Raw genomic sequence first — 72089 nt, forward strand, 5'->3', positions numbered from 1 at the left:
TACACAGAAGACAAACACTTTAAGCCCTGAAGATGATCTCAATAAAGATCGAAACGTTGGCACGATAAAGAAAATTTTTCTGAAACCTACATCACACCAGACCGTATCTCAAGATTTCTGAATAATTACCGATTAACGGTCACTAATCACCACGCATTTCTACACGAGAAGAACGAAGTTAATGGAAAGATTTAGAATTTAATTGAAGTCATCAAAAACATAAGCATGGTGAGGCTACCAGACTAGACAGGCATAATCTATAAAACTGTATAAAAGCAACAAAAATAGGCCTTTAACAACATTTCTAAAATCACCAGTTGTTCTACGGATAAACGCAACTATATCAAACATTTGGAAAATACCATACGAGTATGTACAGAAAAATGACTATCAAAGAACACCAAGATCAGAGTAGTGCGATATATATTTAGATTAGATATCTTGTAACAATATTAAATAATTGATTCACACATGTTTAACGGTCATAAATGACCTATTTAATTATTTCAATTAATTATACTTTTTATCTAAAGTCTTCGTTGAGATAAAACGTATAATTAATTGTAATAATTGATTTTGAACGACTGAAACTAACTATATTAAATTTTTCAATATTAATACTGCGGCCGTTTTTTGAGCACCATTTAGAAAATATACAGATGACATTCTTCACTTTTTTCACAGTCACCAATATAGGTAATGATTTTAAATATTTTAACATCATCAGCAAAAGCTAAAACTGAGGAAGGTAGACTAAAATCAAAGAGATCTTTAAAATACAATATAAATAATATTGGACCAATTTGACATAAACTTTGGGGATCACCTAAGGTTATGTCATATGAAAATTTATCACGAAAAAGAATCTTCGTTTTTCTGTGTAAATGTAGGAACAGATTTCAAAGGATACAAAGGCTAGACAACTTGAACAAGTCTTGCATGGTCAACCGAATCACTTTTAACTAACAATAAATAAGACTTACTATGGAGGAGTTTGAGATTAGCAGTACAGTAAGAAATTACTCTTTATTACTATTTAATTACCAATTTTAATTAACGACAGGATTTTATTATAAAGTATTTTTTAAAAAAAACAAGTATATTCATCAAATGAAATTATAAAATAAACTTAGTACAGCAAAAAATGGCAAAGACTCATAAAAATCGAAAATATGCGCAACACCGTCAGATTTTTTCAGCCACCTCTGACTAGTCGGTTAAGTTTTTAACAATCAGTTTTAGAGATGGAAAGGGAAAAAAATCAGTGATTGGTTCAACCAGTGACAGATGAGAAGGTGGTTAAATTTAATCAGAGTTTGCCGGTGACAAGCCAACTGGTGGATTGTTGTCAGGATAGCTGCCAATTCCTTAATCACTACCACCCCTGGCCCAACCAACACCTTGCCCCCCTTTTTTTTTACTCGAGAGGGCGAAGTTAATTTGTCGCCTCTCGGACAAACGTTTTCACATCTTAGTGTTTTAATCAATTTTGAGGGAAGAATTTAATACTTATATTTTTAAAAAAGTAAAATAGTAAATTGAAAAGAAAGTATCGACCGCTTGATGTTTAATTTGATGTATGATCAGTATTATGGTGAAGGGGTTCAAGAAGAATTTTAAAAAATAATCAGATGAATTAAATAAATAATTAGCTAAGGTAGAGATGGTAACCCCTTGACCATAATACTGATCGTACATTAAAAAAAAAGAACGTCCATAAAAAATGCTTTCATGCTATTAAGGAAGGTCCGTAATATAAATACCCGAATGTTTTCTTAACATGAAAATTTCTTTCCCAGAGAAGCAATTTTATCTGCCTGTAAATGAAATAAACTTTTACAGTTCGTGTAATTCAACAAGGTAAAACTTTTTAATTTGGACGCTTGTTTACCCTCGCTGGTTTGGTTTTACAGAACCAGTTTTTTAACCGAACTACAAGTTTATAACTTCACCGCGGGATAGCCGGGTACGAGGAAGCAGACAGGGGGGTGAAAGAAGCCGCTGGAAGACGCCACGATGTTTCCCAACCTATACGCCCAGCTGACCTAAAACTATTAATTCCAAATTCTATAAAAAGAGATTGGGAAAACCGCTGAGCTCGTAGAAATACAAACAACCCTGCTTAACTGTGGCAGGTTAAGAAAGAAGTCGTTCCCTAATCCACGGAGAACGGTCGAAAAGGAAAAAAGCCATACTGACAGACTACGCATAGGTCATACAAGAATAACGCACGGGGCATCTTCTGGCCGGAAAGCGCCCGCGTAGGTGCCTTTTATGCAAGGATAGAATAACGATCGAGCACCTTTTCAATTGTAGAAGGCTTGATGTATATAGACAATATTTTAGTATATCATCGGACCTGTTCATCTTGGGGCACGCCAGCGGACACAGATCGCTGTTCCGGTACCTCAGGGCTATAGGGATTTTTAAATGTATAGTTTGTTTTTTATGTGTGTTTGGATTGTGTCTGTGTTGAATTTATATTAACTTTTTGTAATAAATGTAATTTATTAGCATGAAAGGAACGGGTTGCTTATAACCCCACCCCGAGGAATATCGTGTACTCTGGGGGAGTGAATGTGACCAGACGTCTAGTTTCTAACAAGTGTTGTGTTTGTGTTAATGTATTGGAATGAATGTAATTTATTAGCGTGAAAGGAACGGGTTGCTTATAACCCCGCCCCGAGGAATATCGTGTACTCTGGGGTGTGTGTGACGTTTTGAGAGTAAAAGTAATTTATTAGCGTGAAAGGAACGGGTTGCTTATAACCCCACCCCGAGGAATATCGAGTACTCTTGGGGTGAGTGTGACCAGACTTCTAATTTTCTAACGAGTGTTGTGTTTGTGTTAATGTATTGGAATGAATGAAAATTTATTAGCGTGAAAGTAAGGGGTGATTTAACCCTGCCCCGAGGAATATCGAGTACTCTGGGGTGAGTGTGTGACGTTTTGAGAGTAAAAGTAATTTATTAGCGTGAAAGGAACGGGTTGCTTATAACCCCGCCCCGAGGAATGTCGTGTACTCTGGGGGAGTGAATGTGACCAGACTTCTAGTTTCTAACAAGTGTTGTGTTTGTGTTAATGTATTGGAATGAATGTAATTTATTAGCGTGAAAGGAACAGACATCAATGTTTGTGGAGATATATATGTACTGAATATTTTGTTTCTATTCTGTATTTAACAACCTGAGGTACAAACGAGAGGCTAGCATTTTAGGATATCAACGTAGTATATTTGAAATTAGAGAGTCAGTAGCCGGATCGAGACGCTCACATGGCTGCAGTTTAAAACAAAATACGCGCGAAAAAAGAGAAAAAGAAGGAAAATACGCATAGGGCCGGCGAACCTCAGCTTTTTGTCGGCCCATAAACTTCCCACTTTATATATATATAACTGGCAAAAATCCGAACGCGCTCTGTTCATCAACACGGAATCGTAAACGGTCAATAATGTTTTCATTTAATATTTAGATTGGACAAAGATGTCCCAAGATGTATTCACTCCTGAAAAATTTTAATCCCTACTTTCAAAATTAAAAACAAAACCGGAAGAATTACCCATATAATTAGCTAAGGTAGATATGGTAAAAAAAACTGAAATTTAAGACTAATATTTGATTATAGATACAGCTTAAGTGACCGTGTTGATAGGATAGCCAAAGCAGCCTTGAAATTATTAATGTTATTAGGGATTAGCTAGAGAAGCTCTTAGAATAATTTACAACGGTGATGATTAACAAATAATGACCTATTCAGCTCAAGTTTAAGAAAATTTGTTTCGAAATAAATTTAAAATCGTTACGTGCTTGATGAGACTTTGTCAAATGAAATTTTTTCAATGAGACTGCAGCACTGATGGGGAAAACGCCCCTTTTTATGGGCCGTTGACCGTTGCATAATTTTTGTGCTGCTTTCTGTTTCTTCAAAGAGCTTACAAATCTCGTCCTCAGTTGACAATCCTTTTCTTCCTCCAAATTGTCTGTCCGAAAATTCGCCAGCTCACCTTGAAGCTATACACTGATTCGATTACGTATATAATTAAATTTACTCATTCAGTGCGTTACAAACAATTATCTAAGTTTGGTGGGACTTAAAGTACTCGAGATACCATTGAGGGCCCACTTCTAAAACTAATATAAAATTTATAAACAAACTTCGTACTCTGCAAAATCAATTCTTAATTTTATAATGTATGAAATCATAAAGATTCAATATTGTAAATAGATGTTCATATTTTTTTAACACTGTAAATTAATAATATTGGTTTCAAAGTCTTAGTGAAGTCTTCCAAAGTTTGACAAGGGGTTTTACATTTTTTTCAAATTAGCTTTATTCCTTATTTTTAATTCTCTAATTTCCGTGGTCCGCTTGACCAATTAATATCTTTCAATTAATTAAGGCTTTTAGTTGAGATAAAAATTCAGTATCACGAGCGGGATTCGAACCCACGATCTTCGGCTAGATATTTTTTTGGCAAAAAGGAGGGAAAATTCAAAAGGTGGGGGTGGGATGGGAAGTTAGTGTCTGAGTGGATCGAGGTCACGATAGCTCAAGTGGTAGAGGAGCCACACTGACCTTTTTTATCTCAACTAAAAACCTCAATTAATTATAACTTATTTTTAATATTGAAGGTTCACATTAATTATACTGTAATAGTATGATCAATATAAATGTTTAATAATGTTTAATGTTTAATGCAGTGTGGACTATTCGCAGGATCGTTCAAAACAGAGAAAAAGTCAATTACGTTAAAACAATGGAGATTTAAATAGGTAACAACCATGTTGCAACTGTTTGGCTTTACTATTATGCTTATTAAGGCCGGATGCTGAGTTTCTAACAGACCTGGAAATTAGGTTTACACAGTTCAAGAAGATAGTTTAAACAATTTGGGCACAGAACTGGCCGGAAATATGTTGGCTCTTAGTAACTGTTCATGTAACTTCAACAGTAAATTCAAAAAATTCACTAATTTCGTGGTCCGCTTGACCAATTGATATATTACAAATAATTAAGGTTTTTTAGTTGAGATAAAAAAGTCAATGGCACGAGCGGGATTCGAACCTTCGATCTTCGGCTAGAAACGCCTTTGCTCTACCACTTGAGCTATCGTGACCTCGATCCACTCGGACATCAACTTCCTATCTCAACCCCACCTTATGAGTTTTCCCTCCTTTTTGCCATTTTTCAAATGTCGTGTAATCGATCTGGATTCTCGACGACAATTGAAATGGCCACGGAGAGCTTTAGTGAAGTGTACTTCATATTAATTCTTTAAATTCACTAATTTTGTGGTCCGCTTGTCCAATTAAATCATTACAATTAATTAAGGTTTTTAGTTGAGATGAAAAAAAGTCAATGGCACGAGGGATTCGATTCCACGATCTTCGGCTAGATACGCCGCTCCTCTCCCACTTGAGCTATAGTGACCTCGACCCACTCGGACACTAACTTCTCATCTCAACCCCATCTTTTGAATTTTCCCTCCTTTTTGCCATTTTTCAAATGTCGTGTAATCGGATTATCTCAACTAAAAACCTTAATTAATTGGTCAAGCGGACCACGAAATTAGTGAATTTAATTATTTAAAATGAAGCATACTTCACTAAAGCTCTCCGTGGCCATTTCATTTGTCGCCGAGAATCCAACCCGATTACACGATATTTGAAAAATGGCAAAAAGGAGGGAAAATTTAAAAGGTGTGGTTGAGGTGGGAAGTTAGTGTCCAAGTAGATCGAGGTCACTATAGCTCAAGTGGTAGAGCAGTGGCGTATCTAGCTGAAGATCGTGGGTTGAATCCCGCTTTTTTATCTCAACTCAAAAAACCTTAATTAATTGTAGTAAATTCAAATTTATACAAAAGAAAAGCCAGTATTCAATTTCTTGTTGTACGATATATGGTGAAAACCATTAGAAGTTGACCTTAGATTTACTTATCATTAAAGAAAATAATTAAAGTGAGAAATAAATTTTTTTTATGATTGTTACAAATTTTGGTATTTATAGTTAAAATGTTTGGTATTCTTAGTAAAACGTGTAAGGAAGTTAGGAGATAAAGAGAGTTAAAGTTAAAATCTAGTTAACTTTAATTAAACTTAATAGTTTAAAAAATTGAATGAAGCATTCAATCAAGGTAAATACGAGTGCTCTTTCACAACACACTATGACGATCATACCAGTTCAACATAAATCTTGTTCCTGCTAAAAGCATAAATGCTATTATAAAAGTTACATATTTTCACGTTGACAATTGTTCTACTCGACCATAACCTAAACTTAAATATTTTATTAAAAACTGCCCTTAAAAACTTTTTTAATTTGGGTTCGAAACCGAAATAGTGCAAGTGTTTACTTATTAACCAACACGACTGCAACTTTGATTAAAGGAATATTGTATTATTATTCTCCGGAATAAACGTTTTTTAAGATTCAAAACGTTTTTTGCTGTCAAATCGAGTTAACACTATATTGTAATATTACAACGGATCCTGTTTGCTCTGAAAAACTTAAATTAAACTGTCCAGTTACAATGGCTAAGTGAGAAAACGGGCTCGTTTGTGCAGAGCATTTCGCAGAGCACCAACGAGGGTGGAGAGCATTTCGAATCAAAATTTAAAAAACGTTTAATAAATTCATTCAAAATTTCTTTAAGTTTTATTTTCAAAGTTCTGGCTACTAAAACGCTTATTTCATCAACGTTTACAAGTTTAATATTGATCATATCTTATTGAAAATTTAACGTAGTTTTCAATTGTATCAACGCATTTGCCCAAAACCTTTTAAATTTGGAGTTATCAGTTTTTATTTGAAGAAAGGTCGAGAAATCTTAAAAAAATCAGAAAAAGGGGAATAACTGCGAAACTGTTGAAATTCGGACCATTTGTTAATTAGGACTTTTTGGTTCCATTTTGTATTCAGGCATTATTTACTGGCAAAGTTCGTAACACGAATAGCCGAACACCCTGTGTTACTTCAGTAATAAAATCAAAAATTAAATTATTCTGTCAGCTCGTATCTGTAGCTCCAAGTCTAGCTCACGAACCCGATCAAAGCCTAGATCTTGACCCCGCGAAAAAAACCCAGCAGTTTTCACCCTTGACAGAATGAAGCAACTTAGGTGAAGCAAGCGGATCTTGAACACTCTGCCCAAATGAAAAACAGATTCGAGGGCATGCGAATTGCAAAGCGAGCAGAAGCCCTGCTCACCCCGATTCCACACGTCCGAGTTCGGCTGAAAAACCTCGCAGCGCATTTTAAAAAGACAGCTCAGCTCAACCAAAAAGAAACCTTTAAAATTGGGCTTCTTCAAACCGATCAACTCTCGAGGACCCCTTTACTCTTTATATAATGAAAAGTGCGCAGAGCTCATGACACGATAAGCACATTCTCTGTGGTATTAGGAATTAATCCGAGCCAAGAGAGCCTTAAAATGGGTGCTCCAGTTAGTGATATTTTCCAATGACAGAAGCCAATATATTTTCCAAACAGTGATTTCCAGGCAGAAAGCCTCTCATCGAACTATTTCAAGTAAGGTAATTTTTGAGAGTCTCGTGTCTGGAGAACCTAGAGTCTACAGGATAAAGGAAAAGTGCAGCTTGAGAGTGAACACAAACAAGATAGGTGGGCGTTTCTAAATGGACCAGGTAATTTTGTGTGCCACCTAGAAAAGAAAAAAGTTTTCTTATAAAAATGATATGATGATGGATGCAAAAGATTCTTTAACGACCTAGACAAACATAATGTATATTAGATTAGATAATAATAATTATTTTAATTTCGTAAATGTCACATAAACTTAATTGAATAATAAAATAGTTTTTTTTTCCTGTCAGGCTCGTGTCAATGTTGACTATTCTTAACTAAGATTATTGTAAGCGGGTGTGTCAGCGCGATTAAATGGGTCCATGCGGGTTAATACATTAGTACGTATAAGCTTTAAATTTAAATTTCTGCCGGCCTGATGTAATGGACAAGGCAATTTAATACACCCTTTTAATTAAGTGGGGTAAATCAAACGTTTTGGGCGATGTTGACATAGGGAAGAGGAGGAAAAGGGCCGCCGATTTATCACTACACGCCAACTGAACCCTAAATAACACCAGCGATTTACACTTGTTTTATTGCCATTTTCTCTTGATCCCCCTGCGCCTCCCACGGACCGTGACATTTTAAATCTCGTATTTATCTCGATGATTCCGTAGAGGCTTCTTTGGGGGAAACAAAACGGTCGAGGTTTAAGAACGAATCACCTGGAAACAAATTAAACAACGATAATGTTAAAATGCTGGTTTAAAGCTGAAGGAATGAATCCCACTGTTAATTTGAAAGTTTTTTCTTTTTCTTTTTGAGCACTAAGTCTGATTTGAGGACCTGGTAGATTGGTCGTCCCGGACACCCTTGTCTGGCAATCTTCGCTGGTTTCGCCCGTCTGACACGTTCTTCATTTTTTTACTTAAACCTTTTGTTTTATTTTTAATTATTGGAATGCCAAAATCTTTGTGAATATCATGTTCGGAGCCGAATTTTAACGTCAGAAATAATCAGGAAGCTGTACTGTAACTATACTGTGCTGCACTGTTACTATACTGTATATGTATACTGAATATATATTATATATACCGTTACTATACTGTGATTATACTGTACGGTTTCTAAACTGTACTGTTATTATACTGTACTGCACTGTTACTATCCTGTACTGTATATACTATACTGTACTATATACAGGGTGAGTCATTTTTTGACACACCATAGGAAAATCAACGTGGGTGCGTTTAAATCTGACTCGAGGCTTATTTCCTTTGATTAATACGTTAATAAAAGAAAGTGAGTCAATTTTCGGCGCACCATAGGAAAATCAACGTTGGCGTCTAATTTTATGACTCGGCACATTATATTTTGTTAGTCTCGTACCAAAAAATAGGCGAGTCATTTTGCGACGCACCATTCATTGCAAATTAGTTTTAGTAGGTTGGAAGGAAAATAAACCAATATTATTAAAACATTATTCAAACAGGAGGTTTGAATTTAACCAAAAATTCCGAATACATCTGGGCACCAAGAAGAAATGGGAAAGAAAGGGAAATAACTTCCTCAAAAATGGCACCATCCTTTGGTACACAGATGGATCTAGAACGCAGGAAGGTACAGGGGCAGGAGTGTTCGGACCCAGAACCAAATACTCAGAACCCATGAAATTCGGAAGAAATTCAATCACTGAAACCAGGCCTGCTAATCAAATTGCTTGATGGATTAGGATTCTTTACGTGAATAAACAAAACCATCAATCAATCTCAAAATGCATTTATTGTGTACATTTATTTTTATGTTCTCAACATACATTCATTATAAAATATGTACAATATTTTAAAAAAATATTTAATGCTGTTTAAAATATACCTTAAGCATACAAAATACATACTGAAGAAACTAGAGTGGTTATCACAAATTACATTTCAATTGAAACATTGCTTTAAAAACAAGACATAAAAAATTATCAAATTACAAATTTGTAAATAATATTTCAAATTTATAAAAAAGTAATAATAAAATACAAAGAATTAATAAATTTTTTGTCAATTAATAGCAAGTAGTTTAAAAAATAAGAAGATCGTTTAAAAAGAGTACAGACCATTGTTCTGACCAGTAAAGATATCTATAAAAAAATGTCTTAAACGAAAAAAAGACAAACATAAAATTTAAAAATTGCTATGAAAAATATCATGTATATATATTATTATAGTTTAAATTATTAACCAGGTCAATAGAAATAGTGTAACAATGTTTAAACAAACATAAACATCTCAACAGTCAACTAGCAATATCACTACCTTTGCTCATGTCAAAGAGAAATGTAATTTTGATTAAAACAAAATTTAAACATAATAATTATTCTGATTTTATTCAATTATATATGCATGATGTGGAAAACAGTTTTCCTTTTTCTATTGCTCTCTGTGTGTAAATATGCAAACAAGAGAAAATTTTCAAAACTCCAAGGGCACTTTAAATTTAAAAGTGATGTGCCAAAAAATAAAATAAAATAAACAAAGGTGAACAATAAAACAAGTACAAAATTCTCATGGTAATAAAATTCATGGTAAGGTAACCTTTTTGCAAATATATAAATATATAAGATGGTAACTGACCTTATTTGGGCAAACCCTGTAATTAATATTACAAACACAACCCTAAACCAATTTGAGAAATAAATTTGAAAATAAAATAAATGGAATGTTAACTTGTTTGTGCATGGCAATATTTAAATATTAAAACCATGAGATCTACATGGAAATCAGCCAGCTCCAAACATTAATTACATACATAAATAGGGAAAATGTATTTTATAATTTAATCAGTATGGCCACTTGAGCCTGCTTTATTGCAAATAAATATATTATATAAATATAACCCTCATTTTATCATTTCCCATCAAAACCCTAAACCTATTTCATAACTAAATTTAAAAATGACATAAATGGTATGTAAACTTATTTGTTGCCGTGTTCAAATGTTAAAACCATGAGATCTTCTGCCAGCTCAAAACATTAATTACATACATAAATACGGAAAATGCATTTTATAATTTAATCAGAATGGCCACTTGAGCCTGATTTAGATACTTATTGAAAATAAATGTAACCCTCAATTTAACATTTCCAATTCAAACCCTAAACCTATTTCATAACTAAATTTAAAAATGACATAAATGGTATGTAAACGTATTTGTTATAGTGTTCAAATGTCTGAGATCTACAAGACCAGATTTTTCACCATCTCAAAAAAAATTAATTATATAAAAAGGGAATGTTTAACTTTTGTACTTTAATCAGAATCGCCACTGCTGCTAGAAGTGGATATTTCATCACCTTCACTTGATTTTAGCCTATTGTAGATGGCTTGAAGCCTCGCAAGAAGACCCTTGTAGTCAAAGGTGCCTCTAGCCTCTCCAAAAGGATCCTTAACAAACAAATCTTTAAAAGTCAAAAATGGGTGAACACAAAACACGAAAACATTTTTGTGGTTGATTAACAATGATGCAATTAAAAAACCATCACCTGCATTGCACATCCACTAAATTGTAGTTTGGCCTTGACGGCAGATTCATAATATTCATAGAATTGTATAAAAGAATGGTTCATGGCTTCCATAAAAGGCTTGGGAATGTTCAAGCCATAGTCATTCTCCAGCATGCCGCAGACAGCTACACGGATAGTTTCGTACTGTATAATCTCATTATATCTCCTGCTATCTCCAGGAAATCTCTCCTAAAAGCACATTGATACAGTGTATTGCAATTTTTCTCCCGCTGACTTACTCTTTCAAAACCAGGTTCATTATGGTAAGGCTTTTCAGTCAGAAGGCTTTGAATGGAGATGAGGACACTTGAGATTGTGAGTGCAGGGCTCCAAGGCGGTCCAGACCAAGTCCTGCAATAACCAAATTGCACCGTCTAACATTTATTCTCTTTACAAATAACAAACAATAATTACCCCAATATACTGATGCACACCTTTCCACACTTGTATAGGTTCGGGTTAAACCGCACGGAACCACCTGCTGTCGTCATGAATTTAACCTTTGGTGGTTTGATAGGATAATCGGGAGGGCATTTGACAAGGAAATAAAAGAAACCACCAGTGTAAGGTGTATCAAACGACCCGGTGATGAGGGCGTGAATCAAAGTGATGTCCTTTTCATCCTGGATGACAAAGATCCCAGGCGGTGGATCTTGATAAATAGCAAGCATATCCCTGAAAAACAAATCATTTACACAATTTGTTGTTTAACGAGATACAACGGTGCTGAGCTTATATTTCACTCTACAGCACGCATAGCACATGATATTCAATCAATATCCATCGAGCTGTTGAAACAGTTTCATGCTCAGCATGCAAGTGCAAGGTTCAACATGTCTCTCTCAAGTATGAAAAAATGTGATTAGTAAATTTCTAATCATTTTAAGTGATTATCCCAGACAGAATGGCCACTATAAGTGTTAAATTGGCAAGACATGTCTGAAAGATAAAACAAACAGGATGATCATGATATCACATACCACTGAGGATGATTATGGTACAAAAAAACCATTGTTGGATAGACACCTGTCACAAATGCATAAATTTAAGTGTGAAAAATGTAGCTAGATCTTTTCCAACCATTTTTTCCCACTTTCGATGTTTTGGCCTGTCAAAAATGTTTCAGCATAAATATATGTTAAGTAATTATTAGTGAAATGATGGAAGGAGGTCAGTAAGGATGTAACTTTTAGGTTTATCATCCCTGATTAAATGGCCATTGAAAGTGGTGAAATCAGCAAACATGTCTGGCAGACAAAACCAAATAGGTCATGATGATGGTGCCATAATAAACTCATAGTCTAATTAAGACATGTCTTAAGACACATATATTTAACTGTAAAAACAGTTCTTAAATCTTTTCCTATTATATTTATATGCTACCTTTGATGTTTTGGCCTGTCAGGTTAATAAATATACAATGACTAAATATGAAATGATGCGGTTGAGTTGGTGAGATAATTTTTGAGTAGATTATCCCTGAGAAAATTGCCCTTTGAGGTGATGATAAACTCATTGTTTGATTGGCAGTTGTTACAAGATATATAAATTTAAGTGTTAAAAAATGTTGTTAGGTCATTTCCAATCATATTTAAATGCCACCGTCAATGTTTTAGTCAGCCAGGCACATTTTGGCATAAATATACAGTAAATAATTAAATGTAAAATCATGCAGTTGAGTCAGTGAGATGATGACTTTTGGGTTGATTGTCCCTGACAAAATGGCCACTGAAAGTGTTGAAATCGGCAACTGGTAAATCATGGCAACTCAAATATAAATTAAATTAATCCTTATTTCCTTCCTGGTCATAATTGGTCATAATAATTATTCCAATTAATTAAATGTTAAATGATGTGACAGGGTAGGTGAGGTGATGTCTTTTAGATTGATTGTCCCTGATTAAAATGATTATTGCAGGTGTTGAAATGGGAAACATATCCAACAGAAAAAAACAAATAAGACAATCATGATGATCACATACCACTGAGGACGATTATGTTACAATAAACTCATTGATTGAACCTGTCACAAAAAAACATATAATCTTGAAAAAATGTAGGTAGTAGATCATTTACCATATTTTTTTATGTTTCAGCATAAATATAAATTAAAAAATTATATGAGAAATGGTGTTGTGGGGTCAGCAAGGTCATGGCATTTAGGTTGATCATCTCTGATAGAATGATCATTGAAGGTGTTAAAATGGGAAACATGACCAACAGACAAAACCAAATAAGGCAATCATGATGATCACGTACCACTGAGGATGATTATGTTACAAATAAACTCATTGATTGACCCTGTCACAAAATACATATTTAATCGTGAAAAATGTAGGTAGATTGTTTACAATATTTTTTTTTTCAGCATAAATATAAATTAAAAAATGATATGTGAAATGGTGAAGAGGGGTCAAGTAAGGTCCTTGGCATTTAAGTTGATCGCCGTTGACAGAATGGCCCCTAAAGGTGGTAACATCAACAGAACATGACTGACAGACAAATTAAATAGTATAATCATGATGATCACATATGACCGAATATGATGACACAACAATGAACGCATTGTCTGCATGGTACCTGTAATTTAAGTGTGAAAAAATTAAGTTTAGTCGTTTCTAAACATTTTTGTCTGCGTGTCATCGCTGTTTTGACCTGTTAAGATCCATTTCGGCTTCCTGCCATCTTCAATGTGGAATCTGCTGACCAAAATGGCTCGAAACGATTTATCTATAAATTTATCACCCCGAATATTTTAAAAGGAAATCTCATGCTAAAAAATGTTACCTTTAAAGTAAAAATATTGTTTTTTTAATTCTTAAAATATGGGATTTTACCTTTTGACACGAGGGATGCATTGGAGAGACTTGGCCGGGTCTCGGGTCGGCCTGACGGTGTCGGGGGCGGGCGGGCTCTCTTTGGAGGCGGCGGGGGCGGTCGGATCCCAGTCGCCGGGCGGTTCCTTGTCGACGGCCGCTTCCTCGCCGTCCGCTGCACAGGCATCCGAGATTTTCAGCATTTCCTGTGAGCTGGTGCGACCGGCCCACAAATAAAAAGCTGCCTTGCAGCCGATAAAACTCGTAAGATCTCTCGCAGGTTACAATTCGGCGTTTTTGGAGGTTACATTGACATTAACGGCTCTCAGCAATAAATCGATAAACAACTTTATCGATATCACTATGTTTTAAAAACCTGTTGGCGGTATTGGATCCGCGGGTTCACTTTCACTATTACAATTCATGTAACTCCTTCAATCTGATAATTGAATCTGAATTCATCAATCTGATGAAGAACGTTTGATGATTGAAATCCGGATCGCTGTAAACATCAGATCTGTGAGTAGAACCATAATTTACAAAAACATGAATCTACATGATCCTTCATCATTTCTATTAACATAAACCACACTAACGAATGCTGGCCTATCGACTGAGCCTCGCGCATGTTTGATGTGTTTAGTGAAACCAACCAAAACCATGTTCATCAACAACATTGGCACAGTTGGGCAACTGTTTGAACCGTAGTGAAAAATGGCCATAAGCTCTCCAAAAATGTCACAACGATGCCACCAACATATCCGTCACTAAGTCTAAATCCATTGGAAATTCAATTAACTGCGCTCTTTGCACCCAGACCTTAACCCAACCAATCTTTAACCTCACACTTTCATGATGTGTAACTGAGTAATCAAATCAGCCAGCTTGTTATGATGTTTTGGCAATATGGAATGCAATTTAAACTTAAAGAGAAATAAACTTGAAATATTAGGTTATGTTTTCAGTGTTAGAAATATAGACCACTTTTTCACTCACGAATGCTCTGGTCCAAGGTATGGTCCCCAAGAAGAAAGCAAATTCAGTTGTTACTGCCAAGCGTTTAATTTTAAGGTCATCTTCAGGGCAAAAGAATCTTAAATTCTTAAATGACAAGAACAATCTGGATTGCGGTATGGTGTTGATCTGCCATCTTCTCTGACAGGCGGCACTAAGGACCTAGACTCATGCGAGGTGGACGTGGACGCAAACAGTGTTTGAGACTGCGAGGAGGGCCTGGCGGAAGTCATCGACACCTGACCCTGGCAGGGTCCTTGGGCATTCGGGGAATAGAGGCAATGAAAATGTTGGACAGGATAAATAGGGATAAAAGAGGCAGCCACAAAGCCTGCTGCTTCTCGACCTGAATAGATCTATTGTGCTCCCTTGTTTTTTATAACTCACTGGCCAGCTTCAGGTTGTTAATCAGCCTCCATAGCTTTGCCAGCGGCAATCTTGCTTGTTGTTTTTTGTTCTAGTTGCAATAACCTGCACCTACATAGACCTTCACAGGAACAAAGAATGTGTTCTACGGTCTCCTTCTGTTCATGGCAGTATCTGCACCGTGCTTCTTCTGCCTGTACTCCTATCCGGCGCATGTGTTTTCTTAAGTGGCAGTGCCCTGTCAGGAGACCAGAATACCTTCCAGTAATTCTTTTGTAAGTTTTGCGGATGGTCTCTCTATGAATCTCTTCGCGTGCCTCATACTTGTGGTATTATTCCACCAGGTTTTGGACTCATTAAGGATCCATTTTAAAACGTATCCTCTTTTGTGGCAGGGGTAGGGTTCAGGACCCAGAGAGTCCATGTTGGCCCCCGTTTTGGCCAACATGTCAACCTTTTCGTTGCCTCTATGCCCCCAGACTCCCAGTGTCTACGGACCCATGCCAGGGACAGGTCATTGGTGTCGCAGACTTCCGTCAGGACCTCCATGTAGTTCCAAACACTCTTTGCCTTAGCCCCGCCTGAGGCTAGAGCTCTAGGTGCTGCCTGGCTGTCAGAGAAATTGGTTATTTTATAGTTTTGAAGGCTATTTTAAAGTTAGAAGTTTAAAGAGAGAAAAGTGTTTAATTTGTGTGATAGGCCGTCAACGAATGGTATGGATATGTATGTTGGTTTGTTTGTGTTTGACAGAATTCGTGTAGTGTTATTAGTAATAGTAGATGGTGTTAGTGTTGAGTTGTAGTTGTTGATTATTCTGTTGGTTATATGTTGGGTAGTGATTGTTATGTAAGATATGTTTGTATATATTTATGTTCTTGTGGTGAAAAGTTACACGGCTCAGGGTTTGTAAGTAGCGCTTTGGCCGTTCTCGCTTACCAATTACTGATTATCTTTGTCATTTTTCTGTTCTTCCTGGTTGAAATAACATTTGTTTGATTTTTAACGAGTTTTATTTGTTTATATGTACAGGAAAGGGGGTCAGTCTACAACCTTCAAGAGGTATTAAATATCTAATATAATTCTTCTCAAATCCAACTAAAGCCACATTATAATATACTCACTAATCTTTTAAGACGTGTAATTTAAAGAAAATGACAATCAGCAGTTATGTCTCTTTCATTTTTGCCGTTTAACGAATAAGCACTGTTTATTTTCCATAGAGTTTATTGCCCAAATAACTTTATTTTTCAGTCCTATGGAAGAAAAACCAAAACATTTCACACCAGTAATACTTAATTTCGTTCTTTATGGATTGAAATAATAATTGCTTGGTTGTTGTAAAATTATATTTCATTATTTCATATAATACAAACAGAACGATAATACATACAGATAATAAATGAAATATTATTGCACAGGGACTGCCCTATTTGATAAGTCTATTAGAAAGTTTGCCTTCTATAGAAAATTAATAGAAAAGTCAAACTAAAATTCCTATATTTTGTACATTTACGCTATTATAAATAAGTCATGACTTGAGATTTCCCTTCGTTTTCATCTTAGGGAGAAGAGTAATAAGGAAAATGCGACAAGGTAAATGAACAAGTTAAGATCCAATCTTACACCACTGCTCACCTTGTAGGGGCATTTCAAATACTTACAAACCCGTGCTTCGACAATTTGCCGTTGCTTTAAGATTTTTTTGGCATCATCTATGTTGATTCCAATGTGGTTTTCATTGTTAAACTCCTCGAGCTGGAAATTTTTAAAAGCGATCAATAAAACAGAACAATCTCGTCATGGATAGCAACATACTTTTTGAATAAGTGACGAATCAACGCCACCGTACAAAACAGTGTAGAAAAGACTTGGTACTGTTACAAACCTGAAACAAAAAAACTGTATTCTAAAACAACATTAACAAACAACATTCTTTAAACTCTACCACTACATACCATCATAACTACCTTTGTCGTTAAAATAATTAATTACTTTTAAACTATTTAATTACTTTAATCTGTGATAGTTTTTATTGTGCATTTAAATGTACAATTTCTTTTATTTGTATAATTAATTTTGGCAAGTGGTTTTTTCCCGAAAACAAAATTAATTAATTAAGCATGGTTTCATTGGCTAATGAGAAGGAATCAGAAGATTCTCCCTTTCGAGTCTGTAGAATATGTGACAAATACACTGGCAGGCAAAAAATTCCACTCACTTTTAATATAACATGATTTGAATATATGAGGCGTTGCGGATATGAAGGGCGAACTCGACATCAGGTTAATTTTTTTTTTGGTCACCATCCGAATCTAGCCACTTCAGAGAATGTACAGTTATAGCTTTCATGTTGAGTTCGCCCTTCGTATCCGTCTGAAATATGAAGAGAATGATACGATGCTAGTTGGATTGTAGTTGGAAACTGCCATAGGCGGGCGGATACTAAGGGCGAACTCAACACCGCTCCTTGCCCTTTTCTTCGCGCTCCACTGTATGATACAATCCTTCGTTTAGTTTGCATAAAACGCTTGTCTCGTGCAGTGTTTATTTTGTTGTTACTGTTATCGTGATCTTATTGTGTGCAGTAATGGATGTTAACAATAATAGTGCGTTTACTGGATTCTCCATACGTTCCGTTACCGTGGTCAACATACTTTAATAATATTATTGAAAATAATCAATCTTCCATGCCCATGCTCAACGAGGAAACGGAAGATGATCAACCCGATTATGAGGATTAGAAATTACAAAAAAAATTAGAAAATTAAAAATTTAAATTAAAAAAAAGAAAGAAAAAATTAAAAATTAGAAATTACAATTCGTTTTCAGTCATTTTAATATTATTTTAAATGTACGTATGTTTTCAGAATACAGACTTTATAAATAAAATGGGTGTTTTTTGATTAATTGAAGTTCAACCAAATTCCTGACCAATCTCTAGATGGGGTAACCATTAATAAACAAAAAATTAGGCATCCTTCAACGAAAACAGATTTAATCTTTTTTGTTGAGTTCGCCCTTCGCATGTCAAAGGAAAAATTATTTTCAAATAAGTTTTTCTCAACACCTCCTTTTGTTGAGTTCGCCCTTCGTATCCGCAACGCCTCATATATTTTTATATATTAGTCAAAGTTTTACGTTTCTTAATGTTTAATAATTGAGTTTTTGTCTACATAAGTTTAAAAAACTATAAATTGCCAGGAAAAAAAAGGAGAGATAAAAGTTCTTTTAATTTACATTTCAACATTTCTTTTCCCGTATTTCCTCCTCTTGCCTTGATTATTTCTCGAAGTCACCTCAGCATACTTTCTACCAGTCTGGAAATGTCTCTTTGCTGGAGGTTAACCCATTCTTCACGAAGAGTCCTTTTGAGGTTATCACATAATGCTTGATGGGGTTCATATCTGGAGAACGGGCTGGCCAGGCCAAGACCCTGATGTTATGCTGTTGAAGGTACGTTCGTACTAAGCGAGCGACGTGTGGACGGGCATTATCGTGCATTAGAATAGGATTGTCGCTTATTTCATCGAGGATAGGCAACGCATGATGCTCCAAAATTTCATCCACATAGCGAGTGGCCGTTAAAGACTCTCCACGAACGACAACAAACTCAGTGCGACTCTCCACTGAGATTCCCGCTCACACCATCACCGAGCCACGTCGAAAAGGTTGGCACTGGGATAAATTACAGGCTTCGAACCTTTCATTTCGCCTTTCCTACACTCTTTCACGCACATTTGGAGATGGTAGAGCAAATCTGTACTCATCTGCTAAAAGTACAGCAAACCAATGGCTGAGTTCTCGAGCAAATGCGAGCCCTGCAACTCTGTGTGTTCTGGTCCTTTTACGGGGCGAAAAGCCATCAGTCCATACTGCTTTAATCTTCGTGAGGCAGAAATTCAGAAATTTGAATACCTCGAACTTCTTGGAGCTGATGAATCGCTTGAACAACAATAAGGTGGCGGTTTTGCAAAATTCTCAAAGTCAAAAAACGGTCATCCTTTGGTTCTTTTACCCTAGGGGGTCCAGAACCGGGACGTTTCTCGAAAACGTATAACGGCGTCTCGCAGAGTTTCGTAGGGAACTCCGATGGCAATGGAACGTACATCATCAATGAGTGCCACACCAACGCGCAGTGGCATTTTTAAGCTTAAAAATTGAAATTAAGACAACAAAAATTAAAACTAAACAGTTTATTGCTTCAATATTCAAATGAGACTGAAAAAACATTTTAAATTCTGAAAATAGTAAACATTGAAAATCCTCTATCCTTGTTTTGGATTAAGGATTAATTGTGTTTACCTATTTATTGGTAAAAACATTGCGATAAACTAAGCGCAGAATTTTCTTTTATTGAGAAAATAAAAATAAAAAATTAATCGGGTGGAATTTTTTGTCTGTATTTTCAAGTAATAAACAACGCAATTTTTCGATCATGGTAAGTAAAATGAATATGTATATTTATATTACTTCGCCTTTTTTAAGATGACATCCCTGCTTTCGACCAATAATCTAAAAGCGATCTCCGCGCCTCCGGGAAAACTGCTAACTTTTATGAACATATCAGTTAGAAACTCTTTTCTGACTTCGCTGGGTTCCAAGGTTTCGTTCACTAACCTGTAAATTGTACGTGTTATTTTTACTTATAGTTAGTTTTAAAATGCCAAAATAGTTATTTCATGGATTTTCATTTGGATACTTTTTGCTTCCATATTTTAAATATTTTTTTAAAGCAAAGTGTGGTTTTAAGTTGTAGGTTGAGGTTATTAGTTGGTGTCCCGAAGACATGATAGCTCAAGTGGTAAAGTGCAGGGGCACTAATCCGGTTGAGGGTTCGATTCCCGCTCGTGACTAATTATTCAACTCAAACACACTTTGCATAAAAAAATAAATCAATTAAAATAGTTAACATTGCTTTAATAGAACCAACTAAAACATATATATAATTATTGTATTACGTTAGTTGTACAAAAAGTTGTCAATTTTCAGTATAATTTTCTCAAAATCTAGTCTGGTCTATTACAAACAATGCTTTTCGGTTTTGATCTTCTTAGTATGTTACAAACTCTTTGCTAGTGCTTTAAAAAAAAGTGAATTGGTCGTTTTGTACTATTCTAAATTTTACACTTTTTTTCTACGCAAAAAAATTTATTTCTTAACTCCTGGGAATTTTTTTAAAAGAATTGCTCACTACGATTGTTTGTCCATTATTGTGCTACAAAATAAAAAAATATTGTTTCAATACGATAAAAGCTTTTGGTGAAAAGCCTTCTGAAAGGTGAAAAATTATAAATTTTTAGACGAAACGATTTTCTGATCGAGCACGAATTTTTCCCGTTGCTGCCAATATTAATACATATAAATGTCCCACCGATTCCTCTTGGGGAGTTTATATAATTTTGTCCTGCTAATTTCTCGATCCAAGCAAAACGGGCCCAACCCTGCATCCAAATTAACAGAAAACAGAACCCCAGAGGTGTTGATCGGACGTGAATACAAAGGTACCTTTTTATAATACAAATCCGATACCAAATAAATTGTTAATACTATAAGAAAATAGTAACAATTAGATCAAATGAAATATATTTCTTCTTTTCTACAAACAATCGATTCTTTTCAATTTATGAAAACAGAATTTTTGTCTTTTTAAAAACCATATAAGTATATTTATCAGATCATAAGGATAACAAGAGTGGACAGATTCACTGCTTACTTTCAAAACGATCCACTGTGATTAAGGACTTTAATTCCGCAATTTTTATGATCCCACAGTTTTAGCTCTCTCTCGTACAAAAATCCTAAAAATGGGGTCCCTTTTTTTAAAGCACTGTACGACTGACTATTCATGAAGTCTAAATCATGTAGAAAGTTTTACATTTTTAAATTATTTAGAAAGTATGTTTTTGTATGTATGTAAATAAAAGTTGAGAATCTTCAAAAAGCACAAGAGGAGGCGAGTTTGAAGTTCGTCAAGGCAAGATAAACCGTAACACTTGCTTTGCAACTTTCAAACTGTTATTTGTAGCCCATTTAATGTTTGAAGCCTTATAAGATTAGTTCATTCTGTGCAAAAAATGTGTAATAGAAATAATAGGTGGTCTAAACAATTTTTTTTTTAATTTGGTCCGAAACCAACGAAACATGAACTACATAATTAAGGGATAATTATGAAATGCTACAATTAAAAAAACTTGTATTAGTTGTACTTATGCTTTAGTGGAAGCTGCACTTTTGTTAATAATGTAAAGTTAAAATAATTTTATTTTTCCTCTAAAACTGTGTCTTTATAAAACATTGTAAATACAACTTTTTCAACCTGTGTTAAAACATAAAGGATTCAGCTTGTTGGGGCAACATGATCAATATTTATATATTCAAAGTTAATATTTAGAAATCCTAATGCATCTTAATATTTTGAAATTTTGACAGAAACAAGAAAAATACCTCTTCAAATTGTATTCATTCCTGGTGCATGCGAGGTTGAGTAAAATCATTAGCTTTTCTCCTGGAAGCCTGGATTCTTTATATTTTGTAAATAACGTTTCCCATGTTTCTGTGTCGCCGTATTTTATCATGGTGCACATGAGGGCGTCGGCCATATCGGGCGATCTAAAGTAAAAAAAAAATCATTAACGTTTTGAGTAAACTATTATTGCTGAAAATTTACCCCTGAAGAGCAGTATCGTTATTGTAGTAGTATTGGAGGGTCTCGTTGCAGATTGGGTGTTCGTAGAGACAGGCGTGTTTCATGACGTTCGTTTTGTGAAGTTTCGTCGGATGATCGTCGTCGCTAAGATTAGTGAAATCAATCGAGCTTACCAGGTTGTCGATCAGCGACCTGACATACCACTGGACAGTTTTAAATAAAATAACATTATCTATGCCAATTATTATTTGTTTAGCCTTTAATATGTACATTATGAATTGAGGTAAAAATATCTTACCTTCCAGGTCTCGATATTTTTTGAACTGTAGAAGGCGACACTTATCCCTTGTAATTTTCGCAAAGCAGTTTTCCAGGGAATGAAATCCGTCTCCTCTGTCAGATAATCGATGAATTCGAAGGCGACGTCTTCTTGTAAATGTTCAGAATCAAGAAGGGAGAATGCGTCGTGTACAAGTTGAGACCTTGTCAAGGGGTTGAGCTGAGGATTCGTTAGCATGTCTTCTTTAATCGCCTTCCAGTTATTTTCATCGTAATTCACTTGGGAATAAACTAAAGATGGAAGTTGATTATAATAGAGACTTTATCATTTAAGCAGGGAACTTACCTGTTTGGTTTGGATTTACCAAATACCATTTTCCCATGTCTTCAATCTTGACGGGGAACGTTAAATCCGCCTCGCCCCCGATCCAAAACAGATCCATCGGGCTGGATTTAGGCTGCTCCGTAATCACTCGTATTGGAATGTACCACGTTTCAAATTCTTCTTTCGTTTTATCCGACTTGGACTGAAAGTACGTTTGGATTCGTAAGCAAAAGCAAACACGATATAATTGACCTGACCTACCTGGTAAAATTCCAAATTATCTCCTACCCTTCTGACGTTAAGTATCGGAAACCCGGGTGACGTTGTCCATTTGTGTAAGACTTTGACCAAAGGCGGTGCAGAACCCCCCGCCCCGTAATACTTCGACAGGGATGAGTAAAGCTCATCAGGGTTCGAAAGTCCGGACTGATTCCTGTATAAAATTCACGTCAATACGTCTTACAAAAGTCAAGCTATATTGGACGACTTACACACATGTGTTGAGAAATGTCCTGACTCCGTTTTGAAATGCCTCCCTTCCCATAAAAGAGGATACCATGTGCAAAATAGAAGCGCCTAAATGTGAAAAGCGATACTTAAATTGATTACAAAATGACGTAATTTATAAAAATACCTTTTCCATATGTAATAAGGTCAAAAAAAGGTCCACCGCTCTGTGGTACCAAAGGGTGCCATTCTCGGTCTGGCGCGTCGTCGTTCATCGCGACATGAAGCACGTCGGTGACAAACTGCTCGGGCAACCTCCATTCTGGTTTAATCTAAATTTGAAAAATACAAGTTTTTTTGTAGACTGAATTTGGTGAAAATATTTACAGTCTACGCACCATGTCAACCAGTAAATATTCCAAATACCTGGCAAAACCTTCGCTCAACCAGATAAAGTTCCATTCCGAGGGGGTCACCAAGTTGCCGAACCACTGGTGGGTAATCTCGTGCGCCGCTAGTAGAAAGTTGTCCTGCAATACTTCCGTGGTGTCTGTTGCCTCGTCGAATAGAAGCTTGTAATCCCTAAAGCGAAAATTGTGGATTTGTCGTTTTAAAATTTAATTCACTCAGCTTCAATTAATAACCTGAATTGAACAATGCCCCAGGATTCCATCCCGTAGGAGTACAGGTCCGGAATGGCGAGGCAGTCCAATTTCACCAAGTTTCCCTGCGCGTACGGGATCCCGACGAAACTTTCAAATTTCGACACCAACTCGGGGATGACTGAGATGGCGAATTCCGCCGCTGACTCGAGTTCGTTCTGGGCGTAAACGGAATAAGTGATGTTGCCTACTGATTTAGTCTTCACCGCCGTGAAAGTCCTGTTGTCAAAGACCAGCCAAGCGAAAGTATAAATCGGCATTGTAGGTGTTTCCAAAAACGTTATCGTCTTCCATCCTTCTCTACAACCAATTACAAATATACTGTCACTAAAACTAACCATATATCACAAAATTCACAATTTCTAAATTTTAATATAAACAATTACTGAAATGGTTCAAGGAGACAACATGTATGCGTACCCTTGTGATCGGATGCCTACTCTGATCGCAAGGGTACGCCTACAAGATTTAACATAAAGTTAACAAAAAGCTTAATTTCACAATAAATATAAATTGTTAATCATTTAAATCAAACATTACTTTGGCTTAGAAATATTAGAGAGAGAGAGAGATAGAGAGAGAGAGAGAGAGAGAGAGAGAGAGAGAGAAAACTTTATTCTGGTACTAGAGTCCTTTAAGAATAACAAAAAGGTCACAAACATTTTTACAAAACGGGCACTTGAATTAATGTAGGTTCGACGTTAACATCGAGAAAATAAGTTGAACTAAATTACATTATACAAAATATAAAAAAATAGAAATAATAGTAGCAAATAAGAATTTAGGGAAAAGTAGTAATAATAAAAAATTGTCTTTTGCGAATTTACACACAAACTGTAAACTTGAAAGTTGAGAAAAGGAAGTTTTCGAATATAGCAAAAGCACATAACGATATTGTGAACTATGTTGTCTCTGTTTGGAGGGAGATGGGATTTTGCTACAGGAGGCATTTAAAAGAATAAAGGAGACAGCTTTGCGGATTGGCTAGATTATTGGAAGAATATTTGAACTGAAGTGGCTTGAAAATATAGTCGATGAGAGTTATGGATTGGTAAAGGAAGGAGGCTAGGGAATACTTTCTACGGAAGGAGGGATAGATCTGAATACAGGTGAGTCTCTAGATATTCGGGGGTGGGGGGGGAATAAATCTGACACAACCATTCATCAGTATTTTCAGATGCTCTTCTTGTTCCTCCGAATGTCCGCCATAAGCGACACAACTGTAGTCGAAGATGAGGGAGGAGACAAGGAGTTTACGAGTGGTGAAAGGTAGAATGCTATAAGGAGCAGGACTAGCGGAATTGAATGAGGTATTCAATATAGCATTAGGCAATTTGGGAAATATGTGGTTTCCAGGAAAGGTTTTGATCGAAGGTAAAACCGAAGTTTTTAACAGTGGAGCAGAAGTAAATAGTTGGTTGACGAAGATGAAAGGAGGTAGGTATTTGAAGCGGTGAAAATATCCTATAACAATGGCTTTGGACTTTCTAGCATTTAATTCTAGGTAGTTTTTATGTGCCCATTCGTTTATGGAATTCGGATATTCCTGAATTCTGGGGATAGCCAAATCTTCGGTTCGGAGGGATGGAACTTACAAATTTGAAAGTCGTCGGCATAGAGGTCGTAATCGCGGTGCTGAATGGAGTCGGGGAGATCATTGATATAAATGCTGAACACAAGAGAGGAAATGATAGTCTTGAGGATTACCTGAAGATAAGGGAAGGAAGGAGGATATGTATTCATAAGGAAAAGTCACTATTATTAGTAACTTTTCCTCCAATTCAAAGCTAAAAAAATTTTCATTTGGCTCAATGTCACCTTTTGTCTCTACAAGTTGATAATGTGCTTAACGTTAAACAATATACGAACTGAAAATATCCTTTGCTTACTCGTTTGATTCGACTTTGCTGGATGGTGTATTTGATATCACGGTCCATTTTTCTGGGACGGTGAACGTCAGTTGAAACGGTGCTCTTAGCTTGAGGATATCGAAGCAAGGGAACACAAAACTTGCCTTATCCGGTTCGAATTTGGTGAGAGCGTATTCCCTGTTCGAAAAGTTTTTGTCAACAATTACTTTTCTAGAAATAACACTGTTAATATTTACCATAAATTCCCTTGAAGATCGGCGTAATTCCCCTTGTAAAAACCGTCCAGTCCGTCGCTAACATGGCCTTCGAATTCTAGGCTAAGCGTGTAATGGTAAAGATTGAAGAAAGGGCTCAAACCTTCGACCACAACAAATTTGTTATTTTCTGAAGATAGTTTGTGAGGAAAGTCGAACAATCCGTCCACAGTTATGTTGGACGACAGGACCTTTAGGCCCATCGCGTTGAGGTACAGCTTCTTCGGAGCCAACATCGTCTTGAATTTTACGCTGACAGTCCCTTCGAGTAAAACGAATAATAATTTACGATTCATGTTATAGTATTTTGTACATAGATTGCCGAGTGACATCAAAGAAAGCACAAATAGAAACTAAGATTTTATTCTAATAACGATAACCAATGCCTAAATTCAATGTACTCGGTGACATTGGGGGGGTCCATTTTTCTTACTTTATAGACATTTTTGTTTTCTAGTAGTGTTTTCATTTTTTCATTTTAGTGCGATTTGTCCATAAATTGGATGATCTTTGTCTGATTGATCCAGATTTTAAACATTGACAACTTCGGTTCTGACGATATTTTTTTCTTTTAGATAATTTATGCCATTAACTATCATTTCCACGTCTGTAATTAAATCTTTGACTGGAGAGTTACCCTTTTTATATGGAAAATTATACATGGGAACTAAACCTAACATGCTGTTCACACTAGGGATTGTTATTGGGTTGTCCGGAAAATAATGCAGGATTTTAAGTTTTCATTAAAAAAAATCTATATAAAATATTCTGTTTACGTTTACAGGATTACTCATTTGTATGAATGTCAACACTTATTAATCCTCTTCCAAATGATATTGTTTGTTTACCTCTGTAGCATTCCGCTACTTGGAAATAATTCAGTCATCCTTATAATGTCAAAGCGAGAATTTCGTACGATTTTCTTTTACGAGTTTAAACTCGGCCGAAGCGGAGCCCAAACGGCTAGAAACATTAACCAAGTCTGGGGCGAGGGTTGTGTTAATGAGTGCACTGTGCAAAGGTGGTTTAAAAAATTTCGGGAGGGAGATTTCAGCCTTGAAGATGAAGAAGGTCGTGGAAGGCCTTCCTCTCTTAATGATGATGTTCTGCGATCAGTGGTGGGTGCAGAGCAACTCAAAGTCAGTAAAACGACCGTCGCTGACCACCTCAAGGCGATTGGAAAAGTGAAAAAACTCGAAAATTGGGTTCCACACTCATTAAACGATCGCCAAAAAAATCAGCGCTTTGATGTTTGTGCATCACTTCTTTGTCGAAACAAAAATGACCCATTTCTGGCCAGAATTGTTACATGTGACGAAAAGTGGATTCTCTACGATAACACTAGACGTTCTGGACAGTGGCTCGACAAAGGAGAAGCTCCAATACATTTTCCAAAGCCCCCAACTCATCAAAAAAAGGTAATGGTTACGGTATGGTGGGCTTCATTTGGTTTAATACACTACAGCTTCTTAAATCCTGGCGAAACCATCAATGCTGAATCATACTGTAACCAAATTAATACCATGCATCAGAAATTGGCAGTAATGAAGCCCTCTTTGGTCAATCGGAAAGGGCCCATTTTGTTGCATGACAACGCTCGACCACATGTGTCACGTGTAACGTCACAAAAATTATTGGAGCTTGGCTATGAAACTTTGCCTCACCCACCCTACTCTCCGGACCTCTCGCCTACTGACTACCATTTTTTTAGACACCTGGACCACTACTTAGAACACATAATATTCAAAAATCAAACGGAACTGGAAAATGCATTTATTGACTTTATCAATTCTAAAAATTCTGAATTCTACTCAGACGGAATTAATAAGTTACCAACACGTTGGGAGAAATGTATTGAGAGTATGGGAAATTATTTTGATTAAAGAACATTGCTTTAAAGTAACTAGTTTCTTTTTTTTTGTTTAATACCAAAATCCTGCATTATTTTCCGGACAACCCAATACATTAGTAAGATTTACCACCTGTTTCTATAGGTGGTATGTACTTGAGCATGGTTTAGTTTTAAGAATTTTTGTTGAGAATTTCACACTGTTTTTTTTGTTTTTTTTTTGTTTTTTTTAAATATTGATCACTAAACTTTTGTTAGTTGGATAAGTATGAAGAAGGGAGGAGAGAGTAAGAGATAAGGGAAGATAGTCCTTAAACCAGACTTTTAGTATCTTTTTTTTTAGTTTTTCAAATGTCCGTACAGGTGTTTTTAAATCTATGTTTAAATATATTTTTTTTTACTTTTAACTCTTCTTTATAAATTAAATGTTTGGGATGATTGGGACAACCTGGTTCTTTGTGTGGGAATAAGTTCTTTGGTTATTTACAATATCTGTTGGAGAAATTCCGTGGGTTCTACATTTAGAAGGAACCACTGTCTATTTTTGCTGTTTATCATTTTTGTTAGTGCTAGAGTATTACTTTATTTTCTCATGACATACTGAGCCAAATTCTTCCTTTATCCCATTGTAGAAAGTCATTGTGATGGAAAGACGAACCCCTGTGGTCAATCATGTAATGGTGATCGACCAGCTATTACCTACAATATATTTGGTAGGATCAATGGACCACAGCTCCGATCCCACTTGATATATTGTGAATAGTAGCTGGTCAATCATATTTACATCAAAACCTAAATTGTTTGTCCTGTAGGTGTAAAGCGTGAAGTCACTTACAAAAACTTTTTTGAAATTAAAATATAGGCCGTCACTTCTAAACTGTACAGTACATTTATTTTCCCGATTCTCGATGGTATTCCACAGGCTGGTCTACCCACTGTCTCTAACACTTTCATTTTTACCTTTGATGATGACACATCAATACTCACCTCCGATGTGATGATTCCGTTACAAATTCACGCAATTTACAAAATCGCTACACACACTATTATCCTGGCTCCAACAATGGATAATGAGGTTGATGATGCTAAATCGAAATATATTGTTTTAATCCATAACAAAAACAACTCTCCCTCCTTTATATTTCTATCTTCACATTCCCTTCGCGAAAAACGTACGATAACTTGGGCTGTACCTCGACAATCGTCTTGGAATCCTTATACAAGACTCAAATGTACAAATTTAAATGAAAGTTCAAACTGCTAAACAGATTACTTGACAGTTGCCAAGTTGGTGGTGAACTAACCCATCACTGGATGGAGCCATTCATGCCTTACATACCTATTATGCACGTTCACATAATACTCTAATAATTTCAACTTTTTTGCTTGTTGCATAATGAAAGTGCAGTTGCAAATAAGTAAATGAAAAGCAGCCTATTTGTAATTATGTCGGGTTCGAATGCCGGAACCTTTACGTTACAGTGATGAGCGCCGTGTCATCGCCTAAACCGTTGAGGCCACGGTCCGCATCCCCTATGTAATTTTCTGTACGCTCTCAACATAAACTATGTACATTTCACCAATCATAAAGAAAAAAAGAAAAAATCGTGCAGCATAAACGCATTCGCACCATAATCCGATAATTTCAGGTTACAAAAAATTACCTTTGCGGCACAAGTATGGAATCCACAAGATTTAAGAACAACTATCTTATAATTTTATCAATAATATTCTCAATAAGCAATTTGGATGAATATGGTCGGACGGATAATAACAGTAATATTGTAATACAAGGGCAATGTAAGATACAACAAATTATGTTTTTCAATTTAATGGAGAAATTGGCTCAAAGTCTCATATTTGCAATTGCTTAAAATTTGGCTGTTTTTATGAATTTTTAAACAAAATATTAATTAACAATCATAAAAATAGGTTTTATATATTGTATTCGGAACCACTGAAACAATAGTTGTCAAGTATAATATTAACCTATCTTGTCTATCTTTTTTTCTAAAACATTTGGTTACAACAAACTTACACCTACTGTAAATAATAAATTTTATTTATTTTGAAAGCGCCTAAATTTGCCAATTTCAATATAACTGATTAATGAAATTACTCATAACAAGAGGAAACAGACCTTGGTGCTAAGAGGCAACGTGTTAGACAAATTAAAATAAATGGTAAACGGCTGATTACTTCAATAAACCCTACTTAATTAAAAGAGCAGACGAGCAACATTAAAGGGTACAAAAATGTAAACAAACTAACACTACAAACTAACACAACAACGTGACAAATTCAAAAAACTAAAATAAATAAATAAATAAAATAAAAGAGAAAATTACTGTTCTCTATTTGACTAATTCGAAACCCTATTTAATACAAATAAATTAAACTATTATATTCTTTGTATTTTGCTTAAAAGATAAATGACATTTAATTATATATTTTTGATTTGTTCATTTACATCAATTTAATTATAGAATTAAAGATCATATATTATCATCAAAATACTTGTTTATCACAGAAACATATTCCAAAAGCAACTAATGTAGTTATATTTATTTATTGATTATTTGAAATTCTAGGTTTTAATTTTGACTCACACCATTTAGATTACTGCTTATTTCATATACTTAGACAAAAATTATCATATGTTATGCTGATACTGATTTTTCGATTGTTACTAAGAATTTAAGAAATCTTGCCTTCTAAAAAGTTCAAATTGACGAATCAAGACGAATAAATGCTAAACACTTAAGACAAAAACCAGACGAGGTATTGAATGTTCTTAAGAAAAATCCCACTGTATAAATTAAGAAAATTTTTATCCAAATCTGTTGACTATAAAATTAAATTGTCGGACTATTTTTGTAGTATTTCTTTATTTTTAATTTCAGTTAAACATTTTAATTCCTTGCAGATTTATTACTAGCCTGTTCGTTTTATCGAACTTGTGTCTGCTTACAAATAGGAAACGGCCATTCATTACTACCCATTTGGCCTCACGTTAATTAATTAATTTGTATATTTTAACAATTAAGTAAATTTTTTTATACAGTTAAGATGTTAATTGTTTATATGTTTTTCAATATAATTAGTGATGATCATTTAAAATTGAAATTATATATTTAAAAAAAAAAACAGGAGTAAGCTGACTTGAAAGATAACGCATACTACTGTCGAGAAATACTTTGTTTTCTTCGGGACTGCAGAACTTAAATTAATGCTTTAAAAGGTTAACAAATGTGGATTTATATTCAAAATTTTAGCATCTGTAGTTTCTAGTAGAATGAAATATTCATTACCGCACCAATATATCTCTCAAAAGATCGACAAAGTAGCTAAGTATTTTATAATTGGTCTCATTCTAGATTGTTATTTGCTATGCTATTATATATTTTTAACCAGTGTTTTATGATTCTAAGTTTTTTCACATGAGAGTTCAAGGGGATAATTTTTCCTTGCAGAACTGTAGGTATAAATGATTAATGTATGAATCGGCTCACCTTTGTATGAGAAATCCGTATCATTTAGCTTCATCCAAAGCCTGTAGCTGTTGACAACGATGTCGTTGTCATTCGAAATGCACTCAGTTTCCAAAGCCGCGAGTAGCAAGATTAGAGCGGTTAGCATCTTAAATCGTTTCAAGGGGAGAAAGCTACTGGCGACTGATCTTCTCACGAAAGAATAAAGCAACCGTTATCTTTTCAGATAATTTTTATTGCATTTGAAACATCTCTGGGTCTCTCGCACAATTAGCTCAGAAAGGCGTTACATCATCTCGCCTGCTTTGCAGCTAAACTCGCTCGATTTGATAATGGGACCGTGGATGGCTTCTTCTCCTGCCTTGGGCACATTTGAAAAAAACAGAAACTGGGGACTTGGAATTTGGCCGAGGATGTTGGATAATTGTAGAATGAACCAATTCCCACCCGACCTCGCTTTCCTTATTAATTTACATCCGGTGATGTGTTTTTCGTTCGTCGTTTGAGCTACAAAATACAAAACTATCATACTTTTTTTTCACAACGATCGCAATGTGTCACAACGAAACGTGGGGATGGGATAATAATATACAAAAATCTTTTGCTATAAAGTGCAGGTAGGGAGCACACCCATTCTAGAGATTTATTTTAATATTTGCATTACTATTATATTCTAGAGAAATTTAGAGAAAGTTAGAAATATGTGTGTTCCAGAGAGAGAGAGAGAGAGAGAGAGAGAGAGAGAGAGAGTTATAGGCTGACTAGTTTCGGAGAAAACCTTGATTGACACTGCTATGTTTACACCCTGCATATATGAACTTGCACATAGATATACATGGTGGTTCAGCATAAACCCGAAAAAACATCTGGGTTATAGTACATCGTAAATAGAGTAAAATGCTATCAACTGAACTGTTCTATCTCAATCCTGTTGAATTTTTAGGCGTTTTTTGAACAATGTGTATGGATGTGTGTGTGTGTGTGTGTGTGTGTGTGTGTGTGTGTGCGTGCGTGCGTTTGTGTGTGTGTGTGTGTGAGAGAGAGAGAGAGAGATAGAGAGAAAGATGATTCTCTAGGTCTGTCTGTAAATCACTGTAAAGTACAAAAGCCGGTGGACCACGAAAAGATTATGCTCAACTCTGTACACGAGTGTGCAGTTTTGAACTTATGTAGTCACTAGTCAGTACTGTTCTGACATTAAATTGAATATCGTGGGCATACTCCAAATAAAAATGTTGTATTAGGTTTTACGGTAATAAACGAATTGTTTTATTTTTGAACATTGACAGCTTTGATACGCACACAAAAAACCCAAATCGTTCAAAATTTTAAAATTTTTCGTGACTTTGGAAAATTAGAAATAAATAGAGTTGAAATTGGCAAATTATCTTACAACTGAATGCATATTTTTCGACTATTCCACTGCCATTATTAGATTGTTTTGTTAAGAAATAATCAATTTTAACCATTCCAGAAAGAGCAAACTAAAATAGGTATTGGAAATCTAATTGAAATAATTTTTATCAACTTTTTTTTTAAATCAGCTATTTTTATTCTTTGAGGTATAGAATATATATGCATGGCAATGAAATAACACCTTAAAAATAATCTTTATATATACGCACTTTTGTCTATTTACAATATATCATAATCTCATTAATTTGGTTTTGCAAGGAACACTAAGCCAGAAGGCTGCAATGCCTGGGGAGCACAAACCCCGCTTCCTATCATCCATCTTTATCCAAGCAACTCGTGTTTATACATTTTCTATTCGTGACTGTATCACCTTTAAGATAAAGCAAAGCAAGGTTAGAAATTTAATATGGCAACAATTTCATTCTCGTTTGTAATTAAAATGACAGGTAGAATGGTGAATTTTTAACTATAAAACTGTTCTAAGCACAACATCCTCCTCGTCTGCACGAATAATAGAAGATCAGTCCTATTAAGGCTGCGGCTATGAGAACACCGACCGTGATGAGCGATATGCTGCCTACGGAGAGCCCACCCGACTCTGGAGCTGGCGTTGTAGGAACGGGGGATAAAGTGGATGGGGTTCGTGTTGTTGGTGTTCCTGTTGGCGGTGGTCTCGTAGTCGGCGGTGGTCTCGTAGTCGGCGGTGCTGTAGTTGGAGGTTTTGTAGGCGGAGTTGAAGTTGGAGTATCGGGAGTCGCCGTCGGAGGCAGAGTCGGTCGTGTATCCAATCCTGCATGAATGTCATTCACGTTCTTCATTATGAAACTTTGCTTTTTTTGAAACTTGTCCCGTCCGAGCTTGACAGCGTCCACAAACGGTTTGGCCGCGCCCTTGTGACTTTCCAGAAAGGTCTTCAGCTACAAAATCAATACATTGAACGACAGGAAAGAACTTAAAATATTTGATACTGCTTACCAGTTTATCGTGATAAGTTGTTGATATGTACTCCGTGACTTCGTTCAGCAGTTCGGCCAGTTTGTACGGGCTTTAAAAGACACAATAAAATACAAGAAAATATAGATAAAGCTGGTTTGTGTACCTGATTTTTGTGATTTTCATACTCCTGTCGAGCAGAAAGTAAAGCGCTTGATTTATATGTTCGGCTTTCGAGTAAACCGCTCGGTAAGCTACGGAAATTTTCGAAACAGGGATTTCGCCTTTCTCCAAAAATATCGTGCTAAGATATCTGAAAACATTTTATTTGGTTTATCGAACGAAAGTAAAATAACAAGATAAAACACAAGAAAGAGATATATGAAGAATATTAGTGGTTCAAAATGGGAAAGTATCGAAATAGTTTGCTAACGTGTGGTGAGTAGTGACCGTTAGTCGATAATTATTCAGAAATCGGGAGATCCGGTCTGGTGTGATGTAGGTTTCAGAAAAACATTTACTTTATCGTGCCAACGTTTTGATCTTTGAGATCATCTTCAGGGCCTGGGATTTACAAACATTGTTTAAATTTAACAAATACATGTAGGATGTGGAAAAAAAGTGAATTTATATAATACAAAAAAACATATTTTTTTATATTCGATCAAAGTATTTCTACTCACAATATATTTTTTTGCATTGTATAAATTAATTTTTTTCCACATCCAGCATGTATTTGTTAAATTTAAACAATGTTTGTAAATCCCAGGCCCTGAAGATGATCTCAATAAAGACCGAAACGTTGGCACGATAAAGAAAATATTTTTCTGAAACCTACATCACACCAGATCGCATCTCACGATTTCTGAATAATAATAGTTTGCTAACGTTAAGTTGCCAAATTAACTTCACTTTCAATAAAACAATTTTCTTTCAAAAAAACCAATGACTAGTAAAAAATAATCTACTCTATTTACTTCTAAAAGCAAGAAAACTTAAATATTGACCTTGTAATCGAAATCCATAAATCACAAAGATTGGTATGTTCTTATTTAAGTTACTTTACATGAAAATGCACAAGAAAAACAACATGGCAAACTAAACAAAAAAGTAATTGTTACAAAGGCAAATCAATATGCTTTGTTGACTAAATGAATGGAAATTCTCTTTTGACGATTCAAATCAAAATAAATTCAAGAAAACAACAGGATTTCTTTACTTTCTTATTGATTTGCTGTTTTCTCGAGTAGGACACGCTAGAACATCCAGATACAGATCGAAAACAGGGTCCGTAAGAGTTCGATTCATCAGTTCTTCGTACATCTGCATCCATTCCGTTTCCTTCTGAACGGTCCTCATGCCGGCGCAAACCAGGTTCGTTCTCATGTCGTTCGACGGACTGTGAAATATTTTTATTTTAGTTTTTTATTTCTTGCTGATTGTTCCGTTGGCAAAATTACATGTATTTGTTGTCCTTCATTTCTAAGTAAAGTTTCATCGCTTCGGATCGACACTGCTCGTAGCCGAAGTAGCACATAGCTCCTACTATTTCTTTCCTCAGTATGTCCGTTTTGTGATCAGTGTTATTCGGCTCGAAGCCCAGCGTATGATATACCGCCGACATACGATTGATGACATACGTCTGAAATTCAACGATCAAAATATGAAGGATGAGAATTGATTTTTGTTATATCCGACCTGAAAGTCCTCCTTCAGATTAAACGTAGAATTCGAACTGGTGTAAAATATCCAAGAATACATTTCTTTGAAGCCTTCTATGGCCTTCAACCAAGGTGCCAAAGCCCTCTCGTTGTCCAAATATGTTAGTAAATTAAGAACAAATAAGTAACTGGTTTTTCCGTCCTTCGCCATCCTGAACGCATCGCCTACGAGCTTCGCCCTCGTGCTCGGAGAAAACGAGTTCATATTCTGCTGGAGCGCTTCCCCGTTGAGGTACCAACTCCTCTCGTCGTAGTTGCTAACCAGAGGCACTACCAACAATCATTATATAGTTTATTAAGTGTAATAATCATAAACCGTTTTTAATACCTTTTCCGTCTACTGCCAAAACTACCCAGTCGTTCTCGGACACATTTAATTTTATAGATGACGTTCCGTCGAGGAACCATATCGGGGCGAGGTCTGTCGGGTTGGATCTGGTCGTATACGTGACCGGCATGGCCCACAGAACGGTAGCGTTCTCCCCTTTATCTCCATTCGAATAAACACTCTAAAATTATTCATCATAAGAAAAATGTCAAATATCCATTTGAGTGAGCTTAAATTCGAAGGCTACCTCCGTTAAAGTAACACCGTCGTTACGCATCGACAATTCGATCAAAGGCAAGCGTCTCTGTGTAATCCAAGTGTACAAAAAGTCGTCCATTTTGACAGGTACATTCTTAATAACCATGGAAAGTTCGGCAAATAGAGTTTTTTCGTCTACATGGTCGCTGTATTTACTAAAAAAATAATAATAATTACGAATAAATAATTAACTAAGTATATTGTAACTTGTGATTTTTTTTTTCGACGGCATGTAAAACCTGTTGTTTTGGTCGTTTCCGATCATTTTGGTCTGCCTAAACTAGCGGAAATAAGTAAACCAAAATGATTGGAAACGAACAAATACAAAGTAACCGTTTCTAAGTCAGGCTAAAAACGAACTTTTTCGGCCAAACAAACATCGTACAGCGTCATCATAACTGTAGTTAGATCACTAAATAATTGTTAGACATTAAACTTTTTTAGTATATTACAACTGCGATAAATTAGTGAAGTATAAAAAAGTGAACATTTGTTATATAATAATAATGTAATTATTGGAACAAATAATTCCTTGTTAAAATATGGTAAGATAAGAACGGTTTATCTTACTTTTTATCTAAGAATTCGACTAGAACCATCTCCAACTTGCTCCCTGCGATTAACGTTTCTAGCATAAAAAGAACTGAAGCTCCTGAAAGTGATTTTAATCTGTTAAAATCAAATCTTTTGCATATTTAAATTTGGCCTGTTCCGGAATTTACCTTTTATCTGTGACGATCCCGTTATGAATCTTTCTAGTTCGTTTGTATCTTTGAACGGCGTTGTCGGTTGGACGGAATCGGAAGACGGCTGCCAAGACGTGCTCAGAGTTTTAAAATGGACATCCAAAAGCTTGAATTCGTCCAGATCCCCCCATTTCTCGTCCTATTGAAATAATAAATTATATTGTTACAATGATCGGATCATAATTGATTAATCGTTGGGAGTTCATGCTGTTGAGCCTGTGAAGTCAGACGAGAATAAGCGGACCGGAAACATCCAATTTTGGTGAAGCAACCGTGCAACCCTAGTTCGATTCGTTCACCATCAAGTGAAACATGAGAACACAAAACAGGCTAAAATTGCAACCGGACTTTTTCAATTGTTAGCATTGCAGCACAAAATTAAGTGACCCGGCATAACTGCATCAAAAATATCAAACAAAGTAAATATAATAAAGCCGGTGTATATATTTAAAAAGCAAGGAGCTTTTAAGTATAAAGCTGTCAAAAGCTATTAAGTATAAACTATCACAATTGTTGCAACATACTGTATTAAAAGCTCGAAACTTTAAATAGTGAGCTATCGAACTGGTCAGCCAATTTTTTTCCCAATGGCTCGGAGAGACCACGGAGCCATAGAACACGTGTAAAAATCCTTCCAGTATTTTATAGGCCGCTTCCAGTTTTATTTGCGTGGTTGTATCATAGTTGTCGAACTTGACGAGTTCGTCCCTGAAAAGTTTAGTGAATAAAATGTAGACAATTTTTACTTTTGACCATGTCCGACTTACTTCAAAACCAAAACGCCGTATCCGGAGTAGAAGGGTTCGACCAAATCAGGCACGACGAGCACGTTGAGCTTCTCCATGGAGGACTTCTTCCACAAATATTGAAACAGCGTAGAATTGGCTACTTGAAAAATTGAGCTGAAAAACTTAATCTTAGGGAAATGAGGATAGAGATTTAACGAAACGTTCCCCCAGTAAAAGTGGTCCCAAGTGGTGAACTCGGTGGGGCCAATTAAGAAAAATAAACTATGAACTGGTATTTTAGGTGTTTCCTTGAATGTGTGACGAAACCTAAAACAAAAAATTCCCATTGCATGATATTTTTTAAAATTTGTTGAAAAAGTTGATTATAGCAAAACGCCATAAAAATAACCTCGGTATTTTTAGCAACTTATTTATCAAAAGTTGAGATACAGACAGCCGAAAAAATAACAATATAAAATTACATGCTAGAAACCATTTATAGTAAAATATAATAATTTAAACCACCTATAAGTTATGTCGTTAGTCTGGAACGGCACAGAACATAAGAAGAAAGAGCTAGGTCAGGGAGAGGGATAATTCTCACCCGACTCAGAATAGGCCATAGGCGGATGATACATGGACATTTACTTTAGTGCCACGTATTTCCTCTATGTTAACAGCCCAATTTGGAGATGGCATGATCATTTAAACTGTACACAAAAATCATCTATAATAAACTCTCAAAAAATAGTGAAAGCGCAGATCAGCCCGTATTAAAAATAAATGCGTAAAAATGCAATACGTCAAATAGATAAAAATGATTGGAAAAACATTACTATGCTTCTACACAATAGGTTCGTGTTTTGAACTTCATGTGTAAAGTGAATTCCAAGCCGTTCAAAAGTATCAGTACAACTTGATGCTACTTAATGTAACAAACATTTTCACTAACGATAACTTCGCCATGTGTCATCAATGACTCAATCATATTTCAATTTATTTCATATCTCCCCATGGTTTCAAGAAGTACACGGAACCAAAAATTTATTTTTGACGCTCATCAGAATCCGGACAAACCCTGGCATATGTGAGCCTTATCTAAACAAAACTAGTACCAGACCTTCACCCAACTGCATGTCTTACGAGGAACAGGAAGTTATAAACAACAAATTTTTATTCTTTTGATCTACTCTAGGGGAAACTGAGGAAGTCATCACTGAAGATGATGCAATGCCGATAGGGTTTGAACAATTCAACAAACGAACGAGTGAAGACGGACCCAATAAGCGATCCAACGTCAGACATTTTTGACATTAAATTTAATCCATTATCTTTAGTGGTATGATTGTCCAAATTACTTCTTTCAATTAATTATTCTTTGTATGTAAGGTCTTGGTTGAAATGAAAAAGTTAGTTTCACGAGCGGGATTCGAACCCTCGACCTTCGGCTGGGTTCGAATCCCGCTCGTGACACTAACTTTTTCATTTCAACTAAGACCTTACATACAAAGAATAATTAATTTAAAGAATTAAATTTAATTTTTAGAAGCTTTTTGTTTTTTGTTATGTTCAACTTTGTACCAGAGTCTTCGGTTTACTAAGTGTTGAATACTTTCATCGTTTTTTAATAGATATTCCAAAATACTAATGAATTACTTTGTGAACCGTTTGAAATCGAAAAATCACAAGTTTAGCAATTAAATATTGTTTTTACGTTGATGATAACTGACGTTTTGAAAAAATTAAGAGTATTTTCAGCTTATTAATAGTAGCAAATTTTCTGTAAGCGCCATGTCTTTCAGTGCATACAAAACTAAAAATATCTTACTTTAACTGTAGGCAAGAGCTTCAGAAACTCGTAAAAGTAAATATTCTAAGCAATATTCTAAAATTTAAAACAGCAATCGAATCTCATAGAATATTTAATGGCACTCCTATTGGTGGAATCAAATTAACAGTAGAATTAACATTTTAGGAAATACAGGGAACTTTTTGGAATAAAGTTGTGAAAGGTTGAAATAGCCTGAAAAGTCTCGGATAGAAATGAGAATCAGACTTTGAACAGCTGAAGTATTAGGGTCTGTACATAGGACACCTTGTACAAGTGAGTGTGAATGCTTAGTGAAAAACTGGATGCGTTGGAGGCTTAAATAAACCTATCTGCCGATTGACCCAAAGGTTAACTTTGTCGGGCAAAGCTGACCGAGGTAACCTAATTCTAAAGACGTCACACAAGGAATAATGGAAGTACCCATTCATGATTTTTTCCGTTCTGAGGAGCGGCATATTAGAAACTGCATATGTATAGTTCGTATTCAGGGTGAGTTTGAAGACGGCTTTTTTGTCCGGGCTGTCGAAACACGGGAATAGCCGGCGAGAATAAACGGGCCAGAGATTTGTCATGTAGAAACCCCTGTGAACAACGACAATGGGTTTAAAAAACACATTTAGATCGAGTGTGCCCGTGTTCATACTCCAAATGATTCAAGCTGTGTAAGCCGCGTCCGTCCTTTGAAGCATTTCCCGAGAAGGATATTTTCAAAGAGTAGACCAAGCTTTTCTCCAGTGGATCATTCAGCTGAAAATTGACGGTGTTCAGCGTTTTATCGACCGTGGATGTAAGAAATTCCTCCTTCCCGTTTGAATCGTTAAGGAAAGCACTGTTAACCAACAGGCTTTCGCTGTTAAGGACGATCGTGTTCACTTTTCTGGGCGTGTCACTCTGAAAAAAAAAATTAAAACATTAATATCATGAATTCTTGGTGCCTCTTCTTATTGATTCCTATTCCTCCATGGACACTGGCATTGATTAACTTTGTTCATTAGTTACTTACTTTACAAAAACAATATCATTGAATTTATGAAGTAGAAAGGATAACGCCGAGTGTAGGCCGAATTACCGTCAGGAGAGCACGTTGATTTTGTTTTTGTGTAAAATAAATATTGGTAAATGTGATATAACTGTATATAACATAAGATATAAATGTGCTGATAGCTGGTTAGGCGTTATTGGAATTAGCCCGAAATGCATTCGACATATCGAAATAAAACATTAATGTACTGTAGTTATTCAATGAAATAAAACCAATGTTCAAGAATACATATCATGTTAGACATTCCATTTGCTTTTTTTAAAACGCTCTCATAGGGCTGCAGTTTGAAAATAACGTTTGATAGGTCAGAATAAGAACTAAGTGGAGAAACGTCTATCACCCTAGATGCTAGATCTTTCAATTCGTACCCTCGCGCGCACACGATACATACATATATATATATATATATATATATATATATACTTACGCACATATATACACATGTAATTTGTGTGTGTGTGAACAAGTGGAAAGATCTAGCGCTAGTGGGCGAAGGATCGCAAAAAAAATGGTGCGGGAGGTTAAGCAAGCTTAAGACCCAGGAGCCCTTCCTATTCACAATGTTCACAGCGGAAATTCTGTTCTCCCTAACAATATTATATGCTCTTTTGCTAACTACACAGCCATCCTGTCATCAATTCTGATCCGAAAATTCACATGTCCTCTAGTCTACTTCAATGAAAAATCCATACTTATATCGTGCGGACATTGAAAAGCATTAAATAGAAATCCACATACACAATTGAAAAGACAGGAATCTAACCGACGCTAGAAATTACTCCATAGGATACTTGGCCATAGAACCTGACTCAATACTTGGTGACTTCTCTTAAACGTAACATGGTTGACAGTCATTGCGTCAATTATTGCTATTTGCTTATTGGGATAAAAAATCCCAGATGTAAAGGTCGAGGTCCTACGAAAAAGACTTCTGAAATTTTAACGGCCGAGACGTGTATGAGAAAATGGAGGTTTCATTGATTGTATGATGGGATAAGTAGGAGAGGACGTTAAAATTTTTAAAATAGAAAATCTGGATATGATGATGGTTGAATCGTAGTTCGATTATCGTATGTCCAAATGTTCGCTTTTGTTGTTTGTCAGAAATTTCTGCTTGTACAATCTCTATGCTAAACTATAGAAAGGGATATGTGGTGTAGGTATAGGCATTGCTCAAGTAGGAGGGAGAATTAATAATTTTACCCGACCAAGTTTGAGCAGTAGCGCTTTATTTTTAAAAGTGTCTACAACTTAAAAGCAATTAAGTAAATTTAATTAAGAAAAGAATTATAGATTGGTAAACCATATTTTCAAATAAAATAAAAATATGTTATTCGGATCTATCCTATTATATATTTGGCCTTCATAATTTCCATTTTATTAGTGTTTATTTTTTCAAGTTTTACTACTTGTCATAGCAGTAAGTTCGTTTTTGGAAATATTTTACACCACATTTTGTCCTGTATACGTGTTTCACCTATGACTAAAAATTACGCATGATAAAAATGTCCATTTTATCAGAGAATCGGTTTTTTTAATTGAGATGAATGCTTGCAAAAAATTGAACTGTCATCCCCTTTCAATTAAAAACGATTGAAGGTTTCACTTGAGATTGTATTGACATTGAGATAAATTCGTAAAGATTTGTAATGTGAATCATACGGACGGCACAAAAGGTTGAACAAAAAATATGAGTAGAAGGATCGAGATTTCTTTTCCCAAATTTTAGCAGCGTTTGTTTAATTTGTTACGTATCCTAGAATCCGTCATTTTCTCGTATTAATAAAATAAATGTTCGACAAATATTTAAAAGTAAAGACAATCTCTCTCTCACTCCTGTATTCCTTTCTTTTTTCTTCTCTTCCTTACTCAGTCACTCAATCTATCTCTTTTTGTCTATCTCTTATTTATATATTTCTTTCTTTTCTCGCTCTTTCTTTATTCCTTTTGCTTCTCGCTCTCCCTCCCTCTCTCTCTCTCTCTTTCTCTTTCCCTTTCTCTCTCTCTTTCTTTCTCTCACTCTTTCTCTTTCTCTCTCTCTTTCTTTCTTTCTTTCTCTCTTTCTTTCTTTCTTTCTCTCTTGACTAAAACTTTTATTCATAGATTTAGGCAGTTTATAATCCATGTATTGTTTGCAAAATCTTGTTTTTTCACTTTTTACATTAGTAATTTTGTTTTCAGTTGTTCAATTATACTGTTAAATAAATTGAATAGATTGTAAATTGAATAGATGTAACGTATTGACCACGAGAACGAGGTTATTTGAAATTATTAAAGTTTGATGACTTAGAAGTAAATCAAGACACCATCATCATCATCATCTCTTTGAATTATAAAATCTTGTTGGATTACTTCTATACGGATTAATTTTAAAAAGATAAACAAACTTTTCAAAAAAAGAATAAATTAGGTTTATTTAGTAGATGCATATAATTAGAAAAATGCATTTTTTGTCTACTTCTTCTTTTGTTTTGCATTTTTGTCTAACTTCTTAATAATTAATTCATACACTTTATTGCTTTCCTCTCTCTCTCTCTCTCTCTCTCTCTCTCTCTCTCTCTCTCTCTCTCTCTCTCTCTCTCTCTCTCCCTCCCTCCCTCCCCCTCTCCCTCTCCTTTTTTGGTTGCAAAACCTTCTAACTTTTATACAGATTAATTTAATTAAATGTGTGTTTTAATTAAATTAAGAGTTAAATTTACTTAAAAACATACGAGAAACGGATTTTTTGGGTCTTGTTATTAATTGACCGGTTCAAACATGGTTGGTTGAAACAACATAAATGAAATGTTTCAAAATGAGAACTTACCCCTGTTTCGAATTTTATTGTGACCTCACCGTCAAAAAAACCACCATCGTCTATTATGATATGCAAATCGTATTCCTTCGGTTTAATGTAGCCGGGGGTCGGATGGATAGGGTAGCAGCTGCACGGGACCAGGATGGCGGCCAAGAATATCCACAAACTGGACATACTGAAAAAAAAATTGTGTACAAAAATGTTGGCGAACCGTAGCCAAAAGTAATTACCTGCTCCCTGACGGTGTCATCCTTGTGTTCAATTGTTGTATGTCCTACGCCGAGTCAGTAGGAGTAGAATCAGCCTACTCGAAGCCCTAATCCTCAGCTTATCTCTAACTCGATTGTGATGAGTTGCAATAATCCATAACTTGTATCGGGCCAATAGGCGTTTTGACAACACTCCGTGATTAATAATCTTGAAACCAGACACAAAAAATCATGAAAGGGAAAAAAGAAGTAAAGTTGAAATTTTAAAGGGTTTTACATTAACACCTCTATAATTTTATCACCTGAATATCTTTTATTTTCGTCTACAGTTAGTTGATATAACTTGGACCTAAGAAAAAATTGTTTCAACATATTGCATTATTGATAGTAAACGACTTTTAAATCCATTTCCAAGTTATTTTTCAGATTTTAATTTTGTTCAAATTCTTCTACTTAAAACGCCAAGTTTTTACTATATGTTTTAATTAAATCAAATAAGTTGTAATATTTTACATTGAAGTCTGCGGAATTATAAACCATTAGTTTGGTTGACGAATATGGCGAAATGATAAAACGCCTCTGCCTGAAAACAGCATAGGGGAACCAGGAAGAACAGAAGTAATCGAACTAAAAAAAGATATATTGTTCATGACACAGTTTTGCTTGTATACATGAACCGTCATGACATTAACAGTATTAATTCATTAACAGTCATTTGTTGGGTAATTGTGGATCTCGCTGGCAGCCCAGAGGAGAATATCGTAAGTCCACGTGGGTATCATTGAAAATGGCGAAAATGCTGAAACGCACCTGGCAGACCAACAACGCGGACAAGCTAACTAGAATTTAATAAGCGACCTAACTTTCCTTATGTAATATGTTCGGTTTTCGTCCATCGTAAGCACGTATATAGTAGTAATGTCATGCAAGTCGCTTTTCTTAGGTAGTCCTGTTTGTTAGAAGGCAACCAGTCTTAGAGGTTCGAAACGTCATTGCTTAGTCAATCAAGAAGGAAAATATACTCATAATAAGCACTCAAACTTGTCTCATACAATAAAATATATACATTTAAAAACAAGTTAGTTTGTTTGGCATTCATACTGCCCCTCGATTTTCGGCGGAGTGATTAGTGAAGAAGTCCTTACATTTACTCTAATGACATAGAAATATGTGGTGATTAGTGACCGCTAGTCGATGATTATTCAGAAATCGTGAGATGCGGTCTGGTGTGATGTAGGTTTCGGAAAAACATTTTCTTTATCGTGCCAACGTTTCGATCTTTATTGAGATCATCTTCAGGGCTCAAAGTGTTTGTTTTTTGCGTGTGCCATTCTTGCGTGTCGAGTTGAGAGTGCCCCATGTTTTTCTGAAACCTACATCACACCAGACCGCGTCTCACGAATTCTGAGTAATTAACTAACGACTTAGATTCACACAACCCCAGAATTCTCCATATTCCTCGTGTTCTTTTTTTCACACTAATAAATTGCATTCACTAAGAACATTATTACAAATATGAACTACTCCGTTCATCCTTTTCATCCACTACAACACATATCTTATTCATTCGTGCCCGAATATTCCTTCGATATTCCTCGGGGATGTATACACCATTAAACATATTTATGGTCCTGAGTTATTCGAATGTCGAATTTCTTTATTTGCACACTCAATTCTTTACAATTCGTTATTATTTATTCTACAGTGACAATTTCCCAACCCGATATACAACGAAACCTCTTTTGAGGTGCCCGTGTTTGATCCTAGTGTGACTTATTCGCAACCTAGTATTACCTTTTCTCTTCTAGACCCAGCCACCGCTGTCCAGAGTGGAATTTGTTTTAACTTTCTACATTCTTTTTAGATATCCGCTGAACGTACATGAGTGGGGTTGTGTGGTCTCGTCGTGGCTAATTTTGCTGCCATTTGTTTCATATATTTTTCTGATTAGTTGTTTGGTATATAAAGAAAGAAATTCTTCGTTTCTTTATTTATATTAATATATAATAAATGTCATATGGAGCTATCTGTTATCATCCGATAGGAATATCCTACAGGAAATAATCTTTCTAAAAATAATATACAGCTTTGTTTACTATCCTAAACCTTTCGATTTTATTTTTAATTCCAATTCTCAAAAAAATACAAAAATGGTTAAAATGACTACAGTAATGGAACTTGTTGAACAGATTAATAACATATTACTTCGTTTTTATTGGACATTTTACTAGTTTTTTGTTTTATGTTGTACATTTTTAAATTGTGGTTTCATTAAATCTGAAAATATTTCATTTAGGTCACTAAATTTATTTTATTTGCTGTAAATATATCGCTTTTATTAACGATCCAATAATCCATGAAAGAAATTTTCAATGAAATTTTATTCAGTTACATTTTTTATATATTTCATAGAGAATTTTTTATATATTTCATAGAGAAAAATTGATATTTTTATCAAAAAAATTTACATAGAAAAGGTTTGCCTCTGTACAAAATCACGAACCAAAAAAGCTCATTATTTCAAAAAAGGTCGTCTCAGCAACTCAAACAGCCGCCTGTTATCAGATTAAATACTAGAGATAAGATACAACTTTACAGTGGGTTACAAATTTTAAACAAAACATCTTTATCAAAAATATTTTTTAAAAAGTTCCATGAATAAAGCATAATGTAATCCAATAAAATTATTAATTAGTAGATGTTTGGTTGGAAAATAGTTTATTACTGTATTATAGATGTTATTATACATCTGTTATTTTATTACTTTCAACAAAATTTAAATTTTCATATCATTTATATTTTATCGATAATCCTATCACTGGAGTGTAGAAATCTCCCATTAAAGTTAAACAATTCTTTTTTATCAAACTGTGTTTGTTTAACTTATGACATGTTTATTTTTCAGTGGATATCGATTGAAAAATTTTACTGAAATTTTAGAAAAACTCAAAGTACAGTTTTATAACGTAATACACGATTTTAATAAAAGAAAATCAAAAGATAAAAAATAATCACTGTTGGAAATGAATTCTTGAAAAATTATTAGTTATTAATTTTTAAAAAATTACTAAGCTTTTATCAAATACGCTTAAATGGGAGCCTTCAGATCGCCAACGCAAATGAAATCTTTTCTTGTGGTACATGGTGTAAATTTATTCGACTTCTGTCTCAACATTCTCTCTAAAAAAAAATTTAAAATAAATTGAATATTTATTTTTAGTGTGGATTTCTGTCTTTGTTGTGCATGTATTTTAGGGTTGTATATCGGTCGATTATATAGAATAATTATTTATATTATTTAGAAATGTGGACTACATAATCCCGGAACGACTCTCTCTTTATACCTTCTTATAAATCTATATAGACTACGAAGGAAAAGAAGAATTCAGGAGAACATCACGATAATAAGTTACATAGATGAATTCAAAACACACGAAGGAACCGGATCAGGCGCGTTTTCTGCAAGCCCAACAAAACAAACACAGTCAAACTCATTCGGGAAGAACACCTCGGTATTTCCATCTGAAATACATGTCATCAATACTTGTGCCTTGGAAAATCTGAAAAGAGGTTTGACTGAACGAAAACATCCTCGATATATAGGATTGCCAAGCAGCTGTTAAAATATTAGCATGTAGAAAAATCGCATCAACACTAGTCCGTACATACATCCAAAATCTCTAAAACTTGTGGAAACACAACAATCTGAAGATATTTTGGGTACAAGGACACAAAGGAGTATTGGCTAACGAAAAGGCAAACAAACTGGCCAGAAGATGATTTGCAAGACCCAGAACCTATACTTGAGATAACAAAAAAAAGTATACAATCCTCTCGCTCAGAATGGGTAAAAAAAAAAGCAAATGCAGGAAGTACTAGTCACATGTTTATGTTACAACAACCCTCACCAAACTCACTGCCTCAGCTAGAGAGAGCTTAACTCAGAGGATTGATAGGACTATTTACCGGTCACTGCCGTCTGAGAGCACATTTACACAACATGGGCATATTCATATTTGAAGATTATGCAGAGAAGAGAAAGAAACAGCCTGATAAGGGTGGCTGTTTCTTTTTCCTCATTGCATAATTTATTAATGTGAAGTAACCGTTTAATGGAGACATTACCTGGGATATAAACGAAACACAATGAAAGGAATTATATCCACGGTAGTCATCTCTTAGGACTCCTTAAAAGAAAGATCGACTTGACAGGCTTAACTATACAGCTAGGAAAGTACAATAGGCCAGAAGGTTGCAGTACTTGGTGGATTTTTAAATTCACCTCCTGGTCTCCTTTTATCATCATCACATTTCCTGCATAATATGCACACTGGGGTTGCCATCTCTAATATCTTCTAACTGATGTACTTTTACACTAATATATTTGATGCATTGTCGTACATGTAGTCAGGCTGTTGTCAGCGGTGAGAGTTTTTTGTCTACTTTATTAGCACATAAACATTTATGATACCATTTTTTGTGTTTCTTCTGCTGCGGCCTTGGTCACGAATTTGTGACCAATATCTTATGAAATCCAGAGCTTGCTCATTGCATTCTAGCAGCATAGCTGTTACAAACGTACTTATGCAGTTTAGAGAGTTTCTTATGTCTGTTTTATTACCACATTAACATTTATGATACCATTTTTTTGTGTTTCTTCTGCTGCGGCCTTGGTCACGAATTTATGACCAACATCTTAGGACATCCAGGTCTTGCTCATTGCGTACTAATTGCATAGCAGTCACAGCCAACTTACGCAGTCTATGCTGCTTTTTTTTTTTTAAATAACCTCCAAATATTTCAATGTGGCTTCAGCAGCTTGACCATAAAAAATTGATCCACAATCCATAATCGCTCCAATGGTGGAATAATGTAACAACAATGAAACAATCTACGTTGAAAACCATCTTTTTCAACTGTTGTTTCGACAACGAAATATGAAAATTTGCTGTTGATGTGCCCAGGTGCCCGGGAACATAAACACCCCACATCCTTCTTTCATCATCATCATATCGGTTGATTTCTTTTTTAACCTAAGTTATGAAAATATTATGTAATATCTTTTGCAAGTTGAAAATACCAAAGATAAATCTAAAATGGTAGGCCAAAACATATCTCTCTTGAAAAAACTAAAAAATCCATTCTTTTTTAAACACCCTTGAATGTGAATTTTCATAGAAATATAAAAATAGTTTTTTTTGGAAGAATTCGTTGGGTGCTCTACTTAAAACTTCATAACACCTCTCAATTTTCTAATACAAATTTAACGTTATTACAACCGTTAGAAAGCATAATTCCTCTTTTTTCAGTTTCGATTTTATTTTAAAAAATTTATGATAGAGTGAGTATACAATTTCACTAGTTCAAAAGTGCTCATCAGACTGTACAACTTATTTACAAGTCCTTCTTCTGATTAAATATTAAGTCACTGTCTACAATCTGCGTTGAAATCCATCTGTTTCAACTATTGTTGCGATTTTATGGTGTGATTGTATGAGTGGACAAAATAAGTATGAAATCCACAAAATCTCCTCAAACGTTTTAGTAAATAGCTCCAACTTTATTTGGATCGAGAATTTATTTACGGTACAAAATTTAAGCTACTTCATGTAGCTTGTAGGGTTCTAAATCTCTGTAAAGTTTTCTGAAGATCAGTCGAATCCTGTAAAGTTACTACTATATTTGTGATTTTGAGGGGGGGGGGGGATCGTAGGCATTTAATAGACGAACAATTTGAAGAAAATGTTTTCACAAAAATTTGTATTCAATGCTTTCTTCGAGTGTAGAAAATAAATATTAATTTACAATTAATTAAGGTTTTTAGTTGAGATGAAAAAAAGTTAATGGCACGAGAGGGATTCGAACCCACGACCTTCGGCTAGATACGCCGCTGCTCTACCACTTGAGCTATCGTGACCTCGGTCCACTCGGACATCAACTCTCCATCTCAACCCCACCTTATGAGCTTTCCCTCCTTTCATCTCAACTAAAAACCTTAATTAATTGTAAAGTATTAATTGGTCAAGCGGACCACGAAAATAGTGAATTTAATAAATATTAATTTTGATTATTGTAAAAAAAATTGTATCTATTTTGGTTGGCCTACAAGAAATGGTTGGAAATAAGAAACATAATTATTTATTTTATATGAAAGGAAGTGACAAGGTCAAAAAAGAAAGATTACGCTTTCTAACGGTTTTGATATTATCCAAATTGGACTAAAAATGTCCCCAGTTGATCTAGTCGAAAAATGTATATTTTTATGTTTGCTACATAAGCTTACATTTAAATGCTGTAACGGGTGACAGACGATTTTTTCAAAAAAAATTTTTTTGTCTATTTGTTATATTTCTAATCTTACTGGCCGAGTATAGCGGCAGAGTCTATAATAAATAGGTTAATAAGTTATGATCATATTTGCTAGCAGTCCTGGGCTCGAATTCCAGCGTAGCCTATGGTTATTTGATTGCAAATAGTATGAAAAATGAATTGTGAATTGGTTCTTCTGTCCGTATTCGTGGACATTACGCTCTCCTATAAGATATTAGGCTACGGTTACAATGGATGCAAATTCTGACAAAATTTTGTTCTGAAGTAAGTCCGAAATCCTCGTCAGAACAAGATGGTTACATGTGCGCGTTTTCTGATAGTCAGTCGTTTCTGCTTCCCAGCAAAATGGACGAACTTAATAAGTTTTATTTTCTTGAAAGTCCGTTGATTAAGCTATTGTTAATAGGTGGTGGGAAAATAGAGCATGTTAACCACTTATTTTCCATAAGAGACGAGAAGGGAGACTTTCAAACTTATTGCAAGTCCCTAAAAAAACCTATATTAATCCGTGTACGTTTAGCGGTCATAATTTACCATATTAATTAAAATGAAAAAAAAAATGGCAAAAAGAGGGAAAATTCGAACGGTTGTAGGTTGAGATGAGTTGGTGTCCGAGGGGATCGAATACACGATAGGTCAAATGGTTAGAGCAGCGGCGTTTTGAACCGAAGTTAGTGGGTTCGAATCCCGCTCGTGACACTAATTTTTCACCTCAACCATAAACCTTAGATGAAAAGAATTATTCATTAGAATAATTTATATGCCTAATTATGACCACTAACCAAATATGGCTTATTGGTAGTGTTGATTTCTTCATTAACTTTCTCCCACTTTGGCCGAAAAATAACAATTGTGATATTTTTTGTCGTTCATGTCTCACAAACACCGATTCTCCAAACAAGATTAATCAGTTTATCTATATCCTTGGTGAAAGACCAAAAATATCTAACTTGAACATCAAAACGTACGACAAAATCAAACTTGTTTGTACGCTCGGATGGTTCTGACATGAACTTCGATGCAAAAGTAAACACTCATTGGAAAACAAGCATTTGATTGTTCAGACAAACTCGTCAGAATAAATTATCGTCAGAATTCGCATCCATAGTAACCGTGGCCTTACTCAACTTTTCCTGCATATTTTCCTATTCAAGAAAAAAAACATGCCAATCGATATAAGAAAACCTTGAAATACATGCACGACATTTGCAGGAAACAATATTTAAACAAATATGTAACACCCAGAGAATTATCGACCAGCGATGATTAACAATTGACGATGGGGAACATCATATCTAGTCCCAAATGAAGTAGTACCTTTTTTACCCAGCTTTCGCTTTTTTTAAGCCTTCCTCAGGGCTCTACAGAAGGATGACCATAATTGTTTTAATTGCAAAGGCTTACAATGAAACAAAAAATATGTAAGTTACATTTCAAAAGGTTTTTTAAATTCCTGGGGCCCATTGGCAAGGAAGTGCCTAATATTTTTTAGCCTAGTTCCTGCAAGAAAGTTAAAAATCGGTGATTCTCCCCTTGTTATCATTTTGACCTTATTACGACAGCATATTGAAATCAGATTTGATGTTTTAACATGATTAAAGACTCGAGTGAATATTATTTCATTACGCAAAATTGGACCTTGATAAACGTAATATATTTTTTAAATTCGATATTACCACTTCAGTTCAGAAAGTTAATCAAAATAAATCATTTCATAACAGTTGGTGTTTGCCCAATTTCGTATATCCATTAGTAATTCTATTGGTAAAATACAGGAAACTGTGAATCGGCCAGAATTTCAAGTTTTCCTTCTTCCTAATATATAACTTTCATTATTGTTTATCGACATACTAAATGTGCGTTAAATAAGATTAGATGGTCTGTTTTATATTCATTAAAAGACATTAAATATAGCTAAAGTTAAGTGCTGGTATTTTATACACTAGTTAAGTATAATTGTCCAATTGTGTTGATTTTTCATTACAAAATTATAATTATCAATTTGGCAGTTTTCTTAAAAAACAATATATCTCAAGTTTTCACAAACCGAAATCAATCTTTTGCCAATTTTGTGAAATTTTTTTGTATTCTTGTAGTTAACAAAATCAATAATAACAACATTAGTGATACATTTTTCGACGCACTATAGCAAAAAAAAATTGTACTATCTGCTGAAATGAATCTACTCTGGTACAATTTTCTAATTAAGAAGATTTTTTTTGCAAAGTGGATACCAATTATTTTACTGTAAAGGTCTGTAAATGAATTTTTCCAAACAAAAATCATTCTATATTTAACATATCTTTGAATCCATCGGAAATTATGTGATTATGGCAGCATTTGTTTTCTAAATCGGATTAATTTATTATTAATGTGTGGTGTTTAGTGATCGTTAGCCAATGATTATTTGGTGATCGTGAGATGTGGTCTGGTGTGACGTAGGTTTTAGAAAAACATTTTCTTTATCGTGCCAACGTTTCGATCTTTATTGAGATCATCTTCAGGGCTCAAAGTGTTTGTTTTCTGGTAGATGTGACATTCTTGTTTGTCGTGTTGAGAGTGCCCGGCACTCACACAGAACGGCCACCTCCTCACTACAGTATCACTATGCAAGTGATTAACTTCGAACATGGGCGAAATATGATATTTTTTCGAACAGGAAGTCACTAGATACGAGAACGAGGTTTTATTTATAGATATTATATGGCAAATTTGTGGGGTTTTGGTGCATATAATACTGCATATTCGAAGTTTAATTAATGCATAATATTATTAAATGCGGGCTCCACTCATAATTTTATTCTTTAAGAATTGCTGTTTAATTTGTATTTGCAGTATCAAACTTGCATTTTGGGCTAATAGGTGTGTATATTGCTTAAGATTTTTTTATTCCGGATGATTTGTAGAATTTGTGAACATTGAAAGGCAAAATTTAGAAAGATTAATACGCAATTGTGCGTACGTTATTTAGAATGGGCGAATGTGTTTAATCCGACGTCAATTGAAATTATTGTATTTTTTTTATACGCCCTTATTGCTGTAGATTAGGGCTGTAAAACTTGGTGAAAACACGTACGCAGCATACATTTCCGGTCTGTCACTTTAGCAAACCATTGAAAGGAAATGAGTTGAAACACTTTCGAAATATGACCACAATCGTCATTGATTGACAGGCGATTAGAACATAATTTGAATAATCAACAAAGCGTACTCGAATTGGAATCCACTTGGCAATGCTGGTATGTCGACAATTTCATTTACGGCTGATAATTGCTATCGGTCGTTCATTCAACTTTTTACATATTTAAAAAATACGTGTTTACATACCAAACTACTCCATTTACAAAATTCCTGAGAACACTGAATCGTCACTAATATTCCTGACGGGAAAAATCAAATTTTCTCTTCATCAAGATTCGAGTAATTATGGATCTTTTTTTTATTGTCATGCTGCTGAAACCACACTGAAATATTTAGAGGTTATTCAGAATAGAAACATTATAGAATGCGCAAGTACGTCTGTGACTGCTATGCAGTTAGAATGCAATGGGCAAGATCTGGATGTCGTAAGATATTGGTCACAAATTCGTTACCAAGGCCGCAGCAGAAGAACACACAAAACAATGGTATCATAAATGTTAATGTGCTAATAAAGTAGACATAAGAAACTATCTAGACTGCATAAGTACGTATGTAACAGCTGTGCTGTTAGAATGCAGTGAGCAAGCTATGGATGGCATAAGATATTGGTCGACAAATTCTTTACAAAGAACACACGCAAAAAAATGGTATCATAAATGTTAATGTGCTAATAAAGTAGACATAAGAAATTATCTAGACTGCATAAGTAAGTATGTAACTGCTATGCTGTTAGAATGCAATGAGCAAGCTATGGATGTCATAAGATATTGGTCGACAAATTCTTTACAAAGAACACACACAAAACGGTATCGTAACTGTACGAGTGCTAATTGATATTTATTTTCTACACTTGAAGAAAGCATTGAATACAAATTCTCTAGTTTTCGTGGTCCGCTTGACCAATTAATATCTTTAATTTAATTAAGGTTTTTATTTGAAATTTTAAAAAAATGGCGAAAGGAGGGAAAACTCAAAATGTGGGGTTGAGATGGGAAGTTGGTGTCCGAATGGATCGAAGTCACGATAGCTCAAGTGGTAGAGCAGCGGCGTATCTAGCCGAAGGTCGTGGGTTCGAATCCCGCTCGTGACACTGACTTTTTTATCTCAACTAAAAACCTTAATTAATTGAGTACAAATATTTTTGAAAAACATTTTCTTCAAATTGTTCTCCTGTTAATTGCCTACGATTTTTTTCCTCAAAATCACAAAAATAATGGTAACGTTGATAGGATTCGACTGAACTTCAGAAAACTTGACAGAGATTTAGAACCCTATAAGCTACATGCTAATAGCATAAATTTTGTATCTGTAAATAAATTTTCGATCCAAAGAAATTTGGAAATATATAATAAAACAGCTGACGAGTTTTTGTGGATTTCATAAGTATTTTACTCATAGCTTAAAATCGAAAGTATAGTTGAAAAAGATTGTTTTCAACGTAGATTGTTGCATTGTTGTTACATAATTCCACCATTGGAGCGATTATGGATTGTGGATCAATTTTTTTATGGTCAAGCTGCTAAAGCCACACTGAAATATTTAGAGTTATTCAGAATAAAAGCATCATAAGTTCGCCTGTGACTGCTATGCTGTTAGAATGCATTAAGCAAGTTCTGGACGTCATAATATGTTGGTCACAAATTCGTGACCAAGGCCGCAGCAGAAGAACACCCCAAAAAATAGTATCATAATGGTAATGTGCTAATAAAGTAGACATAAGAAACTCTCACCGCTGACAACAGCCTGCCTATATGTACGTCAATATATCCAATATATTAGTGTAAAAATACATCAGTTATAAGATATTAGAGATGGCAACCCCAGTGTAGTTAATGTTATTATGCAGGAAATCATAATGTCATGATGATGAAATGAGACTAGGTGGTGGGATTTATGTTCCCCTCGCACTGCTGCCTTCTGACTTATTGTGCTTTTCAAGTTCCTTAGTTCAGTCTGTCGATTCTATCCTTCTTTTAAGAAGTACGTTGTTACAATTCCGTTCCTTGGGTTTTCTTTGTATCCCAGTTTACATCTCCATTGAGCTGTTGCTTCACATCATTGAATATGCCCATGTTGTTTAGATGTTTCCTCAGATGCCAGTGACTAATAATAATCCTATCACCGAAAAAGTTATCAATTAGACAGTCTATAGTTGGACTCCGGTGACTGAATCGAAGAAAAGCCTTTAGACTAAGAATAGATTATACCAAGCTGAGTAACAGACCCTTGGGACAAAGTCCGCATATGTGTCAGGCGTAAAAGTTTAACTTTATTGAAAGGTTTCGTTCTTCCCATTTTCAGAGCGTGTAGGAATGCCACTCGATATGAGAATTGTGCATGAGCAGTCAGTTTTTTGGTCCCGTGTTTCGATTTTTGGAGGGATTATTGATATATCGTTTTGTGTTTCTTTGTGTGATGAGATTGAGTAGTGTGGTAGGTCTGATGGTGGCATATTGAATACACCATCGAGATTAGTCATATAGTGCGTGTAAGATTAATAGAGAAATAATGGATAACTCTACCACCCTACTTGAATTGAAAGCCCCTGAAGGCTAACTTCAGCAGTGGGTCGGATAGAACCGAGGTCTTCCCCTGACCGCCAAAACACCGGAGGTTGAGCTTATGGGTGAGTCATAACTCTGTATATATATATACATATATATATATTCATCAATTTATTTTCTTACCTGAAGCGTCTAACGAAAATTTGCAGTTGTATTTGAAATAATCATTTTCAAAAAGATTAAGATGATGTTAATAGAATCCAGTAGAGTATGCTTTAATGATTTATAAAAAAACAAGTTCAAACAACTTAATTCAACAATCAAACAATTTAATAATTATCATAGTAAGTTTAAATGGTGTTGGTATTACACTGTTTTTCATATTACAGAGTTATTGTTTTTATTATTTCATTACAATAAATAAATAATTACATCACTTGTCAAAATTTATAAATTATTGAACCTATAGACAAATAGATAATTGTTCAATTAATAATCTACGTTTTTTTATCTAGGAGTTAAAGTAATCAATCGTGTTGGAAATAATTATATTCAAATTGAAAAGATTTTATTGGAATAAAATGTCGTACATTAGTGATGAAAAAATAATAATGTCCAATAAAATTTAAAAAATAATATTAATCATTATTTATATTGCTTTTTATATTGTATAGTCAAATTTTCTCATTATGGCAATAAATACATTTTTTGATCGATTTTCCGAATTGATAAATGGTGTAGCTCGAAATTTCAACAATGAGCAACGTGTTAAATAAATACATAAAATATTGATCCTATATTTAAATTAGTGAATAAATTCGTTTTTATGAATGTTAGATTCGTTGAAATTTACAATCAGATTTCGTATTTGTTGGACGATTTTTTTCATTATTAAATAGTCAATGTTTTCCTGTCTCGATTAAGAGCACCAGCCGTCTTTTTTGAATGAGAAATACAAAACGCCACCTATGACGGCCAGGCCTATCAGAACCCCGAAGACAATGCCGACGATGCTCCCGGTCGAGAGTCCTTCCGAATTCATAGGTGCGGGGGTGGGCGCAGGTTCGATCGTGGGCGTGACCGAGCTGTTTGTCGTACTTGCCGTCGATCCGGTACCAGGAGTGCCGGTGGAAGACCCCGAAGAAGTAGTCGTCGGAAGGGTGGTCGGTAACTGGGTCGGAGGTGACGGTTGTGACACAAGGCCTTTTTGAATGTCGTACATGGTGCTTTCGATAAATTTCTGCTTGTTGTGTACCATAACCTGAGCCGAGTCGACTGCCTTCAAAACTTCTTTACTGGCCTTTTTGTGCTTTTCCGTGAATTTTTTCAACTGAAAAACATTATCAAAACATAAAATCACAAATGGCATCAACATCCCTAACCTGTAGATTAGGTCAATCTATTTTCTGGGTCTTTTTGTTTTCCTAATTAACTTCCGTTCATACGAGTTTCGGCTTCACACCATTTTTAGTGAAGAGTAACGTATATTGATAATAAAAAAAACTCTAATTACTAAGCTTATTGATGAGTATCATCAATTCAATGAGGTTCAATCCAATCGTTTGAAAATGTATTGTCGATTACAAGGAAAACATGGAACATGTGAAAATTGAAAATCCCAAAATCCCTTGCCCTTTCAACTTGAAATATAGTGGATTCTATCCCGTTTCTATCCAAGTTAGAGTATAATCCAAAATCTAGCTGACACAACTACATATTATGATTAAAGTATCAAACTCCAACCTGTGTCCATTATTTTTTAATTTTAAACTTTTGTAGTGATTGTCTCTCAGCATTATCTAGAAGTTTTTTAAAATTAATTATACTTTTCTTCTTAGGTCTTGGTTGAGATGAAAAAAATCGGTCTCTGGAACCACCAACATTCGGCTACTTCATAGTCGCCGAGAAGTGAATCCTGATTACGCGATATTTGAAAATATGACAAAAAGAGTAAAGATTCAAAAGGTGTAGATTGAGAGAGATTATTGTTGGTATCCAGGAGTCTCTCTCTCTCTCTCTCTCTCTCTCTCTCTCTCTCTCTCTCTCTCTCTCTCTCTTTTTGTGTGTGTTGATGTGTTTTAATAACTTTATTGTGTGTGACATGGACTAACTTGAATAACTCAATTTTTAATAATATCAAAATCAAAAAAAGTGATGGAAATAAAATCTATCATTAATCAATTAAACTGCGCAATTTTTTTTTTTATAAAATTGCTGTGGATCACATTAACAATGAAAGACGTTTTCTACAAATTCTTTTTTCTCGATTATATATTGTACAATACAAATAATTTTTATACGTACCAAATCAGCATGATATGTTGTAGAAAGATATGGCGCGATGTCCAATAACAATTCGGCTTTCTTCGCAGGCCTTCAACAAATTATGGTTTAGTGTTCTGTGTGATTCAATTATGTAATTTTTTACGTTGAAACTTACTTCAGTTTTGAAATGAGTTCGCATCTATCGAGCAGGAAGTACAGCGCTTGGTTGATGTGGGAGGCTTTGGTGTATAAGGTTTTGTATGCCAAGGAGACCTTTGACAGTGGAAACTCGTTTTTGTCAAGCAATACCGTTGTGAGATACCTAAAAACAGTTCGGAAATGCATTAAACGAATTAGAAAGAAAGGTTCATCCGGTTACTTTTTGATGGGCACACTGCTGTCGCCAATCGGGACGGGGCAGGCCAAGACGTCCAAGTGGTCGTCCAAAACCTCGTCTCTGAGATCTGGCGAAAAAAGCTGCTGATAAAACTTCAACCATTCGTCTTCTGTTACGGTTTCTCGCAAGCCGGCGCACAGCAAATTCGGCCTCATGTCATTTGAGAGTCTGCAAGTTAAAAAAAAAAAGTTTTCCAGCAAACTGAAAATTTATGAAGGATCGTACATTTGGAATGTATTGTTGTTGATCATCTTTTTGTAAAGTTCGACCGTGGCCGACCTGCACGGTTCATATCCAAAATAGCATAGTGCACTGACCACCTCCCTCCTCAACGAACTGTCTTCTTTATTTGCATCAAGTCCTGTAAGACCCAATTTATTGTAAATGCCCACTAAACGATTAACGACGTAAATCTGCAAAAAGCCCTCTAATTAATAACTCTCAATAGAAGGAAATACTAAGGATACTAAGGAAAGTAAACGACCTCAAAATCAGATTTTAAATTTATGAAGTCTGGGACTACAGATTTGTCTTTGGTGAAGTAAATCCAGGAATAGAGATCTTTGAATCCTTCTATAGCAACAACCCAAGGGGCAAGGGCCACTTCTTTGTCCAAGTAGGTGAGGAAATGCAGGACTGTCGTGTAATTGGCCTTTCCCACCTTTGCCAGCCAAAAAGCATCGCTGACAAGTTTTGCTCTCGTACTCGGTGTCAAACTGTTCACGTTATTAGTCAACGACATTCCCAAAGAGGTCCAAGTGTCGTCGTTGTAATTGCTCAGAAAGGGAGCTGAAAAAAAAGACCGGTTAACTTCTAGAATATATTTAAAGGTGGGAGGGGGGAGACAAACATTTCCCATCGACGTTTATGGCAACCCATTCGTCGTAGGGGATGGCCTCGTTGAACACTATTGAATCTGCATGACCGAGGAACCAAATCGGGCCAGGGCGGTTTGGATTGTAATGTGGTCTTTTTTGCGTGACGTAGGACACTGGGAATATCCAATTTGACGGTACGTTCTCCGACACCTATAACATTGAAAACATTTAATTAAATTTATTCTTAACCCTCGGCTACGGTTCACTCCTGCCTCGACCAAACTATTTTCCAAATCACTTCCTTCCTTTGGTTTTAGATACTTCATCCCTTCAGTCCGAACCTGCATAACAACCTTGTACCTTGGTACTTTTTGCTTCTTTTAATACAGATGTTTGAAATATTTCATTACCTGCGTTAATTTCACACTGTAATTTTCTCTAGTCATTGAAACCAGGGGCACATTCGTCTCAAAGATCCAAGAGTGCAAGAAACCGTCCATCGAAACTGGCAAGGACTTCAGGTGGGTTGTCAATGTCGTGAATAGATTGTATTCGGTTATTCCTAGTCCATATTTGCTGAAAAAATTCATGTAAACTTATTATTTCAATAACCTCTTAAAAGAATATTTCTTGAACATATTTGAGAATTAGCCTAGCACAGCATGTCGTAAATATTTACAAGCTGTGCTATAAAATGAAAAAATTAACTGTAAAAACCATTCTTACTAATTATCCATAAAATCCACAAACACAGATACTAAATCATTTTCTGTAATTAGCGATTCTAGCATGGAAAGAACAGAAGCTCCTAAAACAAAAAAATAATGGTTTTGTTTATTATATATTATTATAGTTTTTAAATGTTAATTAAAAAACCATCAGAGTTAAGAAGAATCGGAAATAAATACACTAAATTCCTTCGTCCAGCTTTCGAGGAATCCTTTTATCATGACTTTAAAGCTATAATTATACATGTATTTACAGTCCAGATAAAGGAAATTTAACCAAGAAAGATCTACGAATGAAATTAGAGTTTTTTTTCCAATTGCCCTCAATTATAGGTGTTTCTGATTTGAGAATCTTCGGTCCGTCTATATCCGCTTCTCTGAAGTCTTTAGGTGCAATTGTTCATTTACCTTTAACTTTTGACGATCCTGTGACATAATCTTCCAATTCTTCTGTGGTATTGAATGAATCTGATAAGGCGATGGGGCTGGTGGTTGAATTCATAGGATCTGTGAGCGTTTTAAGATGTACATCGAGTAGCATATACTCGTCCATATCACCCCAATTCAAGTTCTAACAAGCAAAAATTATTAAATTTATATTTTTTCTTTTATGGTTTTTTTCATGTTTCGACTACTTACATTATTAAACGCTAAAAATCTGAGGTAATATGACAAAGAACTTGAGAGCCAATTAGATTCCCATCTGAAAGGAGAGACGACGCTTCCGAAATATACCCGAAGAAAGGCTTCCAACACGGTCAAAGCTGCTTCACGTTTCATTTCTGTAGTCGATTGATAATTGTCGAACTGTACCAGATCTTTACTGCAAAAAAGACAGTCATGGAAATTTCAATGGCGAATCGTCATTGCATGTCACCAACCTCAACACGACGACACCGTATCCGGAGAAGAATTTTTCTTTGAAGTTTCTCACAACGAGCACGTCCAGTTTTTCCATCCCGGCCTTGTTCCACAGTTCACGAAGCAAAGGTGAATCGGCAATGTGAACTATCTCGTTAAAGAATTGCATTTTCGTAAACTGCGGGTACAAGTAAAAACCGACGTCGCCCCAGGGCAAGCTCGCATACTTTGTGAACTCTGTCTGTGATGTTAACAGAAAAAAACTGTGGGGCGGAATGTTGGGTGTCGATTTGAAGACGTAACGAGTCATCCTGGAACAAAAATTACATTTAACGAGTCCTGTACCTTGAAGGAAATTTTCAGATAAACGAACCCCTCAGGCGTACTAGTCGAACTCTCCAGCGGCATGTTGGAAACGACATAGTTGTTCGTAGTCATAAACACAAGAGAAAACTGCGCTTTTTTATCCGGGCTGTCGAAGCATGGGAAGACTCGCCGGGCGTAAAACGGATGGAAATTCGTCATGAAACTTCTAAGAGAGATATGATATGAAAAACATAAATTTCTTCGTTTACTTACTTTCCGTCGTCCAGACTGAATAAGCCGCGGCCATCATTTGACGCTTTACCAAAAAAAGAAATCTTCAGCTCGTAAAAGCTGCTTTTTTGCAAAGGGTGACCCAGCTGAAAAGTAACTGTGCGCAGTGTGGTATTCGTTGAAAATAGAGTAAGAAACTCTTCTTTTTCATTGTGGTCCTTCAGGTGAGCGTTGACGAGTTCGAGTCCATCATTGTTAAGGACTAGTTTGTTATCTCTTAGCGTAGCTGACTGAAAACATTATTTAAGAAATCAGAAAAATTTTATTAATTATTTAGGAACGATTCTTAACAATAAACATAACGCAACATAATAAATATTATGTTAACAATATCGAAATTATTTTGCCTCCGATCTACCAAGGGCAAGAAAGCCTTGTATTCTTGCGGCATGTTGAGAAATTCTTGTCGTCCAAAATCAAAATTTCCACTCGCATTTTGCTTTCAGACGCAAAATTTCTGAACAAATTTGGTTACGAGTCCGCCTGTCTGTGGTCAATTCAACCGGCAATCCGAAACCATAAAACCAATTCCTATGAAATTTTCAGAGATCGTGCGGGTTGGTTTGTATGACATGCACATGGGCAAACGTAAAAACGCGTGCACAGCTAGAACTCCAAAACCATTTTTCGGATTCTTATGAAATTTTCAGGGATTATATACAGTGCTTTCTAGATGATCCCCTCTGAATTTTATAACAATCGTATTGATGATCCCTACGAGTTTTATTCCAAACGGATTAACATATTAACGGTCTTGCTTGTGCACAAAATGTAAGGAGCTTACTTCTCACCCTGGCTGATAGACCGCTGCTCAAGCGTGTCCTTTGAATTTTTAGCAGACCAATAGTACGTGTTTAATTGTGATAATATCATGTAAAACACAAGGGGGAGGTTCGTGTGCCATTAAATATCCTTTCGTGTGTGCCCAATTCTAAGCATTGCGAGTACTCCTCTTTTCTTGAGGATGGTGGTGTTATTATGTGATGCCAACTCAATTTCTCCTGGATTATTTTCCGGATTATGGATTATTTTAACAATTCATGTTGCTATTTTTCTTATTTTTCTTTCAAACAAAAAAATCGTCGTACAATTCCTAATTTATTTTGTGACCCTCTCTGTGGCTATTTTCGTTGGAAATTTGTTGGATTGTACATCTGATAGGTGGGATTCTCCTCTCATTTTGAAAACGATATGTATTGAGTCACATACTTATTCAACAAATATAATTTGTAATTAGTCCAATACATATGTTATCTAAGAGTATCTGATGCTTTATTACCTTTTTTTAATAAGATTTCTCATTGTTTCAAAACCTGAATGGAATTTCCATTGATAAGGCAAGAATTCTTCTGTGAAATGAAAGAATCGTTTTGAAATATGTTATCTCTTCGTGGTCTGATATCTTCAAATTTCATTAGAGTACAATTAGTTTGTTTTTTCTGCACTTACAGAAAAACGCTATATTTCTACTATAAAATTGTGCAATGTGTTACGTTTAAATCAATATTTAAGTCTGAAAACGTCTAATAAAGTTCATTTCAGAGGGGGATTACGATTTTCTCTTTCAATGCATATTTTTTTAGACTTTTAATGTTATAAAAAAAGCACCTATGATTACTTAGTTCAGCTCTTACCTTTACCTAATCTTTACTTTCTGTACTATAATTAATCAAAACAAATAAACACAAATTTAAAGCCACTAAAACAAACTTCGTGGTGACAAAAATTTAAATATAACCGTAAGTCCTTTTTCAAAGCAAAAGGTTATTTTTATTTCCACACGATTATCAACAGTGTTCTTTAACCAAATTTTTTTTAATCATTATTTTCTTTATATTAATTATTATATTAACTGAATAAAAGCATTAACAACAATTATGGATTATATTTAGAGTCTGGGTTAATTAAGCTTGTGTGACTTGGCTCTTTACATAGAGCGTGTAAGCATGGCGCTTAATTTAAGAATGTTTCTTGGGCACAGTAGAGAGTTTCTGGGTTCCCTGTTTGCTTCTGGAGGACGAGGGTTTTTTTATGTATATAGCTCTGTTTTGTGTATGTATTTATTAGTGTGAGGGCCTGATGGTGGTCGAAACTATTTATAAAAGTACCCCATCGACCTTAATTTAGGTTAGATTAATAATATTGTGTGTGGCTCGATGACTAATGAGTGCAATGTACATTAATGAATGTATTTATTTGTGAGACTGAATTGTAAAAGTTAGTTTTAGGCTTGATTATAGTTTGCACGCTTTGGGGCTGAACTGACCTCGCTGTCGAAAGCTACTTTGGAACTGTGAAGCGACGATGGGCATATGAGTTAAGGGAGATACGAGCGACCCCATCGGGGAATGACAACCCTTCGGGGTGAAAGTCCAATGTGGGTTAATTATATAATATAGTATGCCTCAAGGGAGCATTCTAAGCCTACTATTATTTCTGCTGTTGGTTAATGACCGCCCCCAACATTAATGCCTCTGATACAACTTCGCTGAGGACTCGTGGTTCTACTGAAATATTTGATAGAGTCAATCAAGCAAATTGTTTTGCCACGGACATGCTTGACCTGAATCATTCTAAATTATTGTGTGTAATCTTTAGAAGGACAAGTACTCGTAGCATTCAAATTAAATATAACATGAGGTTTTTCACACTTCACTACAGCCTTCGTTTTGTCTGTCACATAACCCTCTTGCCGGGTAAACTGACTGCTGCGTGATTTGGACTTGAAAATACACCAGTCTCAACTGTTAACAGACCTGTTTTGCCGTTATTTTGTCTCATAAGGATTAGCTCTGAACAAAGCGATGGGACTATTTCATATGGTATTCTTAGTTTAAAAGAGAGCTGTGAAAATGCCTGGAATACAAAGTCGGCTATTTCTTAAAGTTTAAACAGATCAATGCAATTAGTTCATTACAATTGCTGCAGTGCACTAAATACTGGCTGCAACCACAAATTTAAGTTTAAAACTCTTATCCCACGTATGTGTGTAGCACCACACTACTCGTTCTGAACAATCCAGTTTATACTCAATGTTTGAACGAATTTAATAAAATTAAAATAAAAATTCCATAGCTTGCTTCTTGAGTTAGAGCTGTATCATAATAATTATAATGTAACATAATTAAAGTATTATGAACCTTAGAACTTACGATAAATTTTACTTTGATGGCATAAAAAAAGATATCGATGAGGAATATCATCAAGTCTTATTTTTAAAAAATATGGATAGTTATTGGTAGATCAGGTTGGGTGTTATGTCCCAAAACAAATTTCATATCATAAATTATAAAATTCGTTAAATAAAATCGTACCATAAAAAATTAGTTTAAAATGTAATTTGTATGTGAAAAAGCGAAAAATACTTCTTGACATATTTATATATAGCACACATATAAATCATTGATAAAATGTTTTTACTTTGTGTTGTAATCCAAATACGGATTAAGGGGAAGAGGATGGGCTTAAGAATGATAAAAGTAAAAATTTGACGAATTTATCTATACTCGACCGTCTTAGGAATTTAAACGTTCCTCTTATGCGTATGGCATTTTTCTACGGTTCAAATCGCCGTAAATACGTGTGAATTTTGATCATGGTGGATTCCACTTGGATTAGTAATGCTTTATTTGGCATACTTAATCGGCCTCTTGACACCCACTCAAAACGAAGGGCGATGCGTAAGAAATCACCACACCCAAAATTTGGCCGATTAGAAAAAGATCAAAAATGTCCGAATTTTTTCCAATTTCTAACATATATAACAAATTATGATAATTTAAAATTGTATTTTTTAAAATTTCTCCTGCAAGAAGACTTTTCGCCAATTTAAAATTTACTTTATTTACTTTGAAATTTGTTTGGAAAAAAGTCTTGTATTTTAAGGAAAAGATTAATATTTACTTACCGAAGTATTAAAGCCGATGGTAACGACTCCTGTGAAGGACCCGTTATTTTCTAACGCTAACTCAACAGAGTAGTATTTTGGGCTAACCTGTTCGCTCAGGGGTTCAATGGGGTAAGAAACACATGCGGCCAAAAGGGCCAGAAAATGTAATAAAACGAGCAACATCGGTCTGAAAAAATAGCACGCTAATTTGTCTGACAACTGAGACTTAAATCGAATTTTTAAAATTTACAACATTCTACTTCGCCGTTTTACTTCTACTACTCTTTGGCCTGGGTCTGGCAGGTGAACTAATCTAATCAATTTTTATCCTTTATCTCAAAATTATTGATTCTTCATTATCTTTACTCTCCCCACTAATAACAACTTCACATTTTTTTCATCTAAATTGGTGTTAATAATGTAGAAGGAGCGTGGTCTGTCTATTAATAACTTCAATATTCGTCCCATTACAGTCATTTTTCCTTTCGGTAAAACCGTCCTTCTTAAATATACATCTCAGACATTTTTTTATAATTTATTATGGATAATAATTTGTCTTACGCAGTTTTATGCAATGTATATTTGTAATTAGCGACTGCTTCGCTCAGCGATGATGTTGGGGAGCGTGGGAGGATGTTGATAATTCTACACTTCCGGGGCAAAACTGGATAAGACAAAAAGCCCAATTTTAAAAGATTGCGATTTTTAAATTTAGCCTTTGGTACAAATTATTTTTACCTTTTTTTGAATTGTTTAACCTTATATCCCAAACGGGGTAGATCCCAATATACAACAGTTACACATATAAAAAAAAAAATACAGGGTGTCCTTTTTAGATGGCCCGGTTGAATTTCTGTTGAACCAATGACGTTATAAAAAAAAGTGTTTAATATTTTTTAGTCTAGTTTCAAATTTTTACCTTTTTTTGGAGAAAATATATATAAATATATGGAGAAATACCGAGGGGTTAAATGCCCCCCCCCCCCATTTATCTGGATCGTACGTATGGATCGTACCCCATCCCTAAAAGATCCGGGACTTGGTCGGCTCACGTGTCCTGCATAAACCTCTTGGACCTGTTCACAAACCCATGATTTTGGACCATTTAATCTCGGGGAGTGATTTGGTGATGTCCTCTCCTTCAAAAGTTTCAAATCTAGACCTTGCGTACCTATCACACTCTGCGAGGTAGTGCTTGCCGTTTCTTCTTTTATTTCGCAAAAACGGCAAAAAGGATCTGGTAGAATACCCATTACACAGAGGTGTCTTCTCAGTGGGCAGTGGTCTGATACTTATCAGCCTCCTGATTTCCTTCCTTGAGTTAAAGAATGACCATTTCGATTCTGCTGGTTTGATATCCTTAACAGTTCGAGTGCTGTGTCCGGGGGATAGATTCCATTCCTTAAGGAATTGTTTCATACCGCAGTTTTTAATACTCTCTTTCGCTGTGCTCATAGAGTGAGGTAATACCGGTTGTGGCCCGACAAACGCAGTATTAAAGCCTTCTTTGGCCAGGCTATCCACCTCTTCATTACCATAGTGTCCTTTATGTGCTGGTATCCGAATAAGGGTCACCTTATTCTCAAACCTGGAAGTGATTCTATTGATAAGATCTACAGTTTCCTCCACCAGTCTAGATGTTGACAAATCTTTTTGTTAGGGTGTCTTTTTTAGATAGGCGGGCCGAATTTCTCATGAACAGATAACATAATCGAAAAACCAAAAAATACGTATTTAATATTTTTAGTCTAGTTTTAATTTTTTACCTTTTTTAATTATTCGTTGTGAGATCTTCATACCTGTACAACTTTGAAATTGTAAATAAAAACGTACAATTTTTAGCCACTGTTTTAAAGGATTTCTTACACTGAATACGCAATCGATTTTAAATTGATCACAGAATAACAGTTATGGGCTATGGCACAGAATGTGAAAAGAAATATTTTATTTTCGTTTTTATTATTAAGTATTTTCATTTGCGGTTTTGACGCTTGTAGTCTGCTGGCAGTGGTTAATATTGTTTTTGTTAATAAAAGGTTACTTATTTTGAAAATGGTACTCTACATGTTTCGAAAATCAAGAACAACAAACAGGAATAAAGAGTTGTTCGAAACATGTATAGTACCTTTTTTTTAAATCCAGCCGGTTATTTACGAAAAACGGTACCCATAGCTACCAGACCAATCAAAATCATCCCATCAAATTCATAAGTATTTTTCATTAATATGTACAGCACTTTCATTGAATTTGAAGCGTAATTGCTCGTCATGCAGTCGAGTTGTACCCCAGAAATTTCCCAATCGCTCCCGGGTGAACCACAAATCGCCTGTTCGTGGTGCCCACAATATGCACAAATTAAAACTATTAGTGATATGCACGAACTTCAAGAAAATTTAACTCATTTTAGACTGTGGTGTGCTGATAATAGCTTAAAAATAAATGTAAATAAATTGTCATTTATTAGTTTCTCTCGCTCAAAAATCTCTACCCCCAACATCCTATCAATTAAATAACCTGGGGCATTAGAAAAGTCCTCAACCATTACTGATCTAGCTATAAACTTTAAAGATCTCTTATCCTTTCCATTCATAATAAAGCTATTAGTCAAGTAGGTTTAACACTCAAAAATTCTCTGGAAAAAGTTCCACATAAATTCTTCATGTATATCTTGTAAATTGCAATTTTAAAATAGATTATGTGTCAATGTGTGCCCTTTGCAATTTAGAAACACTAGCTTTTAGGAGAGATAAACGTAACGTTATTTCCTTACACAAATTTTTACAGAATCTTTCTTCTTTCAGAATTGGAATAAAACGGGGAGTCGAAATGAGAAGTTTGTGGCATGGGCGATCGAAGTCACGGTAGCTCAAGTGGTAGAGCAGGGGCGTATTTAGCCGAAAGTCGTCGGCTCGAATCCCGCGTGTGACACAATTTTTCATTTCGAGAAAATTTTGTATAATTAATTTAGAATCTTTCTTCATTCATTCACAAACAGTTACACTTATCATAATCCAATAGACAGAATTCAAAGAATATCTAATACATTGCCTGGTGAGTTCGATATTTTTCATACTTCTATGAATATTTTAAAACGTTTAAAACGTCATTAAAATGTTTATAATATTGTTAATCTCATTTATTCATTTTTGTCCATTATACTATTGTTCAATTATTATTTGTATTTAACTTCTGTTCATGTTGAACGGTACAGTCACTGGGTGAAAAATGCTTAAGCCGTTAATTATTGTAAATAAATTATAATGTCGGTGCCGGTTGAAATTAGGTGGTTGATAGTGCAATGTCATAATCATGGAAAATTGTTACGTAAAATTGAAAAAATTGTTCGTAAATATCAAGTCGACTGTACAAACAATCGTCCAGAATTACAAAACTGATGTCAGTTTGGAAAGCAAGCGCCGATCACCAGGCAGCCAAAGAAATTGGAGAGATATTGAAGACATATTAAACAGTCTATTATTGCCCCTGCGTTAGCTAGAGATCTTCAAAGGGATTATGACATTCTTCTCTTCTATTCTACATTCCAATTATTTTTATGCTATTTCATTTACATTTTTATTTGCATATTCATTTTGACACGGATTTTGCCAAGTTTTGTAGTTTTGTTGTTGTTCAATGGGGCCCAAAGCCCCAGAATAAAACTATTTTCTTCTTCTTCTTAAAAGGATAAAGGAACTCTTAAGTATGTAATACACAAATCTTCATTAGGCAGGTTTAGTTATCTGGTCTGCAATTCTATTTCCAGTGGTCTCGACGAGCACCCTGTGACCCATGAGGTTTTGTGGCCTTGTTCACTTCGCCTAATTTCATTTCTTCTATCAGAGGTAGATGTATGGTATTTTACAGATCAACAAGGGGTCCACGGTAACTTTAAAGATCGAGGCAATTTTTATTCTGGTGGCGTTTCTCGACTGCTCATCCATCTATTCGAGTGAGTTATTTTAGAGTTCTGGATTTGCACTTTCTACTGAATACCAAAATGTTCGTTCTACAAGTTTCCCATCTTTTGTGCCGTCAGTAAAAATTTTCAAGTCGAACTGCCCGTCTAAGGTTGATTTGGAGAGTACAAATCCGGTTTTAAACTTGTTGGGACTATCTACCTTCTAAGCCCTGAAATAGTTTTGGTTTATGTATCTGAACCAGATCCTGCTGTTGAAGACAATTGGCAGTACACTTGTAATTGTGATTGCATTGTAAGAGATTGTTTGGTATCCTTTAATAACCTCAAAATATGCTACTTTCTTTCTATTTTTCTTCATTTTCATAGCAGAGTGCCAAACCAACAATACATAAAGTAGTCTAAACACCAATTCGCTGTGATTTTTAGCACGTATAGACACACATTAACGTACTGACAGATGATCACATCTTAACTTTTGATCGGGGATAACGCCGATGTTCTGCGTGCGTGCTTGTGTGTGTGTGTGTGTGTGTGTGTGTGTGTGTGTGTGTGTGTGTGTGTGTGTGTGTGTGTGTGTGTGTGTGTGTTTTATAGCGTAACCTACGTGTTCTAATTGTCGCCTTTGTTAATAAATTTTCTCCTTTTATTATGGATGTTTAAACTTTCCTCAACTTTATTTGAATTTGTAAGTCACGTTAAAGGAAAAATTTGTATTTTTTCCTTTCATGTCATCCCCTAAACCGTTGCGGCCACGTCATTTGTATGTACGATTGTGTTAGTCATGCACATGACATAAGGCAAATTTATAGTCTCAATACTTCATACAGTCCATTATGTCATACAAATAAAACTAACTTTTTTCTAATTAGAGATGTTTTTATAATATTATATTTGAAAACTAGGTTTTTTGTTAATGTTTATTGTCCGTGTTGCGAATAGCAGGCCGATACCAGCAATAAAATTTGTAAATATTGACCTCAGAACTGATTACTCACCTATTGCAGCATTGGTATGAGTCACACGGCGACTTGCTAAAATTTGACACTGGTGAACTACTGATTAATTTGACAATGTTCCGCAGACCAAACTATAAATTAGATAGTTTTATACCCTTTTTAACGTGTCATCAGGAATTTTGTAAGTACAAGTGTTAAACTCATCCATTTGATGACAATTGATGAGACGTAAATATTATAATAAAAACACTACAACAAAAAACATCCAAATACAATAGAGAATACTCAATTAATTATACACAATTTTTTTCACAATGAAAAATTTGTGTCACAGGCGGGAGTCGAACCCACGACTTTTGGCTAAATACGCCGCTGCTCTACCACCACTACCGTGACTTCGATCGCCCATGCCACAAACTTCTCATTTCGACTACCCGATTTTATTCTAATTGTGGGTTCGAATCCCGCCTGTGACACAAATTTTTCATTTAAAAAAAAATTGTGTATAATTAATTGAGTATTTATATATTTAATAGAAGCTGATAAAATTTAGTAACAAGAGAGAATATTAACCTTGTTTTCCCAGTACGGAAATATGTTTATTTGTATCACTTGAATTAATTAGTTCTGTTCCAATGTCAATTAATTCTAAATATTGGCAAAACAGTACAAAATGAAGATTTTTGCTGTTTTATTTTATTCGACCAATGTTTCATGATATTAGATTTCAGGCTCATTGGAATGTTAAAAGAATTCGTGTTCAGATACCAATTGTTATTTTTAACATCCTCTTCTTATTCCATTTATCCTGTCCAACCAGAAGTTCCAACTATACACAGTTAAGCGAGAAGTACATATTTTTATTTTTAAAAACCTTAGCTTGAAAATTAGTGTGTTATTATTGATTGTCAAATCAATTTTGTTGAGACCCATAGCCTAGCTTATAAAACAAAGGAGATCTGAGGATCATGGTTTAAATAGTTCAATTCTCCACCACTTACCACTTAAGCGAGTTGCTCTTTCTTTTCCATCCTCAGGAGAACCTTTATGAAGGAAAACACTGTATAATCCTTAACTTTGTACCACTTGTTCAGTCACTTTCATTCAAGCATTAAATCTAATCATAGTTTTTCAACAGAGTAACAATAGACGTTCATGCCACTATTGAAAAAAGATTATGTACTGTTTTAGTATTGCTTGATTTTTTCAAATGCATTTGTATCAATCAACTATTACCTATTATTAACCAAGCTTCGCCAAAAATTTAATTTGATCTATACAACTTGTAAATTTTTTGTTTCATATCTGAGTAGCCGTTCACAAGATAATTGCAAACTCCAAAAGATCTAACACTGGCTTTATTATTTCTGGAGCTCTGCAGGGATCCATGTTAGGTCCTATTTTATTTTCCATGTACTTCAATGATATCTGTTCTATTATTATTACTAACTAGCTATTACTACCCTTTCATTCTGACTATATGCAGATGACTACAGTTATATGCCTCTGTCAGCAGGCATTAAGCATTAAAAATAATTTCTTAAATATTAATTCAACTAAAAGACAAGCAATTGTTGTCTATCACAAAAAAATCAATACCACTGATTTATGTAAGATTATTATCCAAAATATGGCAATTTCTTTTCTTCAATTCTGTAAAGAATCTTGGAATGATTGTTCCTCATAAATTGACGGTGACAAGCTTCAGGCTCTAAACATTTTCCCCTTCATTGCATTAACTGCACAAAATAGATACTTTTTTGACTGGATTGTCATAAGCAATCAATAAAGGATCCTGTGCAATAACACCCGGAGGATATCCCATTGATTGTCACCAAATGACCCTGCCCAATGACACGAAAACCCAATATTCACCAACAAAAAGATGTGATTTGTGTTTAGTGCAGTATGGCAGGCATCGTGCACTACAAATTCCCACCAGAACATCACAGGAGAAATCGGCTCAAGCAACGGATATCTCTTACCATAGCCCATGATTTTAAGCTGACATCTCACTCTCCTATCACACGACACATATTCATGTACTAATGGAAATAACTAGTTTGATAGTCTGTGGGGTACTCTACATTCTACCAGTCTATCAAATACATTCATACCAACAAAATACATAAAAGTATCTTTATGATCACGTTGTGCTTTAATATTTTAATATGTTGTCTAATTATTGCTGGAAATTGTTTAAACTATTAATTTATTTCATTCTAAATAAAGCATTGCTTATTGTTATTATTACCGATAATTTAGGTGCTAGTTTTTGTAAAGAAAATAAAAAGTTTTCTTACATAAACACTATGTATAGGTCTCTCCTACGAAGGACTTATTTTCTTTTTGAGTCAATGTTTACATACTACTCAGTTTCTTGAAACAAAAATTACGTTAGAGTATAAAACCAGGTTTTTTCACGATATTATGGGAGTATATATTACATATTCTGTAATACTTGAAAAACAAGATAAAGATGTCCTTGTCTATTTTTTCTTTTTTAAAATTACAAATGATTATTTGTGAAGGATCAAAAGATCAGTTTCTTATAGGCCTACCTACCAAGTTTGACT

The 72089-nt window shown here is 35.0% G+C and overlaps 4 protein-coding genes across 6 annotated transcripts; all 4 read right to left on the reverse strand.

Annotated features, from left to right (window-relative positions):
* Positions 1 to 10808: 10808 nt before the first annotated feature.
* LOC106669755 (ubiquitin-conjugating enzyme E2 Z-like) lies at positions 10809 to 14197 on the reverse strand. The gene is made up of 5 exons (XM_014399451.2): positions 13917 to 14197; positions 11494 to 11754; positions 11319 to 11430; positions 11059 to 11268; positions 10809 to 10960 (listed from the first exon to the last, which is right to left on the reverse strand). Exons 1-5 carry the CDS (start codon positions 14096 to 14098, stop codon positions 10826 to 10828), a joined length of 900 nt encoding a protein of 299 aa, XP_014254937.1. The 5' UTR covers positions 14099 to 14197; the 3' UTR covers positions 10809 to 10825.
* Positions 14198 to 16607: 2410 nt separating this feature from the next.
* Positions 16608 to 31561, reverse strand: LOC106669733 (thyrotropin-releasing hormone-degrading ectoenzyme-like). Its single transcript, XM_014399415.2, has 15 exons — positions 31121 to 31561; positions 25742 to 26021; positions 25524 to 25682; positions 23617 to 23934; positions 23371 to 23554; positions 23160 to 23304; positions 23017 to 23101; positions 22787 to 22958; positions 22547 to 22727; positions 22220 to 22491; positions 21943 to 22124; positions 21720 to 21884; positions 19746 to 19892; positions 17091 to 17160; positions 16608 to 17030 (listed from the first exon to the last, which is right to left on the reverse strand). Exons 1-15 carry the CDS (start codon positions 31245 to 31247, stop codon positions 16830 to 16832), a joined length of 2688 nt encoding a protein of 895 aa, XP_014254901.1. The 5' UTR covers positions 31248 to 31561; the 3' UTR covers positions 16608 to 16829.
* Positions 31562 to 32344: 783 nt separating this feature from the next.
* Positions 32345 to 43242, reverse strand: LOC106669711 (membrane alanyl aminopeptidase-like). The gene is made up of 16 exons (XM_014399373.2): positions 43130 to 43242; positions 42909 to 43074; positions 39704 to 39951; positions 39481 to 39642; positions 37269 to 37556; positions 37026 to 37209; positions 36478 to 36640; positions 36326 to 36407; positions 35745 to 35910; positions 35498 to 35678; positions 35147 to 35439; positions 34909 to 35090; positions 34668 to 34847; positions 33615 to 33761; positions 33491 to 33560; positions 32345 to 33432 (listed from the first exon to the last, which is right to left on the reverse strand). The coding sequence occupies exons 1-16, from the start codon at positions 43147 to 43149 to the stop codon at positions 32995 to 32997; spliced, it is 2970 nt and encodes a 989-aa protein (XP_014254859.1). The 5' UTR covers positions 43150 to 43242; the 3' UTR covers positions 32345 to 32994.
* Positions 43243 to 55970: 12728 nt separating this feature from the next.
* On the reverse strand, positions 55971 to 64960 carry LOC106669722 (endoplasmic reticulum aminopeptidase 1-like). Of its 3 annotated transcripts, none has more exons than XM_014399391.2 (16): positions 64657 to 64960; positions 60732 to 60979; positions 60526 to 60684; positions 60173 to 60463; positions 59931 to 60114; positions 59700 to 59862; positions 59290 to 59371; positions 58974 to 59139; positions 58836 to 58904; positions 58596 to 58773; positions 58230 to 58534; positions 57971 to 58158; positions 57728 to 57913; positions 57524 to 57670; positions 57388 to 57457; positions 55971 to 56413 (listed from the first exon to the last, which is right to left on the reverse strand). In XM_014399391.2, the coding sequence occupies exons 1-16, from the start codon at positions 64819 to 64821 to the stop codon at positions 56003 to 56005; spliced, it is 3012 nt and encodes a 1003-aa protein (XP_014254877.1). In that variant the 5' UTR covers positions 64822 to 64960; the 3' UTR covers positions 55971 to 56002. The 3 variants fall into 3 exon arrangements, with proteins under 3 accessions (XP_014254877.1, XP_024080396.1, XP_014254878.1); XM_024224628.1 differs by having other exon boundaries at positions 58836 to 58916; XM_014399392.2 differs by lacking the exon at positions 58836 to 58904.
* Between the last annotated feature and the right edge of the window lie 7129 nt (positions 64961 to 72089).

This window comes from Cimex lectularius, unplaced genomic scaffold (assembly GCF_000648675.2).
Source record: "Cimex lectularius strain Harlan isolate CLEC.00 unplaced genomic scaffold, Clec_2.1 scaffold8, whole genome shotgun sequence".
Lineage (NCBI taxonomy): Eukaryota > Metazoa > Arthropoda > Insecta > Hemiptera > Cimicidae > Cimex > Cimex lectularius.

Excerpts from the sequence above, each read along its gene's own strand:
- LOC106669722 (XM_024224628.1), bottom strand. The coding sequence starts at position 64,821 with ATGTTGCTCGTTTTATTACATTTTCTGGCCCTTTTGGCCGCATGTGTT. Across the intron at positions 60,685-60,731 it reads TTCAGTCTGGACGACGGAAA|AAGTTTCATGACGAATTTCC; the intron begins GTAAGTAAACGA and ends TATCTCTCTTAG. Across the intron at positions 58,917-58,973 it reads ACAGTGTGAAATTAACGCAG|GTTGTTATGCAGGTTCGGAC; the intron begins GTAATGAAATAT and ends CCAAGGTACAAG.
- LOC106669755 (XM_014399451.2), bottom strand. The coding sequence starts at position 14,098 with ATGCTGAAAATCTCGGATGCCTGTGCAGCGGACGGCGAGGAAGCGGCC. Across the intron at positions 11,269-11,318 it reads ATGAACCTGGTTTTGAAAGA|GAGAGATTTCCTGGAGATAG; the intron begins GTAAGTCAGCGG and ends ATGTGCTTTTAG. Across the intron at positions 10,961-11,058 it reads TTAGTGGATGTGCAATGCAG|GATCCTTTTGGAGAGGCTAG; the intron begins GTGATGGTTTTT and ends TTGTTTGTTAAG.
- LOC106669711 (XM_014399373.2), bottom strand. The coding sequence starts at position 43,149 with ATGACACCGTCAGGGAGCAG. Across the intron at positions 39,643-39,703 it reads CACAGCTTGAATCATTTGGA|GGGTTTCTACATGACAAATC; the intron begins GTATGAACACGG and ends CGTTGTTCACAG. Across the intron at positions 34,848-34,908 it reads ATGAAGGACAACAAATACAT|TCCGTCGAACGACATGAGAA; the intron begins GTAATTTTGCCA and ends AATATTTCACAG.
- LOC106669733 (XM_014399415.2), bottom strand. The coding sequence starts at position 31,247 with ATGCTAACCGCTCTAATCTTGCTACTCGCGGCTTTGGAAACTGAGTGC. Across the intron at positions 25,683-25,741 it reads GATCTTCAAGGGAATTTATG|GGAATACGCTCTCACCAAAT; the intron begins GTAAATATTAAC and ends CTTTTCGAACAG. Across the intron at positions 22,728-22,786 it reads ATAATTTGGAATTTTACCAG|TCCAAGTCGGATAAAACGAA; the intron begins GTAGGTCAGGTC and ends ACGTACTTTCAG.